We start from the raw sequence: 72,089 nt of genomic DNA, 5'->3' as shown, positions 1-72,089 counted from the left end.
CCCAAGAATGTGTAGGATTCTTTTGTGAGGTTTTACATGGCTTGTTTTATTAGAGGGTTTAGTTTTTGCATCATCAGCCATCGTTAAATGAGAGGGTTTACTATTTTTTGACTTGTTTTATTAGAGGGTCTTATGTGTGCATCATTAGCCATATTTTAAAAAAAAAAGAGAGTGTACGTCCTTCCACCACAACCTTTACGCACACACCCAAATACCACATGGAGGTATCACACTTTCCAAATATCACCCCAAGGAGCATAGGTGGCCCTCTTGAAGAGGCTAGAGGAATTTGCAAGTGACTATTTAGTCATAGTTAATTAAACATTTGGTAAAATCCCTCTTATTAAATCATGTCAGAGTTTAAATGTAGTGATTTCGGAAAAATATATTTGAATAGCATAATTTTGGAATGTCAATAAATTTAATTTAAGTGCTATTCTTTGTAAGATGACCACAATATTCATCAATGTATCATAAAGTTGTATTTTTTCATTGCCTTATTAGTCATCACTTTTCAAATGGTCTATTTGTTTTTAATGTTTTAATGAGAGGAACAAGAACAAGATGAGGACAAGCACAAAGTGAGTTTTGAACCACCACATGCACCCTCAAATATCATTATGCTATGACTATGTTGGAATTCTTTTTGCAAAATATACACATTTCCTTTTTATACACCCTTGTACCCTAGAGACAAAAATCTCCCACCAATTGATTAGATGCCACCAATTGATTAGATACCACCATCTCTCTCTCTCTCTCTCTCTCTCTCTCTCTCTCTCTCTCTCTCTCTCTCTCTCTCTCTCTCTCCCTCTCTCTCTCTCTCTCTCTCTCTCTCTCTCTCTCTCTCTCTCTGTGTCAAGGTGTTTTTTGGGGGGGGGTGTGTGTGGGGGATGGTGGGGGGGACATTTTCTGGAGATTGTGAGTACCTAAATATGGCACGCTATTTCCTAATCGATACGAAACAAACTTTCTCAATACAAAAAAAATGAATTTTACAAATAAAATTACCATTTGAAAATTGTGACTGAAACTTATATCGGTCCTCGTAAATATTTAGACCCCATGTAAACTTCTCTCTCTCTCTCTCTCTCTCTCTCTCTCTCTCTCTCTCTCTCTCTCTCTCTCTCTCTCTCTCTCTCTCTCTCTCTCTCTCTCTCTCTCTCTCTCTCTCTCTCACACACACACACACACACACACACACGTGTATACACACGCAACACACAAATCATAAATTTCTCATTTCTTCAAGATCGTTGTCTTAAATGACAACTCACTTTAGGTAATGCATTAGTGTGTGTGTGTGTGTGTGTGTGTGTGTGTGTGTGTGAGTGAGTGAGTGAGTGAGTGAGTGAGTGAGTGAGTGAGTGAGTGAGAGAAAGAATCAAAATCTGAGCCTAGTCTTAATTTTTTTTTAATAGGGAGAGAATTTTAGCAGTGTAGACTTTTCACATGCATAAAGTAAAGGATCCATTTTGCTTAGACTCAAAATTGTGTTAACACCAAGTATTAAAGACTATGGTACATGCACCACATTAATAATGAAAAAAATACATAAATCCATCATTTATTTTAACTAGGATGAAAGTTTTAACCTTGAAAATTTGGTTGTAGAACTTGTTGCACTACCAACAGTATTGACAAACGAGGCATGGTAGCAATAGTGTATGCAATTAGAAGGGCACGATCAAAAGGGAAAGAATGAAGTAGGATGCCATCAAATATGTCACCTTGTTGCGCTCCTTCCAATGAGAAGGAGCACAACAAGGTTAGATTCACTACATCAACTACCAATTGTACTAAAGGATATTTCTTCTGTTTGTCTATACTCATAAACAATGTTTGAAAAGAGTAGAATAGAGGTGACAAAATAGGGAACAATCAGCTCGATCCTTGCCTCATTGTGTAATGTGGCGGTGAGACGGGCAAGATAATGGTGGGCAATTATTATGAACCCAGCCATGGGGACTTGAGGCTCGACGCCCAAGAGTAAGTGAAATGTGAAAGAGGACTCCCCACTAGATAAGTGAAAATGGGAGTATGAACCCAGCCATGGGGACTTGAGGCTCGACGCCCAAGAGTAAGTGAAAGAGGACTCCCCACTAGATAAGTGAAAATGGGAGACTCTGTAGGGATCTAATTTGTGTTGTGAATGTATCTTGATTCAAGCTAATAGAGTTTCCATTAAGGCTTCTCCCTTCGAGAATGCAAGGTCTAGTTCTCCCTCTTAAGTGTGCTAGAAAATTGCATCCCTCTCACCTTACCCCAATGGTATCAAATCTTGATTTTGATCCACTCAAATCTTTTCAAAAAATATCAATTTCAAAGATTCTACCTACATGGACCTGTCTAGAATGCTCAAGTTATCGAAAATTGAGCTTCGAAGCTCATCATTTGGATATTGGAGCACAAAGTCATGGTGAATTTAAGTTGTCTTGGGTATAAGAAAAGATATTTTTATGTTTTTTCTTAATAGAGACATAGCTGCACACACTTCAACCCTCATCTACACACACACACACACACACTTACCTTAAAGCGTAGGCTCTTTTCTTGATAGGAAGCCCCCGCTGCTTGCTTGTGATACCTTGTGAGCTTTCTTTACCATACCCTCATTTTAGCTTACCTACCCACATTTTAGCTTACCTACCCACATGTGCTCATGTGCATTGACAAGTAGATATGATGTGAAGCATGGTTCTATAATTCTTTAGCTTCTTGTTTTGTAATTTTTGGGTGGAGCTGAGCATCTATGATGTGATGGTGGCATTGTAATAGTTTGTGGGGGAGCATCTATAATGCGATGACGGTGTTGTAAGAGGGAATTACGGTGTTTGTGAGATTGTAGGCTTTATTTTGATACTCTCTTTTCCCTACAATTGCCAATTCCAATTAATTAAGAGGTAGACATGAGGAAAGAGTAGGCCTTGGCATGAGTTGGAGACGGGCCAAGGCCAAAGTGTTTAGTTAATCCCCATCATGAGTGCATAAAGCGGCACAGGTGGATTAAGTACATGCTGGAGTTTCTCCGCCGTCACACTGCTGTGACAGTGCCATATGATAAAGTGGCATGGGGAGGATTTGGTACATGCTGGAGGTGACCCATGAGATGATCCTCCCCATGCCATGATAAAGTGGAATGGGGAGGATTTGGTACATGCTGGAGATGACCCGTGAGTAGCATTTCCAAATTAGACCTCACACACCTTGGATTATAAACTTAGTGTGTGAGATACAAAGACCTCATTTACCTTGGACTTTAAACTTGATGCATGGGATATCAAATGTATTGCAAATAGTGTACTTGATGTACACACTTGGCTCTATGGAATGTACGTATTGCAAATTGGGTACTTGAGGTACACACTTGGATCTATGTAATGAATGTATGCAAAGTGGAAAAGCACAAGAAGATATGTATGTCAAAATGAGATGCTTACTCTTACATGCATAACAAAGAGGACATGTATGCACAATATGGCAATGACACCCGTTGCTTTGGTCATCATAATTCTTTTGGTCATGAAAGAGCTGGTATGCATGCAAACAGGGGGTTATGGTCATGGGGGCAATGATTCTCAGCCCTCTTATCGAAATGCATGGCACATGGACTAGCCTACTCATTAAGGGAACCAATGATGAATTCAAGGGGACTAAAGACAACTTGAGCCTCTCCACATTCAACGGTGAATCGTCTTCAAACGAAGAATTAGATGAATGCATCAACAAAATGGATTTGTTCTTTGAGATGAACCCACTTAGTGAACGAGCAAAGGTTCTTTATGCTATTTTACATCTTGCAGGTTATGCCCATAGATGATGGTGTCACGTTTTCACTAATGGCTATAATATCACCACATGGGATGCGGTTGTGGCTGTAATGAAAGAGCCTTTACTTCCAAATTTGAAAAAGAAAGGCTTGTGAGAGAGAGTGGATGGATTGGGGAAAAAAAAGGGCTAAAGCTATCAAAGAGTACACTCATGGTTTTATGAAGCTCATAATGCATGCTGGTGACTTTAGTGAAGCGTACAAGGTTCTCAAATACGTGAAAGGAATTGATCGCCTAGTTGAAGGAGATGTACAATCCCAACAACCTACGTCAGTTAAAGAGGCAATGCAACTTGCTAAAATTTATGAAGAGAAGTATGCTTCTCCAAAAGAAGGGATCGACCTCCAATGCTCCTTTCTCATCATTTGATCACCATTCCAAATTATCCAATAGTGTATGGTGGTGGATTCAAACTTCATATGGAGCTCCAAAGAAAAATTATAGACTTGGGAATACTTTGCTTGTGTTTTCATTAGGAATTTTTTGGACCCAAAGAGGGCCTCTTGAATTTTTTGGACCCACAGAGGGCCTCTTGGATTAACTTTTTGATTAGGAATGGACCAATAGGAAGAGCGCTGGTGGGTGCACATTTTTTACTTCTTTGACCCTAGGGGGCCTAGGCTTTGGTTTGCTAATGGGGCCTAATTACTACTCTTGTCCCCCTACCTCTTGGGCCCAAACTTAGAGGTCCCCCCACCTAGAATCGCGCAAAACCCTAAAAATTAAAAATTATCAATTTTTTCCCAAAAGTGTGTTTTCCCTCTCAAACTTCCCCCCAACATACTCTAGGTTTGGAAAGCTCATTTTGAACCTCTTTCTTCCTCTTCTAAGCTCTCCATTGCTCTGCAGAAACTCCATACCTCTCAAGCTCTCCCTCCTTGTCAAGCTCCCTCTCCCTCTTTCTTCCTTTTCTAAGCTCTCCATTGCTATAGAAACTCCATCCCTCTCAAGCTCTCCCTCCTTCTCAAGCTCCATCCCTCTCAAGCTCTCCCTCCTTCTCAAGCTCCCTCACTCTCAATCTCCCTCTCTCTCTCTCTCTCAAGCTCCCTCCCTCTCCATTGCTGCAAAAACTCTATCCCTCTTTAGTCTACTGTAGGTTCAGGAAGCCTATTCTCAAACTCTAACCCTCTTTTAAGCTTTCCATTGCTGCACTGAAAACCCTGAACTTTCTCTCCTCTCAACTCCTCTGTTGTAAAACAAGCTTTTCTTTTCCCTTGTTCTCTTTTCTTACCACCATGGCCTCTTCCAGTAATGTGAGAAGACCTAGGGAGAAGGTGGAAGAGCTTGTGCTGCATAACACAAGAGATGAGAATGGAGTTTGGGCTCCAACAAGATTCAGGGTTGGGGCTTGGTTCTACATGCAACCAAGCTCTAAGGGACCATATCGAGTGCATCAACTAGGGAATATGCTACATCATTGGAAGGGGCGGCTACAAGGCTTCAAGCATACTAAGAAGGAAGGATTGGTTGCCATAGTGCAACATGTGTATACCCTTGGAGACCTGTACATTATAGGCCAACGACCAAGGTTTCCTTCAAATTGTCAGTGTAACATAAACATAGCTTTAACATGCTAATTTTATATTTTTTGTTTCAAATTTTCTTATGATTCTCCATTTTCTTATGTCTCTCTGCAGATATTTTCCCCTTATGTTGAGGAACAACCACTCCAAAGCCTCACTGGAGTTTTCTATGCCATGCATGCATCCATTGGAGAGGCAATGTTTGTATCTCAAAGCCCAAGTGATCTTGTATAGAACAACATCTTTTTCTTTTCTCCCTCATATTTTGTAAATAAAAAACCAGGTTTATTTGGCAAGCTAGAAGAGATCCCCAACCCCCCTCTTATAATAACAATCCCGAATGGCCCAAACCTGATGCTTGGAACATCTTATGCTTAAACTTTAAGATGGTAAGTGATATCAAGATATCACTCAAGTTTTCAAAGGCATCTAGGTCAGTAGGGCTAAATTGGTTTTTTCCTTTACATGTTTTTGTGCACATGTTTAATTCCATGCCAATGCACCAAACAAAAACAATGTATATTTGTGAGGTACGGTTTGATCTCATTCAAGGATTACTAGGAGAGGGTTGGGAGGTTAATGAGGGGTCACATCAAGGTGATGTGTACAAGTGCAATGTAGTAGATTCTACAATGTCTTTCAGGTTCTTGTGAAGGCACACTCTATTTTGTACATGCATCTGCACTACCAAAGATGGATGCAAAAGCACGGGACATGGATCCCACTTCAAGCCTCATAAGAAGAAATTATGCCTATTGAGGTAGCTGTGATGATGCAAAATGGATGGATTGAGCGAGTGGCAGCAAGCAAGCATTGGAGCCTAGCAGACCTGCGTCAACACTTTAGCATCATGGGCTTTGACAATGTGGAAGAGTCAAGTTTCAAGTTGATGAGAAGAAAGGTATACCTTGATTCCACTACTACACGTCTAGAATTAACCCTTACACTTTCTGGTTATCGTGTCACTTTCTATATTTTTACAGATTGGGAAGCGTAAGGAGGGGACAACCATGGTCTCAAAATCATGGCAACTGGGGGACCTTGAATTTTCAGCACCAAGGTGCATAGCCCTACCAACACATAGTAGGCATGTGGAAGAGCTTGAAGATGAACTGAGTATACGAGATAATAGCCTCTGTTGTTTTGATGCACATGAGGGGCAAGAGTTTCAGGATCAAGGTGAAGGCAATGACAAGCTTTCAAGTCAACAAGGAGATGGAGATCAACATGAAGTAAATGTCACAAGAGGGGCAAAAAATGAAGACATTATAATAATTTTAGATTAGATGACATGCTTGTAATTTTGTAGCAGGCTCTTTTTAACCAATCTTTATTTAATTGAAATCTTAATATTTTTGCAAACTGTAATTTTTTTATCTAGCGGTGTGGTGTGAAAAGGCTAAACTTTAAATTTTAACTATAAATAGCCAAAGGTACCTTCTTTCTCATTTTCACACAATAGAAACCAAGCACGAGCTCACACTATCTCTTTGCATTCACATGGCTACCCACTTTGACAACTTCTGTGAGTTCCTCTCCACCACCCCGTGGGCAGGCAAGAGCGAGCTCTTTGTCATGTTCTCTCGTGAAGTTGACTTTGAAAAGTCGTTCGCCCTTGCGTCCCAACATTATGAGACGCAGATTGCATACATGGAGCACTACTTGGCTCCCCACTCCATCTCCTTTCCCCATTGCCCCAATGATCGATGGGTGCCTGTTGAGCTGCTTAAGTACATGCAACAATATGCCCGCCCCTACATCCACCAGCGCCTTGAACGCTTCATCGACATCTGCATCCCCGCAGAGCTTACTGTACCTTCAATAAGCAGGAGGTGAAGAGGTTGGGGAAGAGCAATTTAGGAACTAGGTTCCTCTCGTGGCTTGCCACTTTTGCGTTCCTCATCAGAGCGAGATGAGGATTTGGATGAGGAGGTAGAGATGCCTGCATTGCAGTTGGCAAGGTATTTGAGAGATGACAAGGAAGTGAAGGCAGTAGGAACGAGTGCTGGTGTGTTGTTGAAGAGCAGCTTGCATCAGAGCACTTTCCAGAGAGTGCACAATCTGCAACAGCTGAACAGCCCACTGTAGTAGAAGATGCGGGGGCATCTTCTCCACACGAGGAGAGCAAGGTGCTGCCAGAGCTTGAGATCAATCTCTTGAGAACCATTGTGGTGGAAGGTGAAGAATACTTATTTCTTCATCATGACCTTGAAAAGGCAACTGGCTTGAGAATGGATGAATGCTTGGGCATTATATGCACGCGATGTGAGGTGAACCTTGATACGTCCAACCTTGGTCCTCACCTAGATAGTGCTATATTACCCCTTGGAGAATCTATCGTCGTCGCAGCCACCAGAGACAGTTTCTTTGGTCAAGGAAACTATGGTTGAGACCGTGGAGCAAGCCCTAGTTCCAGAGAAGGAATTCACAACCTTACAAGACAAGCTAGAGGCTGAAAAGGATACCCTTGCTACTACTGGAGTGATGGAGGAGACCAAAGCACCAAAAAAGGATGAGGCTAAGTCCTCGATTGACCTCTCCGCCCCCACCAGCACTTCAGCAAAAGAAGACATTGAGCAAGAGGTAATAATCGACCTTTAACAACCTAGAAACATTTGTAATTATGTATAGGAAAATATTTTGATTTTTCCTTTGATTGCAGAGGGTGGTTGAAATTGACGCATTTGCTGGGAGAGGCGGTGGTAGCAGAGACCAGGCCAAGGTCCATGGACATGATGCTGCGTTGGTGCACTATCTTGGTCGACTTCCTATGGATGGCATCGCCATTATCCACAGGGACTATACCCCTTAATCTGCCTTCACTCTCTTCTTTTTGAAAGCCCTCTCTAAGGTGCTCTGTGTAGCCTCTATGGCACAGAGCACCAAATGTATAGTTCTGATTAAAAAATCCCTTCGATGTTTTTGGTTTTGGATTTAGGGGTAAGCTTCTTGCTCGTATAGGTATAGCCAAAAGCATAGGCATAGAGGATCCTCAAGAAATTTAAGGTTACAAATAAAAGCCAGATAGGCTTGTTACAAAGGGGGGTTTGAAACAAAAGAGTTGCTTCAAAAAAAAGGTTAACAACTAAGATCTCTAGATCGTGTCTCGCTTGCCCTCGAATGCGCCGAGCTAGTTGCATGTCCTTGGCAGATATGGTAATCCTCTTTGCATGTATTGCAAGGAGGTTGGTGTCTTCAAAAAGCCCAACAAGGTAAGCCTTGGAGGCTCCTTGCAATGCTTCAAGGGCAATCCCCTGCTCACCGAACTCTGTTCTATATCGTTGGAGAATCTCCTTCACCACTGTGCGAGCAAAAGGGGCTCTTCTTTATCAGTAACTCAGCGTTTCTCTGATAAAACTTGATTTCTTGTAGAGCCCTATGCCCTTGGCGCATCCTTCTCCTTGGAGCTCTCTGTGTTGTGTTAGTGCGTTGGCGAGGTTGGGACTTCCTTGGCTTGAAGAGATTGGCCTTTCTACGCTTGCGCGCACTTGCAAAAACCTCCTATTGGTCTCTCTCATCGTTTGAATCCTCCTCCTCCTGTTGCTATGGTACCTGTGTATCAAGTTCCTCCCGGGTAGGTAGGGCCTGCATGTGTGTGCGCTGGTGTTGCTGTGGGAGGAGGGTTGGACTCTGGTGATCCCATTAGGCATGTCCTAGATTCCAAGGGGTCACTCTCTTCCTTCGTGGTGTCGCCTCCAGTATGTGGTCGTTGGGTGCCTTGCACTGTGTTTTGTGAAGGCATGGTAACATGTGCGGTGTTCTTGGTGCGTGCCATATCCATGTACGACTATGCTAACGTGGTGATGTGCTGGTATGCTTATGTGGGTGTCTACGTAGATCTTGAGCTCAAGCTCTCTAAAAGAGTGAAATGAAACTGAAGTGAGAGAAGGACTATTAATAGTTTTTTTTAAGGGAAAAAAAACTAACTAAACTTATTTTCTTAGCTTTATTACATCTAGATTTATGCTGGTGCGTACACAACCCAACGCCTCCCTTGTCCTCCTCATTCGTGCACGCCAAGCACCATGCCTATGGTGGGGAGCATTGGTTTGCAACCATTAAAGCCGAGCATGAATTTTTGTAGCCTTGCGTGCCTCTTGTGCAAGCTTAGATTGTTGGGCCCGCTCCCTAACCAATACCCTTCCAAAGGTTATGCGATAAAACCAATTGAACATCTCTTGTAGATAGTTTGTACATGTTCCTCCTGTAGAAGCTCCACCTCCATGTCTTGTATTTTTGAAATAAACCCCTCTTTCTTTATAATGTGATTTCTCCATCCCTTGGGTACTCCACATGGAGAATATGGGTTTGCCAAGCTCCACTTGTAGTCAATCTTCTGCAGTATCCTAACAAGCCAAGCTCTCCTTCACAAACAAATTGCATAAAAGATGATAAATTACAGAAAGGAGGGTTTGCTCTTAAGGGAGGGTCAACTGGATAGAGATGCCCATCAACCCAAAGATCTATATTTTTCTCCTTAGCTATCCTACGAGCTTGGACAGATTGTGCATCAGTAGGATGGGTTTTTTTAGAGCTGCCATACTCTTCAGGAATACGAATGTGTAAATTAACCTTCCATTTTCTAGCTTCACAAGGGGCTACACACACAGCTTGCAAAGGCTCCATAGCTAAGCAGAGGAAGAAGCTAAAGCAGAGAGATCCTCATATGGAGAGAGAGAGAGAGAGAGAGAGAGAGAGAGAGAGAGAGAGAGAGAGAGAGAGAGACTCTTAAAACTTTGCTGTTTTGCAGGTTTAACACAAATCCGTTTTTCTAAGTAGAAAATGATATTTTTGATATACAAATATACTAACATGGAGTTTTTCATCATAAATTACATTTATGAGAAAAATTAAAAAAAAATTGGGTCCCCACAATTTCGGGATCTCATGGATGTAGTGGTTCCTGACAGTTAGTTATGTTTATGGGGTTGTGGGGACCTGACAGTTAGTTATGGTTGTACTGGCTTATAACAAGCTTCTGACACGTGACCCTTGAATTACAAGCTTTTTGGAGGAAAAAAATATGTTCATCATACATATTGGTTGGGTGGTGTTTTTTCCACCTCAAAATGTTAAAAAAAATAAAAAATAAAAAATTGTCACTTTTTGGGGCCCACCTAAATACGAGAATGTTTTGCTGATGTGGAAGGGAGATATGGTGGGAGTTAATGGAAGGGAGATATGGTGGGAGTTAATGAGAAAGGAGTTAATGGAAGGGAGATATGGTGGGAGTTAATGAGAAAGGAGATTTCAAACTGACAAGAAAGATTCAATTTGTAGAGAGTGAAGATAAAAATTTCAAAAAGTAAGAAAGTATGATAAAAGTTAAAAAGTAAGAGAGAGAGTATGAGAATATTCCCTTTAAAAAGTGAAACTAGGGGGGTATGGCTGATGTGGCAAGGGAAAAAAATAGGGGTCATCATAGCCTTTGTCTCCCTTAAGCCCAACTTTTTAAGCTCTAATCCCTTAAAATTAGGAATCCATGGGTGCCCAGCATCAACACTAGACAACACTCTACACTAGCTTTCACAATTTCAGCTTTTGGTATGTAATCCTATATAAATTGTGTTTTCTCTTCTTCAACATGGCTCAACCCAATGCTCCCCTTTCTATTTTCTTTGAGGAGTGCTCCCCTTTTATTTTCTTTGACTCATCGAAGCTTGATGGGGTAAACTACCCCATTTGGAAAATGAAGGTTGTGTCCATTCTCGGCTCACATGATTTGATGACTTTTCTGGCAAATCCCTCACCCAAACCAGGCTGAACTATCCCATGTGTTACTCAAGCATACGCAATGATTAGGATCATTCCAATAATTATGTACATCCTTTCCTTATCTTGAACTATGAGGATTCTATTCTCACTCATCTATGAGTGGAAAACACTACACGTAGTGCCTAGAAGACGCTTGCCCATTTGTACGAGTTGAAGACCCCTGGATAGGTCCTCACTTTGGAAACTCAGCTTCTTCAAATGCAGATTCAAGATTCTCCTTCTCCCATGGCTTTAATAACCAAGATGAAGGAGACTCTGGAGGAGCTTTCCGTCTTGTGTGGTAAGGTTATTTCTTCACAATTCGTGGAAATGTGACTTCTTACCAAGCTTCTGGAGAGGTTTGATGCTTGTTCACTTCCCATGTTTCTTCTAATTAGGCTCAGCGTATTACATTGGAGGACCTTCTCCCTATATAGGTTAAGGCTACTTCTTACACCTTTCTTGGGTGGTGTTGACTCTACAATGGCCACCACGAAGAATGGGACCTCCAATGAAGACAAAAAAGAAGAAGAGTAAGAAAGTGGACAAGAAAGAGAAAGGGGACTCCTCCAAGAGTGCCAAGGATTATGTTTGCTTCTTTTGTGGTGAAATCGGCCAAGTTAAGAAAGTCTGCTTAAAGAAGCAGGATACCAAGAACAAAGAGAAGGAGTTGGAATCTTCCTGCACTATGTAGTTTCCAAAAAGGAGTTACTTGTCTCCTATGATGGGGATTCTACATTTTTCACATTTGAGTCATACACGTGGCTTGTGGATAGTGGTCCGGCCCCTCACATGAGATGTCGTTGTGATTGGTTTGCTGACTTCTCTAAGTGGCAAAGTGAGATCACCATCGATGACAATTTAACCATCCCAATCCAAGGTGCAAGGACTATCCCTACCTTCCACACACCATAGTCGATAAAAGGTACTTTTCAAATGCTCTTTATGTTCCAAAATAAATTTTTAACTGTTGTGTGCCTCTCTCACCAACTAATCGATGGAGATATAACACGATGTTGTGGCACTGCCCTTGTAGCACATGAAAAAGAGTGACTAATGCACTAAACACTTACAAGGACGTGTCATCTACCTTGTGAACACTCCAAGCTTGCAGAAATCCATCAATGGCATCGTTGGAAGAGAGCACTTGAGAGCTCAAGCCACCGTAGCTTGTTGCCACACTTCACACCAATAGAAGCTCGGCCCTCCTCTCACACCCTCACTCACTCAGATCAACATATACACAAGAAAGAAAGATCTTAGAGAATAAGATCACTTATTTGATTGCGTACAAGAATGAGGGTTTTTGAGTTACATTAGTCCTTTTATAGAATTTTTTAATGGATTTCACTTTTACGATTCACACCCTTTGGGCAGTCAAAGCTAAAAATAGGTCCTAGGGTTTTTAATGGCTCCTAAACTAGTGTAAACACCTGGGCACCTAGCAAAATGTGGTAACTCTAAAATCAAATCCCGTGGGTTGCTTTTAATAAACAAACATAAATCACATATGTAAAATAAAAAAGGTTCCTTAAGAAATCACACATGTAAAATAGTCAAAGGTTCCTTAAGAAATAAAAAAAGTGAAATTGGAACAAAATAAGATGAAATGCATGCATGAGTTGTGTTTCTTTCTTATGGTATGACTAAGTGTGAAGTTCCATTAGTTGCTATACAAAGAGAAAAGTTAAGGTAATTTTTTTTGTAGAAGAGAGTACTAAGTGTATCTACACGTAAACTAATCTTAGTCATATGCCCCTAGTTACAAAATTGAAGTCTCAATCTACTTTAATTTCTCATGAACAATTTAAAGAAGTATCCTAAGGCTAAAGGAAAGAGTGAAGGTGATAAGACTTTTTGATGGGGTGGGATTTTTGCTTTCTTCAATTCAGCCTCAATAGCCTTAGAAATCAAGACTTTGTTGGTGCTCTTGTTATTACAAGACCATGGTACATGGAGATTAGATTATTTTGTAAATTAAATAATAAAAGAAATAAACCATAACATTATAGCATAAATAAAGAGCATGAAAATGAAAGAACACAAGATTGGGTGCAATCTCCCCCCCGACGTGTGTGGCTCCACTCACAAAAACGGTATTTAAATCATATTAATAAATTTAGCACTTGGAGCCATAAATAGCATAGCTTTTCCAAAATTAGGCTTTTTATAAAATTGAATCTTAGTTCAATGCTTTTAAAGCATCTCATTAAAAATAATCCTTGCCCAACATTTGTACAATGGGCCAAACCATACAAAATTAAATATTTAGCACACATGTGCTTAGCTAGATAATCTCGTCCAGTGTCCATCTTGGTTGTCTCGAACTCATGATCTATACTCAATATAATCCACAATGTTAGATCACAATTACTTTGAGATCACTCATAGACATAATTCTAACAAATGTAAATCATTTATACCATGCTTCACACATGAACCATGCATCACACATAATTATTTGGATTCACTCCCCATGATAAAATATTCTGAAAAATCTCACTCCCGTGATAGTCCTCCCATTTGAGAAGACAACCGTCCTCGGTTGTACTATTAGCACACACGAGTGATCAAACACATTAATTGTTCCCACATTGGATTCACTCATAATGCCATTATGTATTTAAGTGGATTCACTCCCACATATCCTCACACGCATCACACGTGTCTTAGAGTTGATCGGACTCACTCACAATCAAACTCACACACATTGGATTCACTCACAATGTTTTCATACGCGTCACGTATTCAAAAAGTATACCACATGTCTCATACGTGTCACAGCTAGTTGGGAGACTCACTCTCAACCAACTAGGGTCTCCCTCATTAATTCAAAAGAGTTGAAGCATTTATGATGCCTTGCGTGACAAACTGGCACATGATAGACACTCCATGGTTAACAAACATGACATCGAGACATTGCAAGAGAAACATAAAATTTTAATTATCAGAAGGTTACAAATGAAAGCCAGATAGGCTTGTTACAAAGGGGAGTTTGAAACAAAAGAGTTGCTTCAAAAAAAAAGGTTAACATCTAAGATCTCTAGATCGTGTCTCGCTCGCCTCGAATGCACCGAGCTAGTTGCATGTCCTTGGCAGATATGGTAATCCTCTTTGCATGTATTGCAAGGAGGTTGGTGTCTTCAAAAAGCCCAACAAGGTAAGCCTCGGAGGCTTCGTGCAATGATTCAAGGACAATCCTCTGCACACGGAACTTTGTTCTATATCATTGGAGAATCTCCTTCACTGTGCGAGCGAAAGGGCCTCTTCTTATCAACAACTCAGTGTTCCTCTGATAAAACTTGATTTCTTGTAGAGTCCTATGCCCTTGGCGCATCCTTCTCCTTGGAGCTCTCTGTGTTGTGTTAGTGCGTTGGCGAGGTTGGGACTTCCTTGGCTTGAAGAGCTTGACCTTTCTACGCTTGCATGCACTTACAGGAACCTCCTCTTGGTCTCTCTGATAGTCTGAATCCTCCTCCTCCTGTTGTTGTGGTACCTGTGTAGTATCAAGTTTCTCCCGGGTAGGTAGGGGACCCTGTCGTCCTGGTAGTAGGGTCTTGCCACCTATGGTGCTGCACAATGTAGGAATGTTTTCACCAACCCAGTCGAACTACTCATCATCGGCCTCTTTGTCTTTATCTCTGGGGTGGCTGCATTGTGGGGTCTTCTTCACACGCTTCCTCCCACTAGAAGGGCCTGCATGTGTGTGTGCTGGTGTTGCTGTGGGAGGAGGGTTGGACTTTGGTGATCCCATTGGGCATGTCCTAGAATCCAAGAGGTCACTCTCTTCAGTGGTGTCGCCAATATATGGTCGTTGGGTGCCTTGCACTGTGTTTTGTGAAGGCATGGTAACACGTGTGTGGTGTTCTTGGTGCGTGCCATATCTATCCATGTACGACTATGCTAACGTGGTGATGTGCTGGTGTCCTTACATGGATGTCTACGTAGATCTTGAGCTCAAGCTCTCTAAAAAAGTGAAATGAAAATGAAGTGAGAGAAGGAACTATTAATAGTTTTTTTTAAGGGCAAAAAAAAACCTAACTAAACTTATTTTCTTAGCCTTATTTTATCTAGATTTATGATGGTGCGTGCACAACCCAACACCTCCCTTGTCTCCTCATTCGTGCACGCCAAGCACCATGCGTATGGGGAGCATTGGTCTGCAAAACCATTGAAGCCGAGCATGACTTTTTGCAGCCTTGCGTGCCTCTTGCGCTACAAGCTTAGATTCTTGGTCCCACTCCCTAACCAATACCCTTTCAAAGGTTGTGCGATAAAACCAATTGAACATCTCTTGTAGATAGTTTGTACGTGTTCCTCCCTGTAGAAGCTCCACCTCCATGTCTTGTATTTTTGATATAAACCCCTCGTGCTTTATAATGTGATTTCTCCATCCCTTGGGTACTCCACATGGAGAATATGGGTTTGCCAAGCTCCATTTGTAAGTCAATCGTCTACAGTATCCTAACAAGCCAAGCTCTCCTTCACCAACAAATTGCATAAAAGATGATAAATTGCGGAAAGGAGGGTTTGCTCTTAATGGAGGGTCAACTGTATAGAGATGCCCATCAACCCAAAGATCTACATTTTTCTCCTTAGCTATCCTACGAGCCTGGACAGATTGTGCATCAGTAGGATGGGTTTTTTTAGAGCTGCCATACTCTTCAGGAATACGAATGTGTAAATCAACCTTCTGTTTTCTAGCTTTACAAGGGGCTACACACACACAGCTTGCAAAGGCTCCATAGCTAAGCAGAGAGATCCTCATAGGAAGAGAGAGAGAAAGAGAGAGAAAGAGACTATTAAAACTTTGCTGTTGTTTGCAGGTTTAACACAAATCCGTTTTTCTAAGTAGAAAATGATATTTTTGATATACAAATATACCAACATGGAGTTTTTCATCAATAAATTACATATGAGAAAAATTTTAAAAAAAATTTGGGGTCCCCACAATTTCAGGATCTCATGGATGTAGTGGTTCCTGACAGTTAGTTATGTTTATGGGATTGTGGGGACCTGACAGTTAGTTATGGATGTATTGGCTCCTGACAGGCTTCTGACGTGACCCTTGAATTACAAGCTTTTTGGAGGGAAAATTTATTTTCATCATACATATTGATTGGGTGGTATTTTTTCCACCTCAAAATGTAAAAAAATAAAAAAATAATATATTTTCGCTTTTTGGGACCCACCTAAATACGAGAATGTTGTGCTGATGTGGAGGGAGATATGGTGGGAGTTAATGAGAATTGAGATTTCAAACTTACAAGAAAGATTCAATTTGTAGAGAGTGAAGATAAAAATTTCAAAAAGTATGAGAAAGTATGAGAAAGTCAAAAAGTAAGAGAGAGAGTATGAGAATATTCCCTTTAAAAAGTGAAACTAGGGGGGTATGGCTGATGTGGCAAGGCAAAAAATAGGGGTCATCATAGCCTTTGTCTCCCTTAAGCCCAGCTTTTTAAGCTCTAATCCCTTAAAATTAGGAATCCTTAGGAGGGCCTTTCTGGGTCCAAAAAATTCCTAATGTGGTGTCTTTCTTTAGCAAAGTATCAACATTTTTGCTATGGTGACCTCCTAGTGCATCTTCTCCACTCACACAAGTGTCTCTACCTCAACGTTTCTTCTTCTTGGGCCTCTATCACTACCAAGAAACCTCTATGGTTTTGATTTGGTGTTGGGTTAAAAACTTGATAATAGCATTTCTACTACAGTATCCTTTCTTCATCACTACCCCTTTGGTTCCTCATTTTTCACACTTTTTCCTCAGCTTTTTAGTGTTTTTTGCCTCCATAGGCTACTACCCATTCTTGTGTGGCATTCCCTCCTATTTTGGCCATCTTCTACATCATCAGCATCATTCTTTAGGGTAAATTTTGAAGGTATCTTCTTGTGCATTATTCCCTCATGTTCTAGCCATCTTTCACACCCTCTCTTGTGTTTTTTTGGGAAATTTTGAAGGTATTGTCTTGCTATTTTTCCAAGACTAGCATTTTTTGCTGTGGTTTCACTTCTTCTTTTATATGTTCTCTTCACTGCAAGGTTTCCACCTTGCATCCGGGTGGTTCGTTGCCTTCCTCAACAATATTTGTTACGGAATACTTCCTCCTATGAGGACCCATTTCTAAAGATTATTTGGTGTTTGGCATCAGCACTGGACTGGTACGCTGCCTTCCTCAACAAGCTTTGTTGAGGAATACTTCCTTTTCCTCCTGTGAGGACCCATTTCTAAAGATTCTTTGGTGCCCAGCATCAGCACTAGACAACACTCTACACTAGCTTTCACAATTTCAACTTTTGGTGGTACGTAAACCTATATAAATTGTGTTTTCTCTTCTTCAACATGGCTCAACCCAATGCTTCCCTTTCTATTTTCTTTGACTCCTCAAAGCTTGATGGGGTACACTACCCCATTTGGAAAATGAAGGTTGTGTCCATTCTCGGCTCACATGATTTGATGATTTTGCTGGCAAATCCCTCACCCAAACTAGGCTTAACTATCCCATGTGTTACTCAAGCATACGCAATGATCAGGATCATTCCAATAATTATGTACATCCTTTCTTTATCTTGAACTATGAGGATTCTATTCTCACTCATCTATGAGTGGAAAACACTACATGTAGTGCCTAGAAGGCACTTGTCCATTTGTACGAGATGAAGACCCCTGGGTAGGTCCTCACTTTGGAGACTCAGCTTCTTCAAATGCAGATTCAAGATTCTCCTTCTCCCATGGCTTTAATAACCAAGATGAAGGAGACTCTGGAGGAGCTTTCCGTCTTGTGTGGTAAGGTTATTTCTTCACAATTCGTGGAAATGTGACTTCTTACCAAGCTTCTGGAGAGGTTTGATGCTTGTTCACTTCCCATGTTTCTTCTAATTAGGCTCAGCCTATTACATTGGAGGACCTTCTCCCTATATAGGTTAAGGCTACTTCTTACACCTTTCTTGGGTGGTGTTGACTCTACAATGGCCACCACGAAGAATGGGACCTCCAATGAAGACAAAAAAGAAGAGTAAGAAAGTGGACAAGAAAGAGAAAGGGGACTCCTCCAAGAGTGCCAAGGATTATGTGTGCTTCTATTGTGGTGAAATCGGCCAAGTTGAGAAAGTCTGCTTAAAGAAGCAGGATACCAAGAACAAAGAGAAGGAGTTGGAATCTTCCTACACTATGTAGTTTCCAAAAAGGAGTTACTTGTCTCCTATGATGGGGATTCTACATTTTTCACATTTGAGTCATACACATGGCTTGTGGATAGTGGTCCGGCCCCTCACATGAGATGTCGTTGTGATTGGTTTGCTGACTTCTCTAAGTGGCCAAGTGAGATCACCATCGATGACAATTTAACCATCCCAATCCAAGGTGCAAGGACTATCCCTACCTTCCACACCATAGTCGATAAAAGGTACTTTTCAAATGCTCTTCATGTTCCAAAATTAATTTTTAACTATTGTGTGCCTCTCTCAACAACTAATCGAGACATAACACGATGTTGTGGCACTGCCCTTGTAAGCACATGAAAAAGAGTGACTAATGCACTAAACACTTACAAGGACGTGTCATCTACCTTGTGAACACTCCAAGCTTGCAGAAATCCATCAGTGGCATCGTTGGAAGAGAGCACTTGAGAGCTCAAGCCACCGCAGCTTGTTGCCACACCACTTCCCACCAATAGAAGCTCGGCCCTCCTCTGACACCCTCACTCACTTAGATCAACATATACACAAGAAAGAAAGATCTTAGAGAATAAGATCACCTATTTGATTGCGTACAAGAATGAGGGTTTTTGAGTTACATTAGTCCTTTTATAGAATTTTTTAATGGATTTCACTTTTAGGATTCACACCCTTTGAGTCAAAGCTAAAAATAGGTCCTAGGGTTTTTAATAGCTCCTAAACTAGTGTAAACACTTGGGCACCTAGCAAAATGTGGTAGCTCTAAAATCAAATCCCGTGGGTTGCTTTTAAACATAAATCACACATGTAAAATAAAAAAGCTTTCTTAAGATTCATTACACATGTAAAATAGTCAAAGGTTCCTTAAGAAATAAAAAGTGTGAAATTGGAACAAACTAAGATGAAATGCATGCATGATTTGTGTTTCTTTCTTATGGTATGACTAAGTGTGAAGTTCCATTAGTTGCTATACAAAGAGAAAAGTTAAGGTAATTTTTTTTGTAGAAGAGAGTACTAAGTGTATCTACGCGTAAACTAATCTTAGTCATATGCCCCTAGTTACAAAACTGAAGTCTCAATCTACTTTAATTTCTCATGAACAATTTAAAGTAGTATCCTAAGGCTAAAGGTAAGAGTGAAGGTGATCAGACCTTTTTTATGGGGTGGGATTTTTACTTTTTTCAATTCAACCTCAATAGCCTTAGAAATCAAGACTTTGTTGGTGCTCTTGTTTTACAAGACCATGGTACATGGAGATTAGATTATTCCGTAAATTAAATAATAAAAGAAATAAACCATAACATTATAGCATAAATCAAGAGCATGAAAATCAAAGAACACAAGATTGGGTGCAATCTCCCCCCCGACGTGTGTGGCTCCACTCCCACACGCGGTATTTAAATCATATTAATAAATTTAGCACTTGGAGCCATAAATAGCATAGCTTTTTCAAAATTGGGCTTTTTATAAAATTGGGCTTTTTATAAAATTGAACCTTAGTTCAATATTTATAAAGCATCTCATAAAAAATAATCCTTGCCCAACATATATACAATGGGCCAAACCATACAAAATTAAATATTTAGCACATGTGCTTAGCTAGATAATCTCGTCCAATGTCTATCTTGGTTGTCTCGAACTCATGATCTATACTCAACATAATCCACAATGTTAGATCACAATCACTCACAAAAATAATTCTAACAAATGGAAATCATTCACTACCATGCTTCACGCATAACCATGCATCACACATACTTATTTGGATTCACTCCCATGATAAAATATTCTGAAAAATCTCACTCCCGTGATAGTCCTCCCGTTTGAGAAGACAACCACCCTCGGTTGTACTATTAGCACACACGGGTGATCAAACACATTAATTGTTCCTACATTGGATTCACTCACAATGTCATTATGTATTTAAGTGGATTCACTCCCACAATGTCATTCACTCCCACATATCCTCACACGCATCACACGTGTCTTAGAGTTGATCGGACTCACTCACAATCAAACTCACACACATTGGATTCACTCACAATGTTTTCATACGCGTCACACGTATTCAAAAAGTATACATGTCTCATACGTGTCACAGCTAGTTGGACTCACTCACAACGAACTAGGATCACCCTTATTAATTCAAAAGAGTTGATTGGATTCACTCACAATCAAACTCGTACATTGGATTCACTCACAATGTTTTCATACGCATCACACGTATTCAAAAGTATACCACACGTCGTCTCACACATGTCACAGCTGTTGGACTCACTCACAACCAACTAGGGTCACCCTCATCAAGAATTAATTTAAAAGAGTTGATTGGCAATAAAGAAGGGTCATCTTTTACTCTCGTTTTTGAGAAATGCAAGGTGAAGAACGCGGATGTATATTTGGCAACATTAATAAAGGAGCTACTCACACTTTGGGATGGCATCAATTGACCATACAAAGTAGCTCAATTTGTTAGCTACATACCCTCATTGGTGATCGGAGATCCATGGCACTACTCTAATCGTAAGATATCGAGGGTGAATCTACTAGAAATATTGTTATTTACTTTGAGACGTGGTGTGTTGTGCATGAGAGCATGGGCTAAATTTTGTAAATTTAAAATTAATTGTCTAACCTTGCTACTCGGGTGAAGAATTATATGGAGACGTCGTGTGAGGCACCATATAGATAGAGCATGTGAACTTGGGCTTAGCCAAAAAAAAAAAGTATCCTCAGCCTCGTCGTCGTCACTCTTCCCATGTCCTTGATCGGCCATCTACAATCTCTATCCAACAAGCCCAAAGCAATTTTAACTTAAGAAAATTTTCCCTCATTCGCTTTTGCATTTAAATTTTGTGAAAGAGCCTTAATTTTTATGTCCACGTGACTCATTCGCTTTAATTTTGTGAAAGAGCCTTAATTTTTATGTCCACTTGTCTCTTAACTGGAGAGTTTAGAACCATTAAAATAAAATTTCTAACACTAGGAAGTTCATCTCTTAGCTTTAAACTACAGATGATGTATGTTCTTTCTATAATGTCTAATTAATCAATAGCTTGGATCTTGTTTATTCTAACTTGAGAGTTCGGAGCCACCAAAATAAAAAGTGCAAGTAAAGTAAGTTCATCTCTCAGCTTTAAAAGATAGATATTGTATGTTCTTTTTTTATAATGTTTTAATGAATGAATTCTTAAACTCCAACAATGAAGAGTCGTAATAGGTGGTCCTCCGCAATGTCCCGTTCTTTTTTTTAATGAAATGGTGTCTCGCACAAGTGTGTCCCATGAGGATACAAATCTGCCTAGGAGGAGAGTCTCTGCCAAGGACTCGATTGCGCCTTGGTGAAAAAGCATTGCGCAATTGTCTAATGTCAAAACTGTACAAAATAGCTACAAAGCTGTTATAACAGAGAGCTCATTGTACTTGTTAACTCTCTCAAACAATATGCATACATAAATGAGTCCTGGGGGGAATCACTGTGTTATCTTTAAAAACTTCTTAGGTTTTCGATAGCATTGAAGCTTCTGGTATGGATGTTCCAGCCAATGCAACAGATAGATATATATATATATATATATATATATATATATATATATAAAGCTATTATAACAGAAAAATTCATTGAACTTGTTACACCATATGAGTTCCCAGTTCTCTTCATTAAAACGGGGGCAACCACTGTTAAAAACATCTTTTAGAACGTCTTAGATTATCTATAGGTTTTGCACATCATTGAAGCTTCTGGTATGGATGTTCCAGCAGACACAACAGAACCTTCAAAGCTTTAAAAAATGTATTCATAACATGGTGAACCTTCAAAGAGTTATTCTTTGAAAGAAAGACTAGATAAAGGGAGGAAGGGAATGTACGGTACAGAAGAGCACAAAACCAAACTTGAATTATAAATCATAAAGTCAGAAGGGGAAAAATATGCTGGGCTAGAGATTTTAACCAAATCCAGCCCGCAGAATAAACCTTCCAAAATCTTGGCAATAAAATGCAAGGTGCTGGTGGCAATGGACACAAGCCTTCAAAAATGCCGACTACAAAAAGATAAAGAGCCCATCCTCCCTGCAATGATAATATGAATATATACTTATCATGGAGAGTTACAAAGACATAATGTGCATGTATGCATGAGCCCATACCGGGCATGCAAAAACCGCAACTCCTGTGCTCCAGCAAACGTTGTAGTCGCATCCTTTGAAATTTGCAGAACAGCGCATTCTTAGGGTAATTCGTCAACACTTTTGCCATCAAAATGTCAGGCAAATGAAACATAGCAACAACATCCGGTTGACTAACTGCTCTCCTATTTACAATCCAGCTCACCCGATGCCATAATCTAGGAATGGATCGCCAGGCTGATATAATAAGCCCCCACCGTGACTCCTACAATCCAACCAGCCACCTTCAAAAAACAGAGGTTGCCAAGCTTTTGGCACCCATGAGGGAAATGATTGAGCAGCGAACATGAGTTCTGAAAGTGCCATGACTGACTGTAAAGTGTAGGTCCAGCTTAAACCTACTCAAAAAACAGGTAAGACCTGGTACAAAAACTTTAAGTCCTCACAAAGATCCAACAAGAACAAAACAGTCCAATATATACCACTACTGCACTCAGGCCCGCAACCCACATGCACACACACCGTCTCTCCTAGTGCCAAGACTAGAAACTAAGGCTCATGACATCCACCATGAAATTAAAGTAACACATTTTGCAGTCACAAAAAGCAGAAGTAGAAGACAATGTTGCCAAAAAAATATAAAAGAATCGGACTATCATTTCACAACATTTTTGAGTTTTTTGTCACAAATGTGGTGGGTAAACTTTTGACTTCACTAGCTGACCTCTTGTCACTTGTGGGCTAAATCTATACTGGCAGACCAAAAGTTTTGGACAGCCTCTAAAAATGGTTTCTAATGATGTACCAACAATAAATAGCTAAGGCAGACTTGATTTCTGCAGGTCTTTCCTGCAGGAGCTCTGGCTGTGGGACAATACAGAAAAATTACAAGGGCTTTCAAAACTGCTTCTGAAAGTATGCCTTCCTTGCAACACACACCTATGACATAAAGTTACAATGCATATACAAGGCTTTTCTTACACACACTCCCCCCTTCCCGCCAAAAAAGGAGTGCTTTAGAGAACAGTATAATGAACAAAATCAAAAAGTTCACATTTGGGGCCTCTTTATTAGCATGACCCAAATGCATAAGGGCTCGCATCCATCAACTCACCACCACCTTGACTATCCCTGGTTGGGGCTCTGTGAAATTGAGAAGCTCCTCCTCTGCTAAATACTGCTTCACTGCAAAAAGCAGACGCGCAGGTGTCCTAGAGCCCTTCGCATGACCTGAGCCTACACTGATAAAAACCTGCTGGTGCTGCCTTGAAGACCTGGCTGCAACTCGAAGAGCCGCAAGCTCACGCTTCAAAAGACTGATAGCTTCATTCACATGTAGCCCGCGGAGATCCAATAGTTGTGTCTGTCCTGGTCCAAAGCTTGGTGCTTGCACATTGGACATGTTTCTGCACCCAAGACACAAGACATCAATCCTACATGTACACAGTGCTCATACACATCTGGCATGGATGGCACTAACTATTTATTTATGTTGTGAACATTTATTTTCTTAAATTAACTCTCTTTTTTGTGCATATCTTTAGGTGTATTCTAATGTGTGATTTGAGCATTGAATGTGTGATTTGAGCATCACGTGCTCCATTACAAAATACACTCACAATTATGCAGGAAAACTACCTTTGAAGATCAATTTCTGCAGCTTTGTTATGAGCAGCCTTCATTAACCTGTAATGAAACTGTCCTTTTGCACTTGCCTCCTTAGCCAGGACCCTGTTTCCAACAAAAAATGCCTGCCGGGACTGCAGCAAATCACAGTAAAGTCAAACTGCTTCCAGGTTTACAGTGAATTCAAGCAAACAAAAAGCCAGCTGTTTGGTTCACAAGATCACAAAGGTACAGCTTCAATCTCACAATAGCAGCAGTGACCAAACTAGCAGATAACCCATACACCTTCCAAGACATGAGTCCCCACAACAGCACTGCTTGCAGAACTGCAGCAGTGACCATTCTAGGAGATAACCCATACACCTTCCAAGACGGTCCCAACAACAGCCCGAAAACAAGCACATTGGTTGACAAATTTGCAGAGATGACAAGGCCCAATCTCGAGCAGTATTAAATGAGATACATCTATAGGCCAAACTGAAACATGAAGACAAAATCCACAGGAAATATCAAGCAAACCTTACAAACACTCATCTCTTCACACACAACTTACAAGCAGATCTTACGTTCACAAAACCCTAGCATATACGACCTAGAAGTTCACCAATACCCTGAAACTAGGTCTGACTCACAACAAGACAGAATCCTTAGAACATTAATTAAGCTATACCTGCTCAAAATAAATATTTCGTATGCGACCATGGTTTCGAGCTTCCTCGCACAATTCTGACATTAAGTTCACTGCAGCACAAAATTTGAAAAAGCCACCATATAATAAGGATCATGTGAGGTCAACACATAAAAAGACTAAGACTTGGCATTCACCATCTCATAAGGCACGACAACCTACCAAGTGCATCATCAGTCTCCATCCAGCTTCGTGGAGAGAGCTGCTGCTTATGGTGCAGATGAGAAAGCTCAAACCTCTCTTCATTGGCAGATAGGGAGTCCCCATCAAACAAGCTGGAATATGAACTCGTGGATGAAAAGCTGGAGGGTCCAAGAGAAAATTCAGCTGGTCCATTCCGGTCATAAGGCCACTGTGAGCTATTCTTTCTTGCTAATCTAGGGAACTCTGGCAAACAAACACGCAACCACCATCATGAAGTAGACACCACCACTGAACTGAAAGAAAAAGTTACTGATGTACACATACCTGCATGTTGCTGCATATCAACATCCTCTAGGAAATGTGATAGCCTACTTGTCAGCTCTGGTGTTGAAGTTGTTGAAAAATCTATTGGCCTGGAGATGGGGGAAAATCGAGATGGCGATGGCAGGTTGTGCCACAGACTTCCCTCGTCTTGCAGCTGGAAAATGCTCAGAATATAAAAACGAAAAAAGACTAGCTCATCTTCAAGTTGTTAGATAAAAAAAGACAAACCTTTAGCTGGGTGAGCACACAAACTGTCAAGCTTAGATCACCACCATTGGCCTGATAAACATCAGCCAAACTCTGCACTGGGATGTTTGGAAACTCGTTGGCAAGGAGGTTCAGGGCATCCATAGTGCTGTTCTCTTTCAAAGTAGCTTGGCTTAATGCAGACGGATAAATCGAGCCATTTCCACTACTAGAAAGTTGCCCATTCCAATTGCCACTCATAGAAGAGAGCTGAAAGGAAGGCAAAGCATGGTCATCCTCCCACAACTGTCTTGATGAGACCGGCACATTGCGACTCATGCAGAAATCATATGCAGCAACGTGTCCTGCGCCTTGTGGCTGTTTTCCATTGAGCGTACTTCTGTCCCACGGCAGATTATCTGCCACTAAATCCATTGACTCCTTCAACCCAGATGACTCAGAAGAAGAGGCCCTCAATAGAGAGGCTTCAGGCTCAACATGATCCTCTGCAGCTGGAATGAAAAAGTCTGTGTCAGGCGTTAAGATATCATCTGGGAGTTGCGCATTCCAGTACCTCCGACTCTCCTCATCTGAAGCACATGTATCTGAGGAGCCAGTCTTGTCGGAGAAAGTCTTTCCATTGTCTGAAGCTGTTGATGGCTCTGTCTCATCGCCAGTAGTAGTGATGGTAGCAGAGGAACTCGACCTAAAAGACGTTGGGACGAACTCTCTGGCATTTGGATTGAGTGATGTCCTCCTCGAAGCTGCAGTGGAAACAGGGTTCATTTCTTGCTCAATAAAAATCCTCGACTTGGAATTGTCGTGTACAAAGAACTTGCACCCTTCTTCCAGTACTTAACAGAACAGCTATGTATACACTCCCTGCAAAGAGACCAACTACGTAATAAAAAGCCTTGTACAAGCAAATATCTTGCAAAGCTTCTGCCTTGCAAGAACCCAAACTCTTGCATTGCAAATTGCAACATAACACACAGGTTGTAAAACCTTCTGAGAGCAGCCTCAAGGCAAACAACCCATCACGACTGCAGCTCACCACTCCCACAAACTCAAACGATCACTGTTGTAAGACGCCTGCAAAAGAAATTGTTGTCCAATCACACACACAAAGTCTGGCGATCACATTAGTGACAAAATGTGCAAGGAAACATCATCACAGCCCTGTCTCTGGCACGGATCCAAGAAAAAGCAAGTTACCCGCCCATTTGCACATTAATAAAAGCACCCCAAACCTGCATTTCTTTCATTGAACCAAACGCAAGTTGACTGATAACCAACCTACCCCTAACGCAACAAGCTGACAGTTCAATGTGTGTGTGCGAAATTTCTTCAAACATCAAAGGTTCATTCCTACTGTGTTCCGTACACATTCTACACTATGCCCATAGTGTACCATAGAAATACACCCAACACATACTTGCAATAGGCTAAGAGGATGTACAATACTACGCTGCCCTCATCTCCTAAAATAAATTTAAGGCATAGACAAAAAAAGAGTCATAAAAGCCCAACTTGAGGCAATAAATTTGCAAGAAATCTGGCATACCTTATTAGTCAGGATGCTTAACCTGAATTGGGTGAATGCACCTCAACAACATCACACACCGTGCAAAAGACTACCTGCAAGCATGAAAAATACCAGAAATCATGTGTAAAAATTTAAAGAAACCCCAGAATAAATCCAAATTCATGCAAAGAAAAATGTGAAAACCTAACATCTGCTGAATCTCTGCCCCTTACAGATTTATAAAAACTCTAAAAAATACATAATTGATCTGATGCTTAGAACAAGCACAAAAATCTGAGCTCTGCAGCTTCTCTCACCTCTTTGTCTTGTATTCACAGGCGAGAGGGGCAGCAGCAATCTTCCCTGGCATCTGCAGAAAACAAAAACAAAGAGAGAGAATCTTCACATGTGCAGAAAAAAACCCTAAAAATCCATGGCAGGAAACCCTGATGGCGAGGGAGTGAGCAAAGGGGCGATGGCCGAGAAGCTCTAGAGAAACCCTAATTTGAAGCAGGGCTAAGGAGAGAGGATGGAGCATACCTGGTGAGGGTGAGAGAGCAGGAGAGAGGATGCGATGGCAGGCACGGGCATCGGGTTAAGCCACGAAGAAGGAACCCACTAACCCCACTATAGTCACTTGATGAAATTTGAAGGCTTCAACGGGTTTCAGAGCAAAACTCTTTTGGCCTAAGGCTATGCATTAATTGATTTTTTCAAGTGAAGGCCATACAAGAAGCCTTTAATATATTTTTTTAAATAAAATGTGTAAATTTTAATTTTGATTTAATATTTTTATATTGATTTTTTTCAAGTGGCTAGAGCCTAGAGTACAAACTCCAACATATAAGGTAGTGGGCACTAGGCACTATAAAACTGTGGTTTATTTTACTAACTCAACTTTCCTAAGTAGTACCCTTTCAAATTTTCAAGTTTCCTGCTCGCTCTAGCCTCTTATCTCTTCTCTCCTCCACTCATTCTCCACTCTACCCTAGTGCCGTACATAGTACCTACTTCTCAAGAAGTACACTCTGAGTGGGCTTTGTAGACTATAGTACATTACATCAAATCTTGCTTCTTAGAGTTTGGAGGTGCCTGGAGGCTGGAGGCTGGAGAAAAATCATGGAGAAGGTTGGCATTGGTATAGTTGAAGGTGCAAATCAAGTTCTCAAATCTCAACGATTGTGGCTCAAGGTACACCATAACTTTTTTTATTCTGCTCCTGTTGTTTAGAGAGATACGAATGGTTTATTGAATCTTATCAAGATTGTCAATTTGTTTGTGACACGATAATGGGTAACCTACAATTGTATCACAAGGACACGGGCCATGAGTAAGGCTCCCATGCTTGCCCTAGGTAGGCCATCTCCGCTTCCATCACCTTTTACAGTCATCAATTAATTTACTAATTAATTGGCATAATTGATGTAAGTGTAGATCCTTAGGTTGGATAAGAGAGGCAAGCTAGTGGTGGGGTCAAGAAGATTTTGAGACACTTAACTTTGGGTATCGATGAAATATTATTTGATTTTGTGCAGCACGCATCATTTATTTCATTTTGGGCGACATCCATATTTATTGTCAAGAAGATATATTTATCGGGGCATGTGAAAGCTCCCTTACGTATATTTAATTTAACAAGAGATGTACACATTTATATGGTTTGAGGTTTATAAAGCAAGCTATTTTTATTGAAGTCAATATCTTTCTAAAAGTGGAAACTATTTTGAGCCCCATAAGTTATCTCGAGCAATATAAATAAAATACACCAAGAGGAAGCATGGGCTCACTCTTGTGTGGGGCCAATTGAACCCAATATTATGCTATGTACAAATTTTACTATGACATACTAATTCTTATTTTGTAATTTATTTACATATCATTTTCTTCCAATAGTGGTATCAGAGCCAAGGTTAGTTGTGTAAATCTTGAAGCCAGTGAAGAACCAGAAGGTAAAGGAGAGATGGAAACCAAGACAAGACAAAAATATACTTGCAAATATAGGAAGAAGCCTAAGGTTTAAGGGAAGACTTGTTTTATCTATTGGATGACTAAATCCCATAAACCTTTTACCCACAAGGCAAAGAAAGGTAGAAAACCACCTAAAACTCAAAAATGGTTTTCCCAATTCTTCACCTTCTGTAAGTCGGAGAGCATGGATATGATTTTCCTAATTCATAGGCTTCAAAACCACTATTTACATGGTATGGAGTTCAATTTCTTCATTCTTTCTCTCTCTCAATAGTGCATGGCCCATCTTTCTTCCTAAATTACTTCTTCTTTTTGTTGCATGGCACACTGCCGATGGGTTACCTTTATTTTATAAGCTTAAAGCTTAACTAATAAGCTTTCCTACAAGCTACCAAGTTTCTTATTTTTTAAAATTCTGACCCACAACATATGTCAGCTTATGTAAAACAATTTCCTTGCCAGTGAATTTCAAAAACTGTAGAGCCATTTTTGGGTTCCAAAATCCATATTTAAATCCAAAATTTATCATTTTGAGCCTAAAAGTGCCCTAAAAGATACAAGAAAATTTTGAAACATTTTTTGAGCTTTTGCCAGCAAATTGGGCAAGTTTTCAATCACTTAGCCAAGCCAAATCAAACCTCTTCACTTCAAATCAATGGATTCACGATATCAATTTCAATCAAGCCACCAACGAGTAAAACCACCTCTGAGCCACCGATGATGTAGGCCACGTGGTAGATGTATGTGTGAGCACTTTAGTCAAGGTCGCGGGCACTTATAGTAGCCTTGGACACATAGAGAGAGAGTGTGTCAAGGACTATGGAGTTTAGGGACTTGAGGCACTGGTCGCGGGCTATCAAGTAAGAGGGAAACTTGGTAGAGGGTCCAGGTGTGCTAGGATTATTCACTTGAGGGGAGGTGTTGAAAATACAAGTGAATAGGGTGTGTGTGGGAACAAGCTCTTGGTTAGAGGCTGTAAAAGAGAAGATGTAATTGTGAAAGAACCTGTGAAAAGGTGAGAAGAATCTACTGGGAGAGAATAAAGGGTAGCATGAGAGAATTTAGGAGTGTGGAGTTATTCTGGGAGATATTCAGGGAAAAGAGAAGAGGTGGAGAGAATCAGGCAAGAGGTGGAGATATTCTGGGAGTGAATCATGGAGAAATCAATGAGATTTGATGCTTGATGTAAACTCTATAAATTGAGGCATAGCCCTAATGAGAATTTGCTGGTTTTTGAGTATCCATGCCTACATTAATATATTTGCTAATTACCTACTAATTATATCTTAATTATTTGCTAATCACTTTGTTAATGATGTTGATTCTAGTGTTTGATCCACCATAGCTCATCACAATGCTCAAATTTCAACAACTTTAGCATGTGTTGCTAATGTAAATGTCAAATAAAGCTACTAATGTTTGAGATGCTAGATTTTCCAATTCTCCACTTCCATAAAACCGATTTGAACTTCTAAAGCAATTACTCCAAGATGAGCAACAAAAACACCTCGCCCTTGAGTAACACCTTATTGGTAATGAAGTTTCTACTCCTTTTGAAGACGCATGCATCGCTCAGATCATGATGCTCAAACAACTAAAAATCGTGCATCATTATGGCGGAATGTTCTTTGAAATAGCCGGACAAACCTACTACTTGGGGACGAATTTCAATGCAAAGTGAAGACCACGTTTTTACCACCATAGCTTGCCCTCAAGCTCATCATGGGGTGGTTGTATGATAAGGGTGCTCACTTTGGGATCATGTCGTGTGGATAGGACACCCTTAAAGTACCTCTATCGAGTTAAACATACAATCGCAGCATCCCAAATGCCAATCGAGGTTCGGGCATACTAAATTAAATAATAAAAGAAATAAACCATAACATTATAGCATAAATCAAGAGCATGAAAATCAAAGAACACAAGATTGGGTGGTGCAATCTCCCACCCGACGTGTGTGGCTCCACTCCCACACGCGGTATTTAAATCATATTAATAAATATAGCCCTTGGAGCCATAAATAGCATAGGTTTTCCAAAATTGGGCTTTTTACAAAATTGAACCTTAGTTCAATATTTTTAAAGCATCTCATAAAAAATAATCCTTGCCCAACATATGTACAATGGGCCAAACCATACAAAATTAAATATTTAGCACACGTGCTTAGCTAGATAATCTCATCCAATGTCTATCTTGGTTGTCTCGAACTCATGATCTATACTCAACATAATCCACAATGTTAGATCACAATTACTTTGGAATCACTCACAAAAATAAGTCTAACAAATGGAAATCATTCACTACCATGCTTCACACATGAACCATGCATCACACATAATTATTTGGATTTACTCCCATGATAAAATATTCTGAAAAATCTCACTCCCGTGATAGTCCTCCCGTTTGAGAAGACAACCACCCTCGATTGTACTATTAGCACACACGGGTGATCAAACACATTAATTGTTCCCACATTGGATTCACTCACAATGTCATGTATTTAAGTGGATTCACTCCCACATATCCTCACACGCATCACATGTGTCTTAGAGTTGATCGGACTCACTCACAATCAAACTCACACACATTGGATTCACTCACAATGTTTTCATACGTGTCACATATATTCAAAAAGTATACCACATGTCTCATACGTGTCACAGCTGGTTGGACTCACTCACAACAACCAACTAGGGTCACCCTCATTAATTCAAAAGAGTTGATTGGATTCACTCACAATCAAACTTGTACATTGGATTCACTCACAATGTTTTCATATGCATCACACGTATTCAAAAGTATACCACACGTCTCACACATGTCACAGCTGATTGGACTCACTCACAACCAACTAGGGTCACCCTCATCAAGAATTAATTCAAAAGAGTTGATTGGATTCACTCACAATCAAACTCTTACATTGGATTCACTCATAATGTTTTCATACGCATCACACGTATTCAAAAGTATACCACATGTCTCACACGTGTCACAGCTGGTTGGACTCACTCACAACCAACTTAATCATACTTGGGTCGTCACCCAAGATATTCTTATTACTTATCGGATCACTCGATAAATTAATTACCATACATTACTTTATTGGGAGATCCAATAAGTAATAAGAATATCTTGGGTGACCTAAGTGTGATTATTAGGTGATCTAATAAGTAATAAGAATATCTTGGGTGACCCAAGTGTGATTAAGTTGGTTGTGAGTGAGTCCAACCAGTGCTGTAACACGTGTGGTATACTTTTGAATACGTGTGACACATATGAAAACATTGTGAGTGAATCCAATCAACTCTTTTGAATTAATTCATGATGAGGGTGACCCTAGTTGGTTTTGTGAGTGAGTCCAACCAGTTGTGACACGTGTGGTATACTTTTGAATACGTGTGACGCGTATGAAAACATTGTGAGTGAATCCAATGTACGAGTTTGATTGTGAAGGCAGATTGAGGGGTGTAGTCCTTGTGAATAATGGCGATGACATCCCACAGGAAGTCGACCAAGATAGTGCGCCAACGCAGCATCATGTCCATGGACCTTGGCCTGGTCTCAGCTATCGCCTCTCCTAGCAAATGCGTCAATTTCAACCACCCTCTGCAATCAAAGGAAAAATTAAAATATTTTCCTATACATAATTACAAATGTTTCTAGGTTGTAAAAGGTCGATTATTACCTCTTGCTCAATGTCTTCTTTTGCCAAAGTGCATCCTCTCCCACTGAACCCCGGACATGGCCATCCGGTCTACCGTCGGTCATCACAGGCATTACAGCCTACGTGACATTATGTGAGGAACCTTTTGGAAATTGCACTACGGCGTTCCCAGGTTGCCACCTCCTCATCCCTATCTATCCATTTAACAAGTACCTCCTGGTACACTTTATGTCAGGTTTGTCTGTCACGATACTCTAAAATCTTTTCAGGTTCATGTGGTATCTTTGGTGGCTCTATCAAGTCCACCAAAATCTTTGGAGAAACTGCGTTCTCTAACCCGTGAACTGATTTCTTCAGTTTACTGACATGGAAGACATGATGGACTTGAGAACTCTCCGGTAACTCAAGTTTATATGCTACGTCCCCAATCTTCTTAAGGGTTTTAAAAGAACCACAATATCTCGGAGAAAGTTTATCACACTTTCCCGTTTTCATGGTTTCTGACTGCGCAGGAACCTTGAGGAATACAAAGTCACCTTCAGCAAAGGTCACCTTTCTTCGTCCTTTATCCACATAAGTTTTAGCGCGATCCTGAGCGCTACGAATGCTTTCATGTGCGGCTCTGAGCATATCATTCATATCTTCAAGGAAATCCTTGACAAATTGAATCTTCTCCTTTTCTAGGCCTACAGCCATCGGAGATCTCGGCTGGAATCCATACATTAACATGAATGGTGTAAATCCAGTCGCTGAGTGTTTGGAGTTGTTATAGGCAAACTCCAATAAGGGCAAGTACTCTTCCCAATTAGATTGCTTCTTACTAACATAAGAACGCAACATATCCTCTAGAATTTGGTTAATTCTTTCAGTTTGACCATCAGACTTCGGATGATCTGCCGTACTCATACTCAGAGTAGTATCCAGCTTTTTAAAGACTTCCCTCCAAAAATGACTGTTGAACTTTCTATCTCTATCCGATACTATATCTGCGGGGGCAGGCCATATAGCTTGTAGAGATGTTCAATAAAGAGTTTTGCCAACTCTGGCGTTTTAATAGTTTTCTTCGTGGCAATAAACTTTGCCATTTTAGTTAACCTGTCCACTACCACCCACACCGAGTCATTCCCTCGACTCGTCTTGGGTAAACCGGTAATGAAATCCATGGAAATGCTTTCCCATTTCCCTTAAGGAATCTCCAGCGGATGGAGTAGTTCTCCAACCTTAAGACGTTCATGTTTATTGACCTGGCACTTACTGCATTTGAGCACATAAGTCTGGATGTCCTTAAACAAACTAGGCCAATAAAACTGTCTTTTTACTAGTGCATAGGTCTTCTGAATCCCAGGATGACCCGCATTGGACTATCATGACTTTATTTAAGAATTTGGGCCCGAAAGTCACCAATAGTTGGTACACATATTCTACCCTTGTAGAGTAAGTACCCGTCGTCAATGGAGTAATTAGCATATTTCTCCCCCCGACGAAGTTTATCACTCCCCTTTGAAGCCATGGCAGTCAAAGGTGATGAAGGGCCTACGTAAGAACTCTCCAGCTCCAAACTATACCCAAAAGACACAGCTAGTCTCTCCGGACTAACTCTCGCTTCCCTTCTCGTTGCACCTTCGGCCAGTCTTTCCGGACTAGCAATACGTGCCAATGAGGGAGGTGGTCGCGTCTGTGAAGAAGTGCGTACGCGTACGCGTACAGCGCGCCAAACCTCTGTAAAAGATGGATCGTGCTCACATAAACCACGTAGGGACTCCAAGAAATCATTCTTGAAGACTGTGAAACTAAGTTCATTAATCTGTGGCATGCAGCTAAGTGCATCTGCCACCACGTTATACTTACCTTTCTGGCAACGTATCTGAAGGTCAAACTCTTGTAGAATCTCCGCCCACCGAGCTTTTCTACCCTTCAGTTCATTTTGACTTGAAAGCCATTTCAGACTTTCATGGTCCGTCCGGACCTCAAAAGTGGCACCATATAAATAGTGTCTCCACTTTTTCAGTGCATGAACTATCGCTAGTAACTCTCGCTCGTAAGCCGAGTAGTTACGCTGCGCACGATCTAACTCCCAATACTACGGTATTCCATACCGTTTTGTCATATCCGTTGGCTAGGCCAACAGTATACTCATGATCGCTCCGGGTCTCAGTCAACCCCAACTTCTTGACTAATGAGTAGTTCAAAAAGTTGTGGCTAGCTCCATCATCAATAAAAACTGCAACTCTACGGCCACCTATGGTGCCATACATGCGCACCATGTCATGCGGACCTACAGTAGGCTGCCACATTGCTGGTGTCACTGAACAAGCGTGATGCTCATCACAATGACACACTGTCACCTCTCTGAATTCTGCGGAACTGAGAGGGAGTCTCTGCACTGTATGCAACTGCCTAGAAGATTTGCCATCTTTTTTGGGCTCGTTGCCACTCGTGCTGGCTTTAGGTTTTGGACACTCAGTCTTTGTGTGCCCTACTTCATTGCAATTAAAGCAGCGATTTTCCTTTCGCGCTTTAATATATTGCTCTTTCTTTTAGATTTCGGTGTCTCTTTTCTTCCTGGATGGTCGCGGTTTTTTAGACCAATGACCACCTTGTCCTTCCTGGTCCGTCCTATTCCCTTGTTTCTCACTGCGGAACCCTTTTCTTTTGAGGCCTGACCTCCTCTTTTCACTACCCTCGGCCCTGCTAGAACCACCATGCGCACTATGGCGCTTGATGTCATCAAATATCTGTGTATATTGAATTGCCTCTGCTAAGTCTTTAGGCTCTGTAAGGGCTCTACGTACTCAAGGTAATCATCTTTGAGGCCTCTCTTAAAGTCTCGCAATGTCTGGAATGCATCGATTCCCTTTAGCTTGAGTACCAGCTCCCTGTAGTTTGAGATGTACTGAGTTAGGGATTTGTTCTCCATCGAGCACTTGTCCCATAACTCCCAGCTTCTCTCTGCCTCATTAACAGGCAAAAATTCTTTTCGAAACATCGTTTCAAATTCCGTCCAAGTGGCAGGGCGAGTTGTCAAACTCATCCACCACTTGTACGCTTTGCTTGTACGCTTTGCCGGTTAATGAGAGGCTAGCCCGTAGAGGCTAGCCTCTACGGGCTGTATACGGCTAGGCTGCTGTCGCAGCGCGTACAAATTTGACCACTTAGCTAGAAACATATTGACTGAGTCCTTGTTTCTCTCCTTTTCCTCGCCACCAAAACTAGGCGGCTTTAAGTCTTTTAATTAACGACGAAGCTGTCGCTACGGACGGCCTCTGTACTCCTGCAACCACTGGCGAGGCTACGCTCACCCGTGCCGCAGGAGCTCGGATACCACGAGGAGTCGGAGTACTAGCCGAGGCGGCTGTCAGTGCATCTAACCGTGTGGAGATGCTCTGTAGCATCGTGACTAAATCAACCTGGACTTTACCCATAGTGTTCAATTTGGCATTAAGATATTTAAACAGTCCACTAGAGAGCTCCGTCTCTGTCAGGACATCAGCAGGGTCCAATAGGTCATAATCATCGTCGTCATACTCCAAGAGGTCCTCCTCGGTCCCCTCAACGACGTTAGTGTTCGACGTTAGTGTTCATGTCCTCTGGGGCTCATCGGCGGCTAGAAAGGGGTCATCAGCTAATGCGGCCACTGTAGGCTCGCTGGGTCCTAGGGCGGGGTCAATAGACGAGGAGGGCACTGGTGGATCACGCGTGATCGACTCCGGACCGAACAACGGTCGGGCGTGTACGGCCTGACAATTCGGTCGGGGTCAAACCCGCGACCGAGGACAAGAGACTGGAAAAACGTAAAGAAGTAGAAGGCGGTGGGGACACACTACGCCTAGCAGACATCTTTAATTCTTACAAAAAAAATAATGCGAGAACTCAGAAATTACTAAAAAAAAATGCTAATAAAATGAGCAGTGGTGGAGAGAAAAGAGTCACCCCCCTTTACGGTCGCCTGTCGATTTGTGTTGCGCTGCGAGCCTTTACAAGGACGCTACTCCAGGATTCTCCGATCCGAGAGAAAAAAATAATGCCTGCAACTCATAACAAAAATTAAAATGATCGAGAGGCTGTGCCTTGCCGGGATTATTTCTTGCGGAGCTGGATATTCATGCAACTAAGGCAAAAGAAAATGATAAAATTTCTTAATATGAGAAAGTCACTAAATGTATTGACCCAATCAATCAATGCTATCATTACATGAACTTACAGTAAGTGTTGTCATTCTAAATCTTGACTCAAGATATGTTGAGTCTTTCTGCAAAGGAACTTTCTGATTGTAGTACTTAAAATCTTCAAGTTTGTAGTCTTCATAGGTGGAACCTAGGAAACTCAAGATAAGTTTGGCAGCACTGCAAGCATAAAATATTGAGGGTCAACCAAACAATTGAAAACTTACAAAATATTGCTCTAGAACATATTGCAAGCATAAAATATTGAGGGTCAACCAAACAATTGAAAACTTACAAAATATTGCTCTAGAACATAAACCATGGTAAAGTTTGGCAGCACTGCAAGCATAAAATATTGAGGGTCAACCAAACAATTGAAAACTTACAAAATATTGCTCTAGAACATATTGCAAGCATAAAATATTGAGGGTCAACCAAACAATTGAAAACTTACAAAATATTGCTCTAGAACATAAACCATGGTAAAGTTGATTCTTACATTTTACTTCTCCCATGAATGGATACTAAAGCATTCATAAAGATTACATCTCTATCCAATAGATTGAAGATAATAAGACTCCAATGGCCTCTGTGATAAGATGAATACTGCAATTAGTTGTGAATATTGTAATGATGGACAAAAGATAATTGAGTGTGAGTCTTACACTTCAACATAAGGGTATACAATGTAATTGCATATGTCAGCATATCAAAGTTATTTAGAAAACTTGCAAGATCCCCTTGCCTATTGAAAAGGCACTGTGTAACAAGGGGATCAAGAATGGTCACTTGCATAGCCATTCAGTCAGGAAGATCCCTCATAAGACATCTGGAGACATAAACAAAACATATCAATAAAATATGGAATCTGAGAAATTCATCAAGAAAGCAAAAGGAAATCCACACAAACCTCAGACAGATAAAGAGGACTGTGTCACATATCTTAATATTGTGATTCACAAGCATACTTGTGTCTTTAGGGGCAATGTCACAATAAACCTCATCCTCTCCATGCATGGAGACATCTACTACCATTTGACCTGTTACATTCTGATAAAGTTCTGAATTGGATGCATGAAGAATTTCAGCTTGCTGAGAAAGAATGGCATCCTCTGCAATCTTCTCCTGCTCTCTCTCTTTCTCCACTTCTTCTTTAATATCGTGAGCTTTTCTTGTACAATAACAACTGATTGTTTGGGTTGTCTTGCTGGAGGAATATTTAGAATTTCAAAAGCCCTCATATCTTGACTTGGAATGGGTTCCAAAGTTTTGTCAAACTTGTATCTAAGTCTGGACACAAGCACAAAATCTTTTCTCATGAGAGTGATCCTATGAGAAAATGCAGCAGCAATGTATCCATCATTCATAAAGTCGATCAAAAAATCCTCAGCAGCCTCTTGAAGACACATAAGGGCCTGTGACTCCCATCGGACTTTATCAAGATATGTGTTTCTCATTTTGCCAATTAACCTTTCTGATATGTCCTTGACAACCCGCATAAATGTCAGTCGAGGGATGAGAAGATTAGTAGATTTTTGTGCCGCTCTGATCTCTCTTAGTGACTTCACCTGATAGTTTAATCTCTCTTAGTGACTTCACCTGATAGTTTAATCTCTTTCTTGCTGTTGCCCTAGCACGAGGCTTTGGAGGAGGCTTTTCTTGTTTTTCATCGACAACTGGCTTTTTGGAAGATCCTGGTTTGTCTTGAGCTTTTTCAGTCTCCAAAGGGACGTAGACTTTCCTTGCAGTCTGTTTTGTCCTCGCCATTGAAGTTTAAGAAAAAGAAGAGAACCCGATCGGGGTGATTTGTGAGTTGAGATAAAAAAACTAACAGTGGCCCGAACTAAGCGATGGGGCGGATCCAAATTGGTTGGATTAGCTCTATCGCTTGATTCGGGCTATACCCAGAACTATGCGATTTGGCTTGATTTAGGCATATGCAAAACTAAGCGATAATATATTGAGGCTCTATCACTTAATTAAGGGGTAGCCGGAACTAAGCGATGAATAGCTTCCAAAAGGATTGGAATAGCTCAATCGCTTGATTCCAGATATGTCCGGAACAAAGTGAAAATGGAGATCGGCTCTATTGCTTGATTCGGGGTATGGCCAAGTGATAGGGGAGATCGGCTCTATTGCTTGATTCGGGGTATGGCCAAGTGATAGGGGAGGATCCGGAACCAAGCGATGAAGAAGGTCCGGAACAAAGTGAAAATGGAGATCGGCTCTATTGCTTGATTCGGGGTATGGCCAAGTGATAGGGGAGGATCCGGAACCAAGCGATGAAGAAGGTCCGATTTTTTTCTCTCTCATATGGCATTGTTCCCTCAATATAGAAATACTCTCCGAAATGTTTGGAAATTTCCTCATTTAACAGAGTTCTATATTTTCCAACATTGTGAGGTCTAGGCAACCCAAAAGCTTTGATTTTGTAATACTTAAGGACCCTGAACCAGGTTTTAGAGATGGCTCTGTATCCCTTTCTACTCACTCCCACTGTGTCACAAACTTCTTGCATTTGGGAAGGCTGGACCAATAAGTCCATATCTTTTAGTAGATGTTGAAAGACTAGTTTTTTTTGAGTTTGATTTTCAGGAAGTTTCAAAAGTTTCAAGATATCCGACCTATTCATAAGCTCATTCAAAAATCTTACCCTTTCCTGAGCATTAGACATGTCAAATCCTAGAAGGGTAGTAACATGATCTCTTACAAGTTTTAACCTTTTTTTCCTTTGTCCAGATCTCTCTGTCAAGTTAACTACATCCCGCATTCGTTTTACTCGTGCTCTTAACCCTATTGGAGTTTCTTTTAAGGTTTTCAATTGATCATTTTCTTGTTTCAAAGACACTATTTTATTTTCAAGTTCTATAATTTTTGGAAGCCTAGCTCGCACACTCAAGAAAGCTTTTTTTGATGCAGGCCACTTTTGAAGAATACTATTCTTGAGGAAGTTGCCATTTTTGTAAAAGTATACTATTTTTGAGCCCCAAAGGCCACTCATAAAATATATTTAAGTACACCAAGTGGAAGCATGGGCTCACTCTTGTATGGGGGAAGATTGGACCCAATACTGAGTATTGAGTATCTTTTTTGTTCTATTTATTTTCTAATATTTTATTTATTGCAATCAAATTTTATGGGTTCATATCAACCTCCCTCAACAGTGGTATCAGACAATTTGATTGCAATTGATTGAAGCCATGAAGAGCTAGTGGATAAAGAGGTGGAAAATCTTGGGTTAAGAATAATTAGTACAATTCCCAATGACAAATACGAATCCGCAAAATCCACGACAGCTACCTGAACTTCTACAACTTATTGCTGAATGCCTTCGTCTCGCTTACATTTTAACACGTAATGCACATCTCTTCCAAGAATTAATCCATATATTTAATGGTAAACAAGAGGATGAATGTGCAAAAATCTGGGCAAACTACCATGAATCCTTTTATGTTATACTATCTATAGGTAACACATAGTTGTTTCCCCTAACATCCAATTTTATCAAATTATGGAACAATATAGAATTATTTGCGCGGGTATAGAATAGAGAACGACACCTCTATCTGTCATGAAGATTTTGTTGATCACCTTCGTTTCCTACAATCCATCCTTCCCCCCTGAAAAGATCTTTGTGAGTATGGAAACAAATGTTTATAGAGGATTGTAGATTCATAACTCATGTCATAACAAAACCTTTTGCTCTGACTATATAATATTTTATATATTCATCTGTTTATAGCTTTTTCTTTCCATCATCTAATTACACTAAATTAGAAAAGAACCAAAGGCAATGTTTATCATAGATACTTGGTAGGTCACCCAATTGAAGCTTCTCAATGGTTACCTGATCATGCCCTCATCGCCCTATCAATCCTTGATTGCATCTTACAGGGATTCTAGCCTATGATTATTATTGATGATTTTGTGACAACTGTGGACAATTACTTGTCAACCTCGAGGCATGTTATTGAGCATGAATTCATGGAATATTTTATATATTCCCATGTTGTGTAATTATGGATTCTTAAAAAGAGTTCATGGAATATTTATATTCCCAGTTTTTTGTGTATGAATTCTCTGAGATGGGTTTAGATTGGGACACCTTTCTAAACCCAAGCGATCGTAGCTTACTTTATGCATACATGGGTCAACCTGTGCATGCGTGCAAAGTATTTGTTGCATCGTCTTGTTGAGATGAATTTTTATACGGATGTTTATTTTAATCAATTAATTTATTAATTGATTGGCTAGTTGATGCAAGTGCAGATGATTGGACCGGATAATGGAGGCGAGCTGGTGACCATCAGGAGATATACTTTGAGATGACAAATTTTGAATATCAAATAATGAATTTGATTTTGTGACGACAAGTGCCATTAATTTATTTGGATGCTATTTATATTCATTGGCAATGTATATATGTTAATTTGGACGTGAAAGCTCCCTAGTGCATATTTTATTTTTCAAGACATGTGCACTTTTATAAGGTTCAAAAGGCTGACACCTATTTTTAAAAGAATCCTAGCTTGCACGCTCAAGAAAGCTATTTTTGATGCAAGCCACTTTTGAAGAATACTATTCTTGAGGAAGTTGACATTTTTGTAAAAGTATACTATTAGCCTTAATGGAAACTCTATTAGCTTGACTCAAGATACATTCACAACACAAATTAGATCCCTACAGAGTCTCCCATTTTCACTTATCAAGTGGGGAGTCCTCTTTCACATTTCACTTACTCTTGGGCGTCGAGCCTCAAGTCCCCATGGCTGTGGGCTCATAATAATTGCCCATTATCTTGCCCGCCGCCACATTACACAATGAGGCAAGGATCGAGCTGATTGTTCCCTATTTTGTCAGCTCTATTCTACTTCCTTGAAGTCTCGCACGTCTCTTTTCAAACATTGTTTATGAGTATAGACAAACGGAAGAAATATCCTTTAGTACAATTGGTAGTTGATGTGGTGAATCTAACCTTGTTGTGCTCCTTCTCGTTGGAAGGAGCGCAACAAGGTGACATATTTGATGGCATCCTACTTCATTCTTTCCCTTTTGATCGTGCCCTTCTAATTGCATACACTATTGCTACCATGCCTCGTTGGTAGTGCAACAAGTTCTACAACCAAATTTTCAAGGTTAAAACTTTCATCCTAGTTAAAATAAATGATGGATTTATGTATTTTTCTCATTATTAATGTGGTGCATGTACCATAGTCTTTAATACTTGGTGTTAACACAATTTTGAGTCTTAGCAAAATGGATCCTTTACTCTATGCATGTGAAAAGTCTACACTGCTAAAATTCTCTCCCTATTTTTGAAAAAATTAAGACTAGGTTCAGATTCAGATTCTCTCTCTCTCACTCACACACACACACACACACACACACACACACACACACACTCTCTCTCTCTCTCTCTCTCTCTCTCTCTCTCTCTCTCTCACACACACACACACACACACACACACACACATAGACTAATGCATTACCTAAAGTGAGTTGTCATTTAAGACAACGATCTTGAAGAAACGAGAAATTTATGATTTGTGTGTTGCGTGTGTATACACGTTTGTGTGTGTGTAAGAGAGAGAGAGAGAGAGAGAGAGAGAGAGAGAGAGAGAGAGAGAGAGAGAGAGAGAGAGAGAGAGAGAGAGAGAGAGAGAAGTTTACATAGGGTCTAAATATTTACGCGGACCAATATAAGTTTCAGTCACAATTTTCAAATGGTAATTTTATTTGTAAAATTCATTTTTTTTTTGTATGAAAAAGTTTGTTTCGTATCGATTAGGAAATAGCGTGTCATATTTAGGTACCCACAGTCTCCAGAAAATGTCCCCCCCACCATCCCCCATCCCCCATCCCCCCCCCACACACACACCCCAAAAACAACACCCTGACAAAGAGAGAGAGAGAGAGAGAGAGAGAGAGAGATGGTGGTATCTAATCAACTGGTGGTGGGTGATTTTTGTCTCTAGGGTACAAGGGTGTATAAAAAGGAAATGTGTATATTTTTGTCTCTAGGGTACAAGGGTGTATAAAAAGGAAATGTGTATATTTTGCAAAAAGAATTCCAACATAGTCATAGCATAATGATATTTGAGGGTGCATGTGGTGGTTCAAAACTCGCTTTGTGCTTGTCCTCATCTTGTTCTTGTTCCTCTCATTAAAACATTAAAAACAAATAGACCATTTGAAAAGTGATGATTAATAAGGCAATGAAAAAAGATAACTTTATGATACATTGATGAATATTGTGGTCATCTTACAAAGAATAGCACTTAAATTAAATTTATTGACATTCCAAAATTATGCTATTCAAATATATTTTTTTCGAAATCACTACATTTAAACTCTGACATGATTTAATAAGAGGGATTTTACCAAATGTTTAATTAACTATGACTAAAAAGTCACTTGTAAATTCCTCTAGCCTCTTCAAGAGGGCCACCTATGCTCCTTGGGGTAATATTTGGAAAGTGTGATACCTCCATGTGGTATTTGGGTGTGTGCATAAAGGTTGTGGTGGAAGGACCTACACTCTCTTTAAAAAAAAAACTATGGCTAATGATGCACACATTAGACCCTCTAATAAAACAAGTCAAAAAATAGTAAACCCTCTCATTTAATGTGGCTGATGATGCAAAAACTAAACCCTCTAATAAAACAAGCCATATAAAACCTCACAAAAGAATCCTACACATTCTTGGGTTTATGATTCATAAGGTGATTAAAATTCAATCAAGAGATTGCAAGAAGTTTGGGTGTATCGTATGAAAACACGAAACATCTACATTGTCTCAAAATGTTGTCCATATACCACTTGTATATATAAAACAAAGATATGTTCAATGTATTAGAAGGAAAAGAGGATTAGACTTCAAACGTATCTAAATTACTTTGCCAAATTCAAAGTCACTCTATTTGGCATCAATTCTTTGTTGAAGAAGTTCCTCACATAATCTCTAAACTTCACCTCTTTATAGAGAGCTGGTTCACTTTCACTTACAAAATTTGGAAGGGGTGCAATATTCTCATTTTCGCTAGGTGCATAGAAGCATGCAATTGACATTCTTGGCTTTTCAGCATTTGTAATGGCCCTATGTTCAATGCTTTTGTACTTTCCATTGCTCAGTATCTGTAAGCATGAAAACAACACATATGAGAGTATCACATGAAAAGCACACATGAGAGAGAGAGAGAGAGAGATTTTCATTTAAATATTCCATTCGTGAGTAGTTTCAAGCATACATGCAAAACCTCACATGCGTGCGTGCAAGCATGTGTATGTGTGTGGCTGCGTGCGGCGCGAGTGCTCGCCTGTGAGTGTGTGGGGATGGGGTGTGTGCTGAGTAGATTCAAGGATACGTCCAAATCTCGTGCATACATGCATGTGTGTGTGTGTGTGTGCACGCGCTTGCATACACTTGTGTGGGTGTGTGTGTGTGGGTGTAAGAGAGAGAGAGAGAGAGAGAGAGAGAGAGAGAGAGAGAGAGAGAGTTTCTTCTTATAGAAACTGGATTTAGGAGCAAACCTCAATTTGGTCACCCATGTTGATTACAAAAGCACCAGGAAGGGGCTTTACTGAGAACCAATCATCTCCTTTTCTAATTTGCAAACCAGGAACTTCGTCTTGAAGGAGGATGGTGAAAGAGCCGATGTCGGAGTGCCTGCTTATTCCGTAAGTGAGACGGGGGTCCGGGCATGGAGGGTAGTAATTCACCGCCATTACTAGTCTAGCTATGGACGGCACCACCTCCTTCAGAAAGGCTAAGTTCAAGCCTAAGCTCTCGAAAATGGCCTCATATAACACATTTGCGAGCTTCTCCACCCCTCTTCTGTACTCTTGGAAGGCTTCCCTAAGTATTCAACAACAAAGAAAAGCAATGTATTTAAGTGCTCCACACTCCATTTGTGTGCATATTATTAAGCCCAAAAGGTATATCATTCAGATATATACAATGCAAAATTCACATCTTATGGTGGCCAAGATGAGATACTTAGACACTCCTCTTTCTTGAAGTAGTTAATTTTATTTTATTTTTTGTATAACCACTTATGTACAACATAAAAAAATGGAGCTTATTGATAATGGAAAGATACCTGCAAACCTCAGGAGCAATGTCGAAACCGTTGCAACCCACTCCAGGCTTGTCGCGCACATATAGTACGTCTTTCCAATCACGTGTCACCTCCTTGGAAGGGTTGAAGCTCGTAGTGTAGGCCACAGGGGCGTCATATTTCTGACATCTCAACTTCAATGCTTGTAGATAACAATACTTTAGTATAAATTACAATGATCTTTAGTGCTTGTAAATAATGACACCATAGTATGATCTTTCACAATCTCCAATTTAAACTAGTACTTGTGTAAAAAAGTTCCATGTTTGTACAGATAGTGCCATTCATGGGATTCTAGTTTGAAAAGAGTTAAGCTGAATGTGCCGAGGATTTAACTATGTCTCTCCCACACCAAAAAAAAAACCCAATGTAAGAAACAGGGATTGAACAAGTGCACGGATTTTTTTTTGACAATGAAACATTTTTCTGATGAACAGGGTATATCCTCGAAATATGAATGTGTGATGCGACTGTGGTAGTGAAATAGCTTTGATTACCTTGTTCCTTTCGCTTGCTGGCTGATTGAAAAATCTCAAGCAAGCTGCCCTCATTTCTTCCACTATTTCATCCCTCACCCCATGGTTGACTGCCTGCATCACCATTGATACCTTAGGACCACTTGTCAGCAAAATAGTTTTTTTTTTCAAGAGAGTGGATCCTTTCCAAATATTTGACTAATTGAAGGCACTTGATCCATTCGGGCAAGAACCACGCGGACCTACGCACATATTGAACAATTGAAGCCACTAGATCAATTCGGGCAAGAACCACGCAGACCTACGCACATATGATACTCGGGCAAGAACCTACAATGACAACAGCCTTGTGAGGGCAAGCAGAGTTACTACAAAAGAGTACCCCAAGAGAAAGGGGAAGAACCACGGCCGCCACGAACACCCCCGAGGAGCATACGTGTCCTTCTGAAAGGGCCTAGAGGGGACTTGAATCGAGAACCTCTTGATTATGAGCCCAAACCTTTTACCGCTAGAGCAAATTGCGGATGACAACTTGTCAACAAAATAGTATATTTTTACATGAGGATTTGTTAAAAAGCTTGAACAAATCATTGAAAAGCTTGAACAAATCATTAAAAAGCTTGAACAAATCATTGAAAAGCTAATAAGAGCTCCACTACTACAACATTTACTTGATAGCAAAATAGTGTAGTTTTACATGATTTTGTTAAGAAACTTTAACAAAGCATTGAGAAGCTAATAAGAACTCCACTACAACAACATCTACTTCATACATGAGACTGTCTCGTCACTTAATTTGATTGCACTGCGCTCTAATCCCCCCCTCCGCAAACCCCCCAAAAAATCTAGGCGCTATGACAGAGCTCATCCGACGAGCGTTACAACCAAGACTGTTTTACTTCAGCAAGTTAGGATTGAGAAAGAACAAAGGATGGAAAGGACCTGAAAGAAGCCCCAATCTGTACAGGCTTGACCGATTTGCTGGAGGACTTGGGGCCTGGTGTGCGGGGAGTGGAGGCCCGAGATGTTGATGATGGGCAGCAGCAGCTGCTGCTGCTGATGAGGAGGAGGAGGAGCAGCAGCAGCTTGTTCATCTAATTGCAGTGATGAGGAGATCGGGGACAATTGGGGCCTGTCATGAAGAGGCCGGATGAAGGCCTGCGGTACCGCCACCAAGTGCTCCCGCGATGATTCCACAATCTCTTGAATCCCCGTTAATGGAAGCTCATCAGCTCTTCTGCACGCCATGGTGTGTGTGTGTGTGTGTGTGTGTGTGTTTGTTTTTCACGAAAAACGTGTGTCAAGAGAGCGAGGGACTTGGTTCTTTTTGAAGGGGAGGGGGGGCTGTTTTTTTTTTCCAAATAAGAGTGATTATCTATTTATTTATTTATTTATTTATTTTTGGGGGTTGGTTCCAAAGAACAAGTGTGTGTGTGAGAGAGAGAGTTTAAAAAAGAGAGTGTATGTTAGATACTTGTCTTTCGTATCTTCTTCCTACATATAAAAGGAGAAGTCATGTTTTTTTTAAAACTACCAAGTGGTGAGTTTTTTAGGTATCCATCTATAGTCTACTAACAAGAACTTTCTTTCAGTTTTCGTGGTTCCACGTCTTTTTTAGAGTTTAAAATTCAAGAACTTTCTTTCAATTTTCGTGGTTCCACATGCAAATGATAAGAAGGGGGGGAGAAAGGTCTTTTTTAGAGTTTAAAATTCAAATTAAAGTGCATATGGGGGGGCATGTTGCAGTTCTAAAAGACTAATTCAAATCGTTAAACAGGTAGCAGTCTCTCTCTCATCATTCTCTCCCTTTCTCTCACACACAACAACCATCTCTCTCTCATATGGTTTTTGCTTGCAACTCCCATAGCCTTTTGCCATAGCTCTCTCCTTCTCTCCCCCCCACACACAAGGTAAGCCTCTCTCTCTCTCTCTCATGGGCTTAGAATTTTGTGTGCAAGTGATTGTGTAGGGGTTGTAGAAAAACCGAGAGACATGCAGAGAGAACCTAATTTGGTGGTGCATTTTAGTTATAAAAGCATAGGTGGAGGTGCATGAATATGCAAGCTTCCTGCAAGGTGGCGGCTGTTGCGGGAGCAAAGCCCCGCACGCAGCTGAGCGCACGGAGCAAGTGGAGAAGGCAGTGATGAATGTATTGCAAGGTCTAGAGGGACTCCATTGTGATTAGATCAAAAACCTGGAAGGGAAGGTCATTCATGCGTTGGTGGAGTGGGTTCTACTACCCCTCTTTTCTGACCTGAATGTCATGGTGGTGGAGTCCTCTACACTTGCCATTTCGAGGGCACAGTGGTGATCATCCCCTGGCAGCAGTTGGCATGCTGCTTCACTGTCTACCTCTTTAATTGAGGTCCCTTCATGCTGCTCGACGAGGACAACTATGACACTTGGGTGTTTTGTGGTAACTTCTGCCAAAAACGCAAGCACATTGACTTTTACAACCGCGCCCCTCCGAAGAATGCACAGTAGAGCATCGAGCTCTCTCAGATAGGTACTCTCTCTCTCTCTCTCTCATGGGCTTTATTTGCTTGCATGTAGTTTGAAACCCCGTGGAGGGTGCTTCTTCTCTCTCACACAGCTATATTCTCTCTTTCCCCCCAGAAGGTAAGCCCCTCTCTCTCTCTCTCTCATGGGCTTAGTATTTTGTGTGTAGGTGCTTACGTAGAGCTCATTTTTTGGCAAACTATGCGCATGGAGCTCTCTCACGTGGCTATTCTCTCTCCCACTCTCTCTCTCTCTCTCTCTCTCTCTCTCTCTCCCTCTCTCTCTCTCTCATGGGCTTTATTTGCTTGCAGGCAGTTTGAAACCCTATGGAGGGTGCTTCTTTCCTCTTACACAACTATACTCTCTCTCTCTCTCTCTCTCTCTCTCTCTCTCTCTCTCTCTCACACACACACACACACACACACACACACACACACACACACACACACACACACACACACACATGATTTGTTAACTTGCATGTATTTTGAAACGTGGAGGCAACTGCTTCTCTCATTAGCTCACCTATGGGGGTTGCTTGAGAGAGAGAGAGAGAGTGTGTATGTGTATTTGTGGGAGGTCCCTTCTTGGCATCTTGTCATTTGACATGCACTAATCAGGAGATATGTTGAGTGACCAGGCACTAAATTGTTTTAAATGGATACAACACAAGTGTCTTTCCAATTACAATCACCTTTATTTGCATGTTGAAAGTGTGTGGTAGTAGAGGAGCAGCTGACAAAGGGAAATGCTTTCATGATATATTTTGGCATGATGTTTCTTAAAAGGCACTTATCCTAGGATACGTCTAATGAGAGCATGGTTTTGATTGCATTAAATGCATAGAGCGTAAGGGTTTTTCTCCAATTGTGGTCATGTTGAAAGAGTGTGGCAGCATAAGAGCATCTAAGGGGGATGATGTAGTTTTGACAGTAGGGCGGGCTTTGTTGACATAGGTTTGTTATCACTTGCCTCTCTAAATTTTGTGGTAGCATTGGAGCAGCTTATAAGGAGGGGAAAATGCATGGTGACATAATCATGTTTTTGTGTGGATATGTATGTCTACTGCATTTGTCTTGCGAATGCACTCCAAGTGCATGCTGGGCATTATGTTGGAATTGTTGTTTCGTGTGTGTGTTTGAGTAGATTTAAGCATGCATGAAAAGATTCGGCACCTCCCCTTTATTGACATCAAAACTTTTTTATTTATATTGTACTCGCTATAGAAATCTATCCATATTTCTTCCATTGCCACAATGCCAGCTTTAAAAATTTGCCTTTCCAAACTCTTACTTTAAAAGCATTTAAGAAGTTGCTTTAATAATTTTAAAATCAAGGCAGTGAATTTTCAACTAAATTTTTTTCAATTAACAAATTTTAGAAAAATATAGAGCCACACTTGATGAATATGGGAAAAAAAATTGTGCTTTCGTTGATGTGTATAGCTAGAAGGTTAAGAATACAATAAATTAAAAAATAGATTATTTGGAAATTAATAATAAGAAATACTTATATTTTTTAACTAATCAAGTTATATTTTTTCGACCAATGGGAGACAACTATGAGGCGCTTGACGCAGACTCGGGAGTAAAGATCGTAATTTTAGAGCAAAAGAGTTTTTAGCTTTAAAATTTCTCGGCCAATGGGAAATTAAAAAAGGCTCATTTAATATTAGATCTCAGCTAATGAGCAATTGAGAAATGAGATTTTTAAATATAGTGTAGAATTTTCTTCACAAAACCATAGCTTCCAACCTTCTTTATTTTTCTGGCAAATGAATAATGCTCAAAACTCCACTTTTAGCATAAAATTTATTATGCATAAATTTAAATTCATTTTCTAGATGGTGAGATTTGGTGGGAGAATATGTGTTTCATGTTACAATAGAATTCAATATTCAATGTTGATTGTGGTGCTCTTACAAAAGTACAAGTTCTTCACGAGTCTCCTATCTAGAACATTCAATATTCAATGTTGATTATGGTGCTCTTTACTACGGGATGGTGAGATTTGGTGGGACAATATGCGTTTCATGTTACAATAGAATTCAATATTCAAGGTTGATTGTGGCGCTCTTACAAAAGCACAAGTTCTTGACGAGTCTCCCATCTAGAACATTGTCTCTTGGTCTACACTAAGTGCATGCTATTTTCGCATATAAAAGTCAAGGTAGTAAAGCTCTGATCTATAGATCATGCGTAGGAACGTGTCAAAAGGAGGAACAAATATACAATTGAAATTGCTAGACAAGTTTTTGTACATATAAAAGATTTTTTGTCCCTTTTCAACCCATCGTAAAAGGGTCATGCTACTTGCATATAAGAGGAAAGGATCGTTGACTTTGTGTTTTGTGCATGCCAAAATATCTTTGTGTAGTTGCCTTTTGAATAGTGTGCGCCCAGCGTAGATAAGTTTGTACACAACTGACGAAAAAATTCAGTATACTATTCTTTAAAAAAAAAAAGTTTGGCGTTAGGAAGCGGGCTTAGTACCCATGGGACCCCCTTTATCCCACAAAGCAGGGGCAAGGCTTCAATCGGAACACAAGGGCAAGGCATCAATCGGGGTAGCCAGCAGGGTTCGAACCCACAACCTTAGCGACTGAGAGAGGTGAGAGAGGAAGTAAGAGAAAGAGACTCAATTATAATTCATTAAAACCCACGGGCAGTCTCTTTAAGTGTAACCCGTGAGAAAAGCTAGTCTGAAATAGGGCACCCAGGTCCCGCTACTTTTTGACGTTGGAAGGTTTTGGAGATTTATTTTTTTATATTGGATTGTTTTGTTTGAGGCGGGCACCGGGCGCCCCTCTCTCTCTCTCTCTGTGTGTGGACAGCAAGTGTTTTGCGGTCTAGGTTTGAAGGGCCACGATTCTTAGCTTGTACCTGCATGCACTCTTGCTGCGCGACTCCTCTCTCTCTCTCTCTCTCTCTCTCTCTCTCTGTCCTCCGCTCTGGACAGTCAAGCAAGTTAGGGTTAGGAATCCTATTCGTAAACACGATGCGTGGGTGCCCTATTTTAGTAATGCCTTTTGTTAGGGTTGTCTAATGCCTCCTTTTGTTAGGGTGGATCTAATGTCTTATTAATCTAATTTAATCCAGGGTATGGGCGTCTCCGTTCATAATTAATGAAAAAATTGGTCAGAAAATGTGTGCTTTTGTTTAATTAAATGCAGAAAAATGTTTGGGTGGCCAAATCTATTCATTAATTAGTGCTCGCAAGCGGACACTAATTAATGAATATCCTAAGGGTCAAATCTAAGGCTCTAGCTCTACTTCGCATTGGCCTCCCTGCCTCCCTCATCGCCACCTCCCCCTCCGTCTCGCCCCTCCTGTCCTCACCTCCTCTCTCTCTCTCGCCCTCTATCTCTCCCCTAGGCCTAGGCCTAGTAAGTTGAGGAAAAGCAAAAGGGAGGGAAACATAATGTTCCTAGAATTGCTGCCTAACCCTCATTGCTTTTCCATCTTCTTGTCTCCCCTCCTCCGAACCCTAGAATAAACAATACCTATATGCAGAGCTGCTCGAGGCACTGCTCAAAGCACACAGAGAGAGAGAGAGAATGAGAGAGAGAGGTGATAGATGGGTGCACGAGAAAGAGATAAAGGGAGAGAGATCTCTGCTGCAATGGGAATAGAGTACAAGTAGAGATGGACATTGCGAGCAGGGAAAGGGAGGGGGGGGGAGATGTGTGCATGAGAGAGATATCTCTTCTGTGACGCAATCACGTTTCAAAGGATGGTCATTGTGAGCAGGAAAGGAGAGAGAGAGAGAGAGAGAGAGAGAGAGAGAGAGAAAGAAATAACCAGACACTTGACAATCATACATTCGATGAAGAAAACCATAAAAGTTCACTCCCCTCTCACCACTAATATGAGAACCCAGTTCATGTCTTTTTTGGTGTGCATATTAACTAATGCACACTCACGTGATATTGATCAATAGAGCTATACATTAAAAGACATTGAACTTCTAGTCGAACCCTTCAAGTGCAACAATGTTCACAAGAATTGTAGTCAAATCGCTTACAAACATGAGATGGATTCGTTTACAAACAAACAAAATATATTTAGTTACATGATATTTTAAAGTACTTCAAACGAGTAGACAAGCTAAACGTTGTACATACATAGAAGCAACAGAGCCTTTGTGATGAAGAATCACATCATACTCTATACCAGAGAAGTACTTTAAGGAAAGCAAGCATGGTCCTTTGGCAAACCCGCAAATTTTCTGGTGGCAGGAGAAAGAGGCACATAATCTTGTCCATTTACAATTGCTTCCTTAAACTTTACAGTTCTTTCCCTGGATAGAGATGTAGGTGTTGTTGCACTCTACTTCTGCCATAAACTCTTCTTCGACATCGACTATTATTGTGTTCATCATTGTCATGATCACTTTCATGGTTTTCTTCTTCTGTATTGTTTTTACATAGAAAATACTTTTAAATGTCAGTGCATTGCATTAAGTGTGAGATTTTCATCACTTTCCAAATTGATGAAGCTCGCTTTCTATCCATACCATTGCATATTTTAGGTATGATCCATGATGCAGCAAGGTAATATTTTCTCGTGTGTATCATTTGAAGCAAAGTGTTTTCGAGCATTGCACCAAATTTATTTGGTATGTAATTATCCATAAACACATATGCACGCTTGAACAGATTGACCGGTGATAGGCATACCTTATTCTTCAGATCTCCTTGACCATACAGAGCATATAGTTGCCGAACACGAGTTATTTCTTCACATGAAACATTGTGGCAAAAAAACTTGAAATGGCTTTTATGCAAATCCTTCATGTAGTAACCGAGCATACCTTCAAAAGTGTGCATATGCGGATTTGACACAAGCATGTATATATCACTAATCCTCCTTTAGGTTTGAAGAAGGCCATCACAGAAACCACCATTCGAAAATAAATGTGGTTTAGTGAACATCCCTTTAAGACACTCCATACAAACAAACTCTTTAAGAGGCTCCCAATGGGATACATCTATATCACCGTTTCCAATCCCCATTGTCAATAGACGCTTTCGAAAGCCTTGGCATAACTTCAAAAGTGTGCATGCGGATTTGACACAAGCCTGTACACATCACTAATCGTTCTTTATGTTTGAAGAAGTCCTATTGCATGTACCTTTTTATCAACTTGCCAATACTTATTAGCGAGGGTGCCATCACAGAAACCACCCTTCTCTAATGTGAACATCCCTTTAAGACACTCCATATGAACAAACTCTTCAAGAGGCTCCCAGTGGGATACATCTATATCACCGTTTCCAATCCCCATTCTCACAGATGCTTCAAAAGCCTTGGTCTTCACAAACTTTGTAGTAGGGAATTCCAGGCAATTGCTAAACCAAAGGATCCGATACAACCTTCTTGCCTTTTTAATTGGGAGTGTCAGAAGACCCTGTGATCATGTTTGTTTAAAATACAAAACTATGTAATTAGCTATGGTAGAAGGCCATGTGATTATGTTTGTTCAACATAGAAAAACATATAATGAGTTATGTAGATGGTTGTTCAACACACACATATAATGAGTTATGTAGATGTTTGTTTAACATAGAAAAACATATAATGAGCTATGTAGATGGTTTTTCAACACACACAAACAATCCAACACAAACTCTATGCTCCTCAAAAAGACAAGAAACAAACCTAATGATCTTGCTTTTCTTTTCACAGCAAGAATGTTGCGGACGCACAAGGGACCTTCATGGGGAGTTAGTATCCTTGAAGATTGACACTTTGCAGGTGCATTTCTTTGAACAGTAGACTGCGTTAGCTCTAGTTCGTTCACAGAGAAGACAAGCTGATGGAAGAGCTGGCACATAATTAGTTCGTCATAGAGAGCAAATCTTTTCAGTAGCATCTTTACAAGCACCATGTTAAACAAATCAACATGCTACCTTGCACAAGAGAGGGAGAGAAGAAGAGAAAGATGCCATGCAAGGGTCAGTTCTCGGAGACTAGCACTTAGCCAACCCTAATGAGGGTTAACTAACTCCCCAATGTGAGGCCGTTAGGGGCTCACTGCTAGGGACACACTCCACCTCCACTTGTGTCACTCAAATGGAGCTTCCACAAGCTAGGTAGAGAACAAATAGGAAGGGAGCTATGGAAAGCTCTACCTCTACTCCATGCCTTTGTGTATGCAAGAGGGATCTTGAGCAGCACAAGAGACAAGAAGAGGGGGGAGAGAAGACAAGGCAAGAAGCATCTCCTACATGCACACACCACAATCAAGCAAGCATGCATCAACCAATACAAGCCTACCACCATAGCCACAAGAGAGAGAGAGAGAGAGAGAGAGAGAGAGAAGGCAAAACTAAATTATGATAATGGGATTTTTTCATTTCATATTTCATAAATCACTTATATACATGAGCTCTATCTTTACAATGGTGGCCGGTCGCCCATTTAAAATTGCAAGCCCAAACTAATTGTCTAGCTCTGTATAGCTAGGCTCATTCCTGTGATGACCGGCATTACACAAGCTGTAAGCTCGGTCATCCTATACATCTTTTTCATTAAGCACTTAGTGCGGTTACATAACAATGGATTACAAGAAGCGTAACCATGCTTTAAAAATGATATTAGTGTGGTAAACATATCCCCCTCCCTCATTCAGATCCATCCTCAGAGCTCGCAAGGGTACTTAGCGGTAGCAGATGGAGTAGGTGCGGATGAAGTTGAGCCGCGACGACTTGAGATGTGGGGGGGATCGATGGAAGACCTTGTAGCTTGTCCAAAAAGTGGTCTCCATCATGCCTTCAAAGGTCTGCAGGCACCAGGCGGGCATCCATTGGGATGCGCTTGTAGTAGCCGAATAACTGCTTTAGAGTGGAGCCTTTGTTGAGGTTGAAGGTGAGACCTTGGTTGCCCTCTTGATAGTGGTTCCAATTCGGGAAGGCTTCCAAAAGGGTAATAATGAGGTGGAAGAAGCGGATGGTAGACACAGTTGCGGGATAGGGCACTTGCTCATATATGTCGATGAAGGCGTGGGATGTTCATGAGGCATGGTGGCCTCAGTGGTTGCAGGGGCTTTGGGATGTTGGTGGGGTGAACCATGGAAAGTTGTAGCATAGTTTAGGGTTCACAGCTTGCCTTTATGGAAGAGGTCCCAAGCCCAGCGTCGGCGATAGGCAAATAGGTGTGATTGATCCGAAGGTGACGTGGTGCCTTGCAATACTACTCGTAGATAAAAGTCTTGAGAAGAAAGGGCTGACGCTAGGCAGGTTGCTCGCCTATAAGTTCAAAAGTGATGGGGCAAGTATTAGAGGGGGGTTTCTGGTAACCTTGTTGACAATGGGGGTATTGGTTCTTCCATGCGCTGTGCTTGGCGTCTACATAAGGCCAAAGGAATGGATATCCATACGGTCACCCTGCTACTAATGGTGGGGGCTTCTTGGAGTTTGTGATTGAGAAGGATGTTGATGGCCTGCTCGAATTACGTGCAATCCAAGAGATCGCCGCCAATTGAGGGGGTTGAGGGGTGGGTCCACCTCTTCATTCTCCTATGGTGGAGGTGGGGGGATTTCACCTTCCTGTAGAGGTGTGGGGGAAGGGAAGTCAGGGGGTGATTGTGAGACGAGGGTGGAGGAGCTATCGACAGAGAGGGTACCGTGGGGCAAGGGTTGTGGGGTAAGGAGAGTTGGGGGCCTTGCCCCGCCGTCGATGAGGGAATGCCTTTGAGGTTTAGGGGAAGGTCCAATTAGAGATGGAGGGTGGGTGGTGAGGGGGGTGTTGGTGATGGATGTGGAGTAGGTATGTGAGGGGGTGTAGAGGATTGTGAGGGAAATGAGGAGGAGACGAGGGTGGGGGTGGCTCATTGAGGGGGAGGTTACCGGGAGCTCCTCCTCCGTTTTGATCATTGTCATTGTCTTTGTCTTGTCATCATTGTCGGAGGAGGTATTGTCAAGGCCGTTGGAGTAGAAGAATCGATGGGTGTCGTCGGTCTCTTTGGGGGAGAAGTCCAAGGTAAAGGCCACTTGGGAGACATCAAATTGCATGATCCCAGTGGCCTAGATAAGTTTGAGCTGGAGATGGTAATGGTGGTAGAGGATGAGAAGTCCTTCGGCGGGGGTGTAAGGTGGGAGCTCGGCGGAGGGACTTGTATGCCGCGTAGATGATTTCCCACACCATGTGGTGGAGGAAGCAGAGGTCTTCGGTGGTGGAGGAAGCAGAGGTCTTCAGTGGTGTAGGAGGAGGAGTAGGGATATGGGCAGAGCCTGTCAAAGACGGCAAGGTTGGTGGTGTCTTCGGGGGTAGTGGGTTGGCCGAACCGGAGTGGGTGGGCCAAGTTGAGGAGATTGGCTTGGAGGGGGTGGATGGGGAAATCCAAGAGGGTGGTGGGTAGTGTAAAGGAAATTTGGCCTTGAAAGAAAAGAGTGGCAAGAAAGGAGATGGAGGTGAAGGGGAGCTTGGTGAGGATGTATGAAAATGTGGAGGGGGAGATGGGTTCATTGAGGAAAAACTGGGTGCGAAACACTTGAGAAACCAGTTGTGTGGGCTTCAAGGGTAGTTACCAATGCCCGTAGGATACCCACGTCACATGCATCTACGCTCTAGTTGGGTGCTAGAGTCTGAGCAACTAGAAAGCGTTTTAGTTTACGCAGGCTCACACCATCCCTCCACGTTAGCATCTTGGCCTTTAGTTGGAACCCAAGGAAGTGCAACCCAAGATCCACGAATAGCGGCTAGTGACTCGTCCTCTGACTCTGAAGTCATGAAAGGGCATCCTACCCAGAATTCTGAGGAAGCAAGCCAAAACGTGTCAATTTGGGCCCCACAACCCGGATCTAGCATGTTTAGTCATCTAATAGAGTCTTTTAGTAGAGCTACGCGCTCTGAACCTGCGAGACAAGTGAAGTAAACGAAGGAGGTGGGGAAGTAGATTCGCCATTCACATCTCATTCACATCTCATGTAGACCCTGCCCTCCCAAAGAGTGTCCATGTGGATATACTACCCACTTCATGTAATGAAGGCCCTACTGAGAGCTACCACCTTCTGACGCTCTTCCTAAAGTAGAGGCCCCTAGAAGTCAAACCACCAAAAATGGGATTTCCACCGACGAAAGTAAAATCAAGGTCATTCTGGAATTGCCCCCACCCACCAACCATAAGGGACTCCAACGCTTTATGGGCCATGTTGGTTATTATCGAAGGTTTATTTTATTCTTCGTTGAGATAGCTCGACCATTGTACAAGCTTCTCATCGAGTTTATTTGGACCGAAGATTGTGACCGTGCATATGAGTTATTAAAGAAGGCCCTGGCGAGTGCTCTAATCTTGTGAATGCCTAACTAGGATTTAATCTTCCATGTGCATATTGACGCATCAAACTTTTCTATTGGGTGTGTACTAACTCAACCTGGAGAACATAAACTAGACTACCCCATTAGCTTTGCCAGTCATCACTAGTTGAACGATGCTGAAATGAACTACACCACTATGGAGCGAGAAGGGTTGGCAATGATATATGCAGTAAAGAAATTTTGTTATTACCTTCTTGCCACCAAGTTTGTTTTCTATGTGGATCATTAAGCATTGTTGTATCTGGTGAACAAACCATGCTCCACAGGAAGAATCACACGATGGTTGTTGATTCTTCTTGAGTTTGATTTCACTCTTGTTGTGAGACCTAGCAAAAAACATGTCATGGTTGATCATTTGTCTTGCATACCTAATGGTGAAGCTCCTACGGGAGTTGATGATGACTTACCTGACACTTCCTTGTTCATGGTGGAGACAATGCCTGAATGGAGTGAGAAGATTGTTAACTTCTTGGTTAATGGTTTTCCACCCAAAGAGCTTCGTAAAGATCTAGCTCGAAAGCTGATCAAGGAATGTTGTTGAAATTAGAGCATTGTGATGAGCTATGGTGGATCAAACACTAGAATCAACATCATTTACAAAGTGATTAGTAAATAATTAAGATGTAATTAGTGGGTAATTAACAAATAGATTAATGTAGGCATGGATACTCAAAAACCAGCAAATTCTCATTAGGACAATGCCTCAATTTATAGAGTTTACATCATCAAACATCAAATCCCACTGATTTCTCCATGATTCACTCCACCTCTTTTCCCTGATTCTCTCCACCTCTTCACTTTTCCCAGAATATCTCCCAGAATATCTCCACACTTCCCAGAATATCTCCACACTTCCTAAATCTTCTCATGCTACCCTTTATTCTCTCCTAGTAGATTCTTCTCACCTTTTCACAGGTTCTCTTATATTTACTCACCCTCTTTTACAGCCTCTAACCAAGGGCTTGTTCCCACACACACCCTATTCACTTGTATTTTCAACACCTCTCCTCAAGTGAATACTCCTAGTACACCTAGACCCTATACCAAGTTTGCCACCCCTTACTTGATAGTCTGCGACTAGTGTCTAGCACACCTCCTCTCAAGTTATCTTAGCACACCTGGACCCTATATCAAGTTTCTCTCTTACTTGATAACCTGCGCGACCAGTGCCTCGAGTCCCTAAACTCATAGTCCTTGACACACTCTCTCTCTGTGTGTCCAAGGCTTACTATAGTTGCATGCGACCTTGACTAAAGTGCTCACACATACATCTACCATGTGGCCTACATCATCGGTGGCTCAGAGATGGTTTTACTTTGTTGGGGCAGGTTACATTGGGTTGTGGGGTCTCTCTCTCTCTCTCTCTCTCTCAGAAAAGATGATTCGACTCCACTTCCTTTGGAGCCTCCATGAAGTTTACCGATGTCGTTCCTTCTCCACTGGGTTTGCTGTATAGCAGTCTCTTGCCATGTGTCCTGGCTTTCCACAGTTGTTGCAAGTGAAGATCCTTCCTCCTACTCTGCCTCTTCCTCGTCCTCGTCCTCGAGAGAATCCTCCTCGGGTGAAGAATGCTTTTTCCTCTCCTACTGTTGAGTCGAGCCCTTTCTTCTCTTTGCCTCTGCTCTCTTGCTCTAGTGGGGCTGCTTCTGTCTCGTGTAGCTTCAATTCAAGTACATTCTTTAGTGTTGCTACAATATTTTCATATTCACCTTTGTCCACACTCTTCAGAAGCACTGCTAGTGCCTCATCATCTTCTACCTTTTTGCCAAGCTGCCAGCTGTTGCTTAATGCTTTTATATTTGTTCAAGTGTGTGATTAAAGGTTCACTTTCCTTCATGTCCAATTTGTAGAATTGCATTAACAGATTTATCTTTGAATTTTTAGCTTGTGTACCAAATAATTTATTGAGTTCATCCCATGCATCTTTTGCCCATTGTATCCCTGTGATGTGATGAATGATTTCATCATTTAAACTGAGTGCAATAAGTCCCAATACTTTTTCATTCCTACTCTTCCACTCATTTTCTCCTCTCTCTGGGCATTCATCTCTTCCCTCAACTAGCCCCCACAGATTTTTCCTCATGAGCAAATACATGGTTTTTGTCTGCCATGTATAAAATTGCTCCCCATTAAATTTGGCTATTTCCTGTGCTGTACTCATGGTGATGTGAAAGGGATCTTACCTCGATCCGATTTCAAGATTCAAGGGCAGTGTCTACCCTTTTACAACTCAATCTGGTGTTTAAGAGATGATTACAACAAATTTATCAGCATAAAATCACCAGAAATTACATTTTAGCATAAAATTTATTATGCATAAATTTAAATTCATTTTCTAATGATAAATTTCTTTACTACGGGATGGTGAGATTTGGTGGGAGAATATGTGTTTCATGTTACAATAGAATTCAATATTCAATGTTGATTGTGGCGCTCTTACAAAAGTACAAGTTCTTGACGAGTCTCCTATCTAGAACATTCAATATTCAATGTTGATTGTGGTGCTCTTTACTACGGGATGGTGAGATTTGGTGGGAGAATATGCGTTTCATGTTACAATAGAATTCAATATTCAAGGTTGATTGTGGCGCTCTTACAAAAGCACAAGTTCTTGATGAGTCTTCCATAATGTAATATGACATCATTTCCTTCACGCCCTTGAGAAATTCACTATAAAGAAATTTGGGACATCCAAGAAGTTTTTGGCCATCTAATAACCTTGTAGTGAGGATACTTTACTTTCACACATATGATACATAATATAATATGACACCATTTGTTTCACACCCCTGAGAAAGTCACTATAAAGAGATTTGGGACATCCAACCAGATTTTGACCATCTAATCACCTTGTAGTGATGATGCTGTTTTATTTTCACACATAAGTTCTCCATTAAGTAATATGACACCATTTATCTCACACCCCTAGGAAATTCACTACAAAGGGATTTGAGACATGTAACTAGATTGTGACAATCTAATTGCCTTGTAGTGATTTTACTTTATGTTCACACATACGTTCTCCATAATATAATATGACACCATTTCTCTCACACCCTTGAGAAATTCACTACAAAGAAATTTGGGATATACAACAAGATTATGACTAACTAATCGCCTTGTAGTGATTTTGCTCTAAACTTTGACTGACTAGACTATGGCCTAATATAAAAAGGGCCATTCCTCCTCTCCCAAAAAATACAAATTCATAGTCATGGTGGATGATGTGAACACTACAAACATGGGGGGACACCTAAACGTAGAGGAGAAATGCTTTTGCCCTTGCAATTGGTGCAAGTACCAAATCTCTCGAGACGAAGGAAGAATTCGCAACAACGACCATGTAAAGAAAAAAATGGGTTAGGACTAACCTTAAGGGTTAAGGTTAGGGTCAAGCATCCAAGGGTCACACATGAGAAATGGAAAGTCAAGAGTCACTTGAGGGCCCTCCTATATAACAGGGGCATGGGGCACACTCAAGGGGGCTTGGGGGCTTGTAGGCTTGGAGGTTTGGGCTCCATGAGGCCAAGGCTATGTTATGCTCTCTTGTGTAGAGGTTCATATCTACTCTTCTACCATTTCACACTTTAGCTACATGCTATTGGGTTATTCTAATAGCAATGACTTTTGCCAAGATTTTGTATTTAACAGTCAACAAAGTCATAGGCCTCCAGTGTTAAACCTGTCAAGCGTTCTGTTTAGGAATAAGTTTCACTAACCCTTCCTTATTTAAATCCCTATCTAGATTGCCTGATTTAAAGACGTCACTGCACATTCTCCAAACAAACTCCTTAAGAGAGGGCCAAAAGGCAATAAAAGAATCCACAGATAACCCATCCTTGCCAGGAGACTTCTCTCTCCCCCAGTCTTAGTTGGGCCTCCCAATATTCGTCCATTTCAATGTCCCTTTCTAGACATTTAGCTCTATCAGAGTCTAAACTCTCGTTAACCTATTCTAGAAGCTTGGATTCAACTTGGACCCTTCTATCTGAAAGATCCTCCTTAAGACTGAGAGTTGCTCCTAAGTACTCCACCCATTTCTTGGCTATCAATCTCATCCTCTTTAACTACTGCCAATTTTCATCCAATACCCTACCTACAACCTCCTTGCCTCTCAGCTTTTTAAACAAATACCCATCAGGTTTCCTTTTGTTACTGAAGGTTTTCCATTTATACCTCCTCCTTCTTGGAGCATTTCTCATCTTCACTTTTTAGCTCAGCTTGACACTTAAAATACCAGTTTGTCTATTCAGTAGGATAGTTTCCCAACCTGCCTCTTCTTCTGAAGAGATTCCAAGAGATCACCCCATCTTTTTCTTTCTTGTCTACTTTCCTTAGCCCTTAGCTTCCCAACCCCCCAAGAGATCACCCCATCTTTTTCTTTCTTGTCTACTTTCCTTAGCCCTTAGCTTCCCAACCCCCCTAATTATGCCTTGCATTTCATTAGCAAATAATCTCCAAGATCCTTTCCCATTGCCTCTCCCTTTGAGTCTTTCTATGGCTTCCTTAGTTTGGTTGACAAACAGATCATCCTTCAGAAGCAAATTGTTAACCCTTAATTTCCTAGTGGGGAACCTATTCAATTTAGCTTCTTCCCATCCAAGCACATGCCATCCCCATTTAAAGGGCATATGATCAGACAAAGCAGTGCTGGAGTCAATGGAGATTTTAAGAGTATGAGGTACCCATGTAGCTTGCTGGTTGAAAAACCATATTTATCCTAGAAGAGGATAAATATGGTTGAAAAAACCATATTTATCCTAGAAGAGGACACAAAGTAGTGTAGTCTAAAATAAGTATGTCCTGGGTCTAAGCTCCAGTCACCCATCTCCCAACCATCCCTTAGGCCAAGTTCACCTCTCAATCCTTCCCACTTCATTTTTTCATGTCCCATCAACACAGTGCTCCCCCCACACCTATCCCTTTGATTCTCAACCATGTTAAAGTCCCCTATGAGGATGCACGGCCCATGACAATTTAAGTTAGCTATCCATTGCCACATCCCACTCCTTATCTTATGATTATGAGCTCCATAAAGGTTAATTACCCAAATCTTCTCTCCTTCCAAAATAATCTCTACTACCAAAATTCTCCCATTGGGATGACTAGCTATAATATTAGGACATAAGATACTCTTAACAATTGTCATAACTCCACTAAACCCAGCATTCACACCCCCATACAAAACAACCCAGTCCTTAAACTTGTCCTTTCTCAAAATTTTAGACCCAAAAAGATTATGTTACTGGATGGCTATAATAGACAAATCCCGGTCCTTAATCAGACTCTAAAAAGCAGCACTCTTCTTTTTATCTTTAATTCCTTTAATATTCCATGAACACCCACTAATTTTGATAGAAGAACTCATGAGAATGCATTCTTGGGAACCATTTCTACCTCCTCCCTGCTACCCCCTTGATCCCCTTCTTTTTGAATCCCTTTACAAGCTTCCTCAACTTGCCAATTAAAATTTTGAACCGATGAAGTCCCACTATCCTCTTCCCCTAATGGATTACAAGGATTATAGAGTACATCACTGGGCTTAAACTACCAGACCTTGATTATTCCCAACACCACCCCCACTTGCCTTCTTTTTGGCTTCATCTTTGGCGTGCCTCACATCACACTCATTTTCCCCTTTACACTTTTCTAGCCCCCCTCTCCAACAGAATCCCCACTTGCCTTCTTTTTGGCTTCATCTTTGGCCTGCCTCACACTCATTTTCCTCACACTCATTTTCCCCTTTACACTTTTCTAGGCCCCCTCTCCAACAGAATCCCCAATGTTCTCTTCAATATTTTTACCTTTATCCTCTAGCCCCTTACCCCTATCACCTTCCTTTTTTCCACTTTTTATCTCTCCCCCTTGTTTATCGTTGTTTTCAGCCTCTGCTCTCACCAGACTGCCTTTAACATAGTTCCTAGCAATATGCCTGAACTCCCCACATTTATCTCTCCCCCTTGTTTATCCTTGTTTTCAGCCTCTGCTCTCACCAGACTGCCTTTAACACAGTTCCTAGCAATATGCCTGAACTCCGCACATTTGAAGCATGCGCCGGGGAAAGGTCCAAATTTCAGCATTAACTCCATCTTGCCTAAGTCACCTAAGTCCACCTCAACAGATTTAGGAGTTCTCTTTTAAACTCATACATAGCTTGTAAGCAATTATCTTATTGCTTGGCAACTACTTCTTGGTTATTCAACGCTGGCCTCTCATCATGTATCTACCATTGGTGTATGGTGCAGATTTTTAAGGCTCCCATTACAAGGAATAGCCATGCATGCACTGGACATTTGTGGGAATCTTAGCTTAGATGCGAGATAGGGTCGTAATTGTGATCATTAATGGTTAGGATATGGCTTAAGTAGACTTGGCTCACTACCAAGTAGGATTAGAGTAGATAAGGGAGTGGGTTAGCAACTAAAGGCACCCACCTTAACTTGCAAGTCTCCTCTCGAGGACTCGGATTGTAAATTTGGCCTTTTCTTGACTGCCAATGAGGTTGTTCATGCTTTATAGATGTGGGCAACGACCATGTCAATGCAACATAGTTGCCCATGTTATAGATGCACTTATCACACAATATACAACACTATACATGGGAGAATTCTCATGGGTCAAGGCACTCAATGCTTGTGAGTGTCCACAATATCTTAAGTACATCCAATCTCTCTAGATCGCCATCTTGGGCCTAAACAAGAGCGCACAAGTGAACAGAGCTATCACTTTGTACCTATCTCCTTGTTTGGTATAATTGGGATTCTAAATTTCACTAAGCAAGTGTCGGGGTGTGACTGTCGACATTGGCAAGATGGCCACTTGAGGTTGCAATTAAGCACGCAATGCCTCACCCATAGTTGATTACTTAGTTAATTAGCAGGGGAAAACATCACTGGACGTCTCTAGAGTGAGATACCTCTGGGACTCCCTTGCATAACCCCCCCTCACTCAATACACAATGGGATAGTATCTCGGGGGGGTCACTATATGTAAATCCTCTATATCATGTGCGTTCAAGGCCTATTTTTTAGTGAATATAATGTATCCTTTCCTATTCAAATCTGTAATTTTTTTTAAAAATACAATAAATAAATCCCCTCTGTAAATATATTTCTGTAAGTTTTAAATATTTAAAATATCCTTCTGTTGAACCCACGTGATACTTACATATTTATACGAGTGACCCTCCCGAGGATAGTATGGTAAAGATACAACAAGTTTAATCCGGGATACAAGGGGAATCCTCACTACAACCCTGAGCATAAAAGTGCCTAGCCTCTCTTCAGACCCTTTGCACCCCCCCCGCTCTGGACTGGCCATTTCTCTAGGGAGGAGTAGGTGGGCCGGGGTGACCGCGCGGACCCGGGGTTAACTCAAAGCCGAACCCAACCCACTCTTTTTTATTGGAAAATCTGGTCCACTCCGGGCATATATTAAAGAGCTACTGGTCATCATCGATGTTCTTGTGTCTTTGCTTGACCCGGTGCTTCCCAAACCATAATAATCCTTTTTCCACTTGAGGTTGTCAAATGGCCGGGCGGGCTATGTCGGGGTGGTCCTCATACCCTTGGAGCGTTGTCTTAGCCATCCTTAGTGCCGCCGATTCCTCCACCACTACACTGTCCTGTTCACCCCAGCCTTCATCTGGCTCTTCTGGCTGTTCTTCAACTGGCTCTGGATGCCCCCTGACCTCAGCAGTGACCGGTCAGTGAATCTCCATACTTTACTGTAGTATTGGTGATTCTTTGGTACAGGGCTATTCCACAGATAATCTTGTGGTTGCCTCGCCTCTCGGTAGTACTAAGGAAGTGGCCTGCTCAATCTGAGAAAGTGTGAATAGAGTACATGCGCAGCTATCAACAGGAGATGGCCTTCTCTTACCAGCTCCTAAATTGAGCTTTGTCTTTGTATAGCGTCTGAAGCCTGTCAAGGTACTACTTGTTCTCGGACGGCAGGACTGCTTCATCAATCCCAGCTTTCCTTATTAGGTCCTCTTTATCTGTTTGGAGCTCTTTCTTAGCCTTTCACAAGCTTCTTCTTTACCCACTCTGGGCCTTCCTGTAGTAATCTCTTTTAACTATTGTTTTTACGACGAAAGGGCGGCTTTGAGGATTTGGGATCCCCGTGCGCTGATTCATCCTTTCCTTATGAGGAATTCCCTTGAGTGGACTTGAGCTGATCCTTGGAGACTACGTTTGGCTCTCCTCGAGCTGAGCAAGATGCAGTGCCTCAGCCATACTCTTGAGATCTAGACCAAACATGAGGGCCTGAAGTCTAGCCTCATCTAACTTACGAAAATGAATGCCTAACTGGGTCACCTTATTGGCGAAGGTAACAATCGGTAGAGATGCATGTTTAATGCGCCTAACTGGGTCACCTTATTGGTGAAGGTATCAATCGGTAGAGATGCATGTTGAACGCCTCGGAACACCTTAAGGTTCTCCAGATACTAAGGGGCTAAAAACTGAATCCTTAGATTACTTACAAAGTCTTCCCGCTTGCAAGTAGATACAAGCTCCGACTCTGGTTGCCCTAAAATGCATAATGTAGTTAACTTTTTAAGTACCCATTCCTAATAACAAAGTGCATCGTCCCCCATGAGGTGCATAGAAGCAAGCAAAACTTTCTGTGTATCATTCTTAACTATGACAGCCAAGTATGCCAAAAATTGATGAATCCATGAATGAACCGAATTTGCATCAACCTTACCATCACACTTACTAGATTGGATCTTCTCTAGAATGGGTGTAGAGGATGAGGAAGAAGAACTCGCTAAAGAGCCCTTCGTTGCCTCCACAATGGTGCACACATCATAATGTGGGGTGTGGGGCGTGCCGGGGATGATGTCGAACTACTAGACCAATCCAAGAGAAGGAAATAAAGCCTCTCGTGTTCTTTGCATCTCTTCTCCCTCTCCTCGCATCGAGCTTCGCTTTCCCACACAGCTTGTCTCTCCTCTCGAGCATCTTGCTTCTCCATCATGAAAGCAAATAGCTCCATCATAGCATGCGTACTACGGGCTAGCAGAAGATCCAAGGGAAACGAGAGGGGTTCTGAGGGCAAGACTAGAGGTATGAAAGGTACCTTTCAATGGGCCTCGCCACCATCACTAAAATTTTCCTTCTTCTTGGTGAAGAGTTCCCTCCTCCTGTGAATGAGATGGACCTATATCCACACCGCTTCTTGTGACTACCATACACAAATGGAGTCCAACCCATGTGTGGGACACCGCACAGAGGCATCAATGTGCAAGAAACCCAAAATATGACAATAATGTGCACTTATATAGCGATTTACTTTAGCTATACTAATAAATCAATGTCTCTAGTAAAGTAATCGGTCAAGAATTCATATCTAAACATTTCAATTTAGTCAGAAAACAAGATGATGGTCTCAACTTTGAAAACTGCATTGATAACAAAACAACGTATGTGAACCCTTGCTTATATTTGGATCTAGTAAGAAACTTATGAAAATAGTTTTTATTTTTATATAAAATGATTAGATACTCCACTTAAAGCCTTATGAGATGTTAAAAATGGTGTGAAGTAGGCTCTTATTCTATAGTAATGAATATGGCTCGAAATTTGTAATCTTTTGTCTAAAATAAAGTGCCTAAAAGGATAGGTATGTATGTGATTAGCTCTCATAAAATAGACCAGCAAAGCATAACATTGTAGACTAACACGTGTACAAGATTTGGTCTTAATCTATGATTATCTGACTAGCAAAAAAAATCCTCAAAGTTAAAATTCTTTAAGACAGCTAAATACCTTAGAATTTTCATTAAAACCTAAATTTTGGAGTTCTAATTGATTTTTGAGCCTAAGATGGATTGTATTACACCATACATATGTTTGTGAAACAATGCACATCCGAAAATGTTGGAAAGCAATGCAAAATTGGTTAATTAAAGCCTTTGATCCAAATATAGCCCAAACAGCTCTGTATTACGATTGTAATTTGGCCTATTAATTCTTATAGAATTGAGAAGCCTAGAGATAACCAATATGTTCCTAAAAATCTCAATTTTCCTTCACTATGTACTTGCGTCAATGCACGATTAGGTGTAGCCATTCGCGAAACTATTTTTGGGGCACTTTTGGGGCCGGAGCGTGATGCACGGGGGGGTGAGATTTTGGATTTAGAGCGGGCTAGCGCTCTCGTCGATTTTTTTTCCGGCATACTAGCATATTAATGACTCTACTCTGAACAGTGCAGACCTCAATACATGTCACCACGTGCATTTACTCTGTGCGCATTTTACAGTCCCTGTCACCAGTCCATGTCCTCACGCAAACACAATCTGCCAAAACTCCCTGTTCTCAACACCACAGAGCTCGACACGTGTCACTATGTAGCCCGCACGCCTCGCTGGTCTCGCTCTTTGTTGGAAAAGACCACCGTGGTGGTCTTTCCCATCGCGCAGAGCTGGACACGTGTCACTACATGACTCTCTCCAACCAGCGACTCTCTCCATCACGGTTGTCTTTCCCATCGCGCCCGCAGAGCTGGACACGTGTCACTACATGGCTCTTAAAATCAATCAAAATCCAGGCCACATGCCTTGTAATTAAATCTCGGATGCCACCGCGGTGGTACTTAAGCCACTGAGCAACTGGTCATTTACTGCACTACTGAACTTAATTGCATGCAAGCTCCGTGGTGGTCTTCCTTCAATCACTCAAAATCCGAGCCGCTACTTACTTTCACATGCCAGGGCGATGATTGATCATGACTGGTAATTAATGGCACTCTAATCCACCGCGGTGGCACTTAAGCCATCCAAATAATCATGAGGGCGCCACAGTTGATCACACATGCATGGTATTTTGATGCCACCACGGTGGCTGGTAATTAGAAGCTCGGTGGCAGATGTCCAAATAATCATGAGCCACCTTCAATCAAGGTGAATTATATTCAATGGGCCTATCCTCAATATGCCACCACGGTGGCTGGCTAATTACCTTCCTCGCTCTACTTAAGCCTCCACTCTTCCATTTCCTTGCTCCCTTGATTCAGCTCCTCGATGTGCTTCTCTGCTCATCTCTTTTCTATTTTTCTATCTCTGCCAATCTTTCAACGGCCTCAACTTGCTCTTGTGCCTACAAGGCTTTCGCTTCTGCCTCCGCTACCCTCGCTTCTGCACCCTTCTTGAGGGTTCTCTCATGTTGGGCTGTGTATGCTCCATCGGTGGCTTTCATGCTTCTCGACTTGTTCAACACATTTTTTGAGGTGATTCCCCATCAGGTACATCAGGTACATTCCAGCAGTCATTGCTTGAGGTGACAATTTGGATTTGCCATTCAAGAAATTGTGCAAGTTAAGTAGCATGCTCTTGGAGATCGTCTTCATCAAGAAAGAGATTGGATGTTTATTCACTATCTCTACTGCTGCTTGAACATGCTAGAATTTCACTATTCCCCTTGTATCAGGAAAGAACTGCCTTATCTTTTTCAACTCTTTCTGATAATTATCAGGCAAGGTCGAGACCTTGATTCCACCATCTGCACTAATCTGAGCATCGGGGAATAAATCTAAAACATCCTTTTTCTTCCACTTCTTCTCCAATAATAGTGCTTGCAAGTCGCCTCCATGAATTTTTAGCGCCTTTTCAATCAATCCTTCATCGATGTTGATCGTGTTACCTTTACAAATGATGAATCCATCCTTCCTGTCCACTGAATCTATCAACTTGGTGAAGTTGACAGAAATCTCTGAGGAGGAGCTCCCGTAACTCACGATATCAAGACTGGGAGGGGGGGAGGGGGGAGATCATGTGAGAAGCTCTCGGATTGTGAAGAGGGGTTCTGGGATCGTACGATTGTTATTGATTCTTCTTGAGTTTGATTGCACTGTTGTTTGTGAGGTTAGGCAAGAAACATGTCCTTGATGATCACCTTTCTCGCATACCCAATGATGAGGCCCCTATAAGCATTGATGATGATTTATCGAATGGCATAAATTTTGTAATCAAGGCTATTCTAGAATGGAGTGAGACAATTATTAACTTTTAGCTAATGGTTTTCTACACAAGGAACTCTAGAAGGATGTAGTAAGAAAGTTGCGAAAAGAATGTGAGCCTTACCAACTCATTATTGGAACTCTTTCTAAAAGGGGTAAGGATGAGATCTTAAGATGTTTCCCTCAAGAGGATGAATATCTCTTGATCTTCGAAGAAGCACACCAAGGGGTCGCTAGCGGACATTTTGAAAAAGAGGTCATAACTGGAAAAGTTCCTCAATTATGCTGTTAGTGTCCTAGTCTTTTCAAAGATGTTACACTCTTGCTAAAGGTTGTGAGAAATGCCAAAGTTGTGGCAAGCTGAAAAAGAAATACATGATGCTATTGCATCCTATAAACCTTTTGAAAAATGGGGTTTAGACTTTGTTGGGCCAATCAATCCTATTGCATGTCATACCCAAGCAACACATATCTTAGTTGCCATCATGGACTATGTAAAATGGGTTGAAGCTAAAACTTTGAGAATAGTGGATGCGCTCTCCATTGCTAAGTTTCTCTACAAGAATGTAATCACCCACTTTGGTTGTGCCCTTGACATTGTCAGTGATCAAGGTAGTCATTTCATAAACCATGTGATTGGACACCTTCAAAGCACTTTTCTAATTTGTCATTTCAAGAACACCAATGGCCAAGTAGAGAGCACCAACAAAGTCTTGATTGCTAAGGTTTTTGAGGCTGAATTGAAAAAAGAAAAAAATCCCACCCTACCAAAAAGTCTAATCAACTTCATTTTTACCTTTAGCATTAGCATACTAGATTGTTCATGAGAAATCAAAGTAGATTGAGACTGCAGTTTTGTATTGGAGGCATATGACTAAGATAAGTTTATGCATGTATACACTTAGTACTCTCTTCTACAAAAAAAATATCTCCTCTTTGTAACAACTGATGATCGAACTTCACACTTAGGCATACCATAAGAAAGAAACAAAACTCATGCATGTATTTCATTTTCGTTTGTTCCAATTTCACTTTTTTATTTCTAAGGAACATTTGACTCATCTTCATGTTTTTATTTTAGATGTTGCTACCTCCTAACATCTTCTTGTGCTTCATACCATAAGAAAGAAATGAAACTCATGCATGTATTTCACCCCCTTTTTTTCTAATTTCACTTTTTATTTCTTAAGGAGCATTTGGCTCTTCATGTTTTTCTTTTAGATGACGTTGCCTCCTAACATCATCCGCCAACAACATGCACTTGTAGCTATAGAAAACCTTCTTGCATGCGGCATCAACATATCTTAAACATCTTCTGAGGACAAAATCTACATCAAGAATGGGGGTAGGTTAAACCTTGCTAGGGACCTTCTAGGCGGCGATGCCAAACACCATCTCAAGCTTACCATCTTTGGCCATGAGCATCAAAAATCTGATTTGATTTCTTTGTATTGAATATTTTACATGTGTGATTTGTGATTGTCTATAGAGAGATCATCTAGCTTAAGAGGCAAGCAAAGAAAAGAATATAGAGGCCACCGAGCTGGTGAGGCCAGCAAAGCAAAGCGATCAGATAGAGAACACCAAGCTCATCAGGTGAGCAAAGCAAAGAAGACAACTTACTAGGGTAAAGAAGACAATGTCACACCTATCTGCCGGAATTCATCCTGAGAAAAATGCTCATAGAAACATCTCTTATATAGTTGTAGAAAGAAAAATACTCATAGAAACATCTCTTATGTAGTTGTAAAAAGAAACTTAAACCTATGTGGGAACCACCTCTTGTTGGGGAGACAATGAAGAGAAACAAATAATTTCAAGAAGCATGAACTCAAGACCTTTGAAGGGGAAGCCAAAATCCTAACCACCTTCCTTGATGATCATTGTAGAAAAGATAGTAGATGTATACACAAATCAAAAGGGTTTGGAGAGAGAGAGAAGAGACAAAACTAAAATGTGCCCGCATCAAGAATTGAACCCCTGACCTACTATATTAAAGTTGAATACATACACCATTATAATAAAACCCCTTGGTAGAAGTCATAGGCATAAAACATAATATAACGTGTACTCTTTCACCCTCCTGGATTGTTGTGGACAACTGCTTTAGACTAGTGGTGAGCGTGCTTTTGGCATCACATGGGCTACAGATGATGATGCACAACCAAGAGAGGAGAAGAGAAGCATACACACAATTCTTCTATTTTCTCACCTCCCTCCAACACCTAGAAAGCTTTATGGTTTTCGAAAGGAAGAAATTTCTAGTAGATATTTATAGAACCTTCCAATTTTTACACCAAAATAACAATTTGAAGGTTTTTCCAAGGCAAGACAAGATATACAATACGTGAGCTACGTTCCATAGAGGTGCCAAAACACAGATGACTGGATATTATTTTTCCCACTCACAATACCATGATATGAAAGGTGTACAAAGGAGGTGGTAAAACACAATATTCCAATGGCTAAGACCTTACCCTATGAATCCAAAATATGCTAGCACTGTCCAAGAAGAGATAAACAAGCTTATTGAATGTGGATTTGTTGAGATATCGAGCTCGTCTAGTGAGGCGATGGCCACTGATGACCCGCCTGGGGGATAGGCCCCACACTTACACCACTGGCATGGTTGGTGAGATCATGGGAGATATGCGGCCAGTGGGATGACAGGCTGTGTGACAGCCATTCTAGAGACTGGCATAGTTATAGTGCCAGCTCATTTAGTCAGGTTCACACTATAGAGAACCCATGTATGTATTGGCTGAGTACCTTTCATATTATGCGTACTCTTATCTTGTATATGGTGTGTTGAGTGTTGAGTAGAGAAGAAGAAGATTTTCAGCCTCTCACCTTGTGTGTTCTCTATTAGGGTTTTGTGAGTGTGTGTGTGTGCTTGCACCCCTGCATCTTTTCATGGTATCAGAGCCTGGTTCGTGTTAAGGGTTGAGCTGTAAGCAAGAGAACCACAGGAAGCGGTACGAGGGTAAGAGCTTCAACTACTCTTCCCTATTTGTGTT

At 41.1% G+C, this 72,089-nt stretch overlaps 2 protein-coding genes across 3 annotated transcripts; both read right to left on the bottom strand.

Annotated features, from left to right (window-relative positions):
• Window positions 1-23,042: 23,042 nt before the first annotated feature.
• LOC147628307 (polyadenylate-binding protein-interacting protein 7-like) lies at window positions 23,043-27,580 on the bottom strand. Its single transcript, XM_086813399.1, has 10 exons — window positions 27,441-27,580; window positions 27,218-27,270; window positions 26,940-27,013; window positions 26,381-26,467; window positions 25,418-26,257; window positions 25,190-25,343; window positions 24,884-25,108; window positions 24,704-24,774; window positions 24,046-24,167; window positions 23,043-23,813 (listed from the first exon to the last, which is right to left on the bottom strand). Exons 5-10 carry the CDS (start codon window positions 26,159-26,161, stop codon window positions 23,513-23,515), a joined length of 1,617 nt encoding a protein of 538 aa, XP_086669525.1. The 5' UTR covers window positions 26,162-26,257; window positions 26,381-26,467; window positions 26,940-27,013; window positions 27,218-27,270; window positions 27,441-27,580; the 3' UTR covers window positions 23,043-23,512.
• Window positions 27,581-43,444: 15,864 nt separating this feature from the next.
• On the bottom strand, window positions 43,445-46,596 carry LOC147628306 (protein DMR6-LIKE OXYGENASE 1-like). 2 transcript variants are annotated; one of them, XM_086814147.1, is made up of 5 exons: window positions 46,232-46,596; window positions 45,311-45,403; window positions 44,796-44,935; window positions 44,227-44,551; window positions 43,445-43,830 (listed from the first exon to the last, which is right to left on the bottom strand). In XM_086814147.1, the coding sequence occupies exons 1-5, from the start codon at window positions 46,535-46,537 to the stop codon at window positions 43,588-43,590; spliced, it is 1,107 nt and encodes a 368-aa protein (XP_086670273.1). In that variant the 5' UTR covers window positions 46,538-46,596; the 3' UTR covers window positions 43,445-43,587. The 2 variants fall into 2 exon arrangements, with proteins under 2 accessions (XP_086670273.1, XP_086670271.1); XM_086814145.1 differs by having other exon boundaries at window positions 43,447-43,830; window positions 44,796-44,947; window positions 46,232-46,595.
• Between the last annotated feature and the right edge of the window lie 25,493 nt (window positions 46,597-72,089).

This window comes from Cibotium barometz, chromosome 19 (assembly GCF_041138505.1).
Source record: "Cibotium barometz isolate CiBa-2024 chromosome 19, ASM4113850v1, whole genome shotgun sequence".
Classification (NCBI taxonomy): domain Eukaryota; kingdom Viridiplantae; phylum Streptophyta; class Polypodiopsida; order Cyatheales; family Cibotiaceae; genus Cibotium; species Cibotium barometz.
This window is presented reverse-complemented; position numbering and strand designations above follow the sequence as displayed.

Coding starts and splice junctions, on each gene's coding strand:
- LOC147628307 (XM_086813399.1), bottom strand. CDS start 26,161: ATGAACCCTGTTTCCACTGCAGCTTCGAGGAGGACATCACTCAATCCA. Junction 25,344..25,417: donor GTGTGCTCACCCAGCTAAAG/GTTTGTCTTTTT, acceptor AGCATTTTCCAG/CTGCAAGACGAGGGAAGTCT. Junction 25,109..25,189: donor TGATATGCAGCAACATGCAG/GTATGTGTACAT, acceptor TTTGTTTGCCAG/AGTTCCCTAGATTAGCAAGA.
- LOC147628306 (XM_086814145.1), bottom strand. CDS start 46,537: ATGGCGTGCAGAAGAGCTGATGAGCTTCCATTAACGGGGATTCAAGAG. Junction 44,948..45,310: donor CAGCAAGCGAAAGGAACAAG/GTAATCAAAGCT, acceptor CAAGCATTGAAG/TTGAGATGTCAGAAATATGA. Junction 44,552..44,795: donor ATTGCTCCTGAGGTTTGCAG/GTATCTTTCCAT, acceptor TTGAATACTTAG/GGAAGCCTTCCAAGAGTACA.